General features: G+C 44.5%; 1 protein-coding gene and 1 non-coding gene across 3 annotated transcripts; both read left to right on the top strand.

Annotated features, from left to right (window-relative positions):
* The first annotated feature begins 12,780 nt into the window (after window positions 1–12,780).
* Window positions 12,781–25,098, top strand: LOC113243101 (tyrosine-protein phosphatase non-receptor type 20). 2 transcript variants are annotated; one of them, XM_026481521.2, is made up of 4 exons: window positions 12,781–13,122; window positions 17,003–17,218; window positions 24,098–24,160; window positions 25,033–25,098. In XM_026481521.2, the coding sequence occupies exons 1-4, from the start codon at window positions 12,781–12,783 to the stop codon at window positions 25,096–25,098; spliced, it is 687 nt and encodes a 228-aa protein (XP_026337306.1). The 2 variants fall into 2 exon arrangements, with proteins under 2 accessions (XP_026337306.1, XP_026337307.1); XM_026481522.1 differs by lacking the exon at window positions 17,003–17,218 and having other exon boundaries at window positions 12,928–13,122.
* LOC113243193 (small nucleolar RNA SNORA42/SNORA80 family) lies at window positions 19,989–20,121 on the top strand. Its single transcript, XR_003312098.2, has one exon. It is a non-coding gene; the product is annotated as a small nucleolar RNA SNORA42/SNORA80 family (small nucleolar RNA).
* Window positions 25,099–72,089: the final 46,991 nt, after the last annotated feature.

The raw sequence follows: 72,089 nt of genomic DNA on the forward strand, positions 1-72,089 counted from the left end.
GAGAACAAAGGAATAGCTTTTGGTATGTTTTTAAGCCTTTTATATTTATTTTCAATGAACTGTTCCAATTCTTTGCCCAATTTTCTGTTTATTCTTTTTCTTATTGATTAATAATTTTATATAATGAAGAAATTGTCTCTTTTGTATGTGCTATATGTGGTAAATTTTCCCCTTCTTTGTGCTACACACAAGTGTGCATGTGCACACATACACATTTAGTAAGAAGAAATCGCTATTTCTTAGTGGTTGGATATGACGATCTTTTGGGACATCAGGGTTTTCTGTATCCTTTAGATGCCCTTTTCACTCTAGGGTCATAATAATTATTTCATGTCTTTTTCTAATATTTTTATGATTTTTTTCAATGTGTAAATCTTTGATCCAGCTAGAATTTAATTTGCTATAAGGCATTTGGTAGGAGCCCAGCCTTATATAGCTGTGCTGTCATCCCCAGATCCTCTTGAAATTGGTTTTCAGTGACATAAAAGGCTACTTTTATTATATACTGAAGTTCTACGTAAATTTTAATTTATTCTTGGACTTCCTCCATTGATTTGTTTCTTCATGTACTAGTACCAAACTGTTTTAATTAGTGTAGCTTTATGTTATCCTTTACCGTTTGTTAATACTAGTCTTCCCTCAGTGCTCTTCTTTTACAAAATTGTTCTGGTTTTTCCTATAGATATTTTTCCAAGTTAATTTTATAATTGGCTTGCATAAAGATAAGAAAGGTAAAAATCTGATTATATTATCCTACTGCTTAAAACCTTCACTAGCTTCTCATTTGCCATGCCAGTGGTTGCCAGCACTTATTTAAAGACTGGTGGTGCCAAGTTGGCTACCCAAGAGTTACTGAAGAGCTTTTGAAAAGTACAGATTCTTGGGCTTTACCCACAAATATTTTAATAGAGTAGGGCTGGATACATGTCCACTTCTTTTGTATATGAAACAAGGCCTTCCTAGGTAGTTTTCATTTCCCTCTGGGCTAGATCATGTTCTCTGTGCTCTTGTTACCATACTATTCACTGTTTCCCCAAGAGGAGATGTGTGCCCCCATGCCTTTATTCCTGTCCTTTCCACCTGGAGTGATAACCTGCTCACCTCTGCTCTACTTTCCTTCCACACACACACTTTCATATGACTAACTTCTGATGGTGGTCATCAGTGCTACCATTGTATTAGCGTATCTATGGCATTGATCACCCCTCTGACTGCTCTGATAACTCCTTAAGGAGGGGGCCATTTTGAGATTCATCTTTTTATTCCAATATCTAGAAAAGTGCTGAGTATGTGTGAAAAGTTCAGTAAATGTTTACTGAATTCACACTTGGTAATGAAATTTTTTTGAAATGAAGAATTCTTTAATTGGTATCCTAGCTATAATTCCTTCATGAGGCAAAGAATAAATTGTGAGACTTTATTTATTTATTTATTTTGGTTTATATATTTATATATTTTTCTTGCTGTTTTTTAATTATTTTTGTTTTTAAAATGATAGATTAATGAGTAGGTCCTAAGAAGTGAATGTTTTTTATTGTTTTTTTTTATGAAAAGGAAAAATATTGAAGGTCAAGGGAAAAAGTATGTCCAGAGAGATTAGTATTTTCTTATCAAGCAGCTTGTTGATTGACATCTCAAATTTGAGATATTTTATATAGTACTTTTTAATGGGATTCTGACTTCACTTATCATACAACACATTTAACATCAAGTCATGCCATATAGAGGTTTAAGGATCATGAACACTAAGTTTTCTTTTTCTTTTTGTTGTAGTGAATACATGACTTATATTTCTTACCTTTTAAAGACTTTAGATTATAAGAACCTACCTGATGCGTTCAACTCTGGGAATGAACTACGCAACAGAGACAAAAACAGATATCGGGATATTCTTCCATGTAAGCTAAAAATGGTTTTGATTATTTTCCTGTTTGAGTTTGGGAAAAGATAAAAAGTGGGTTGTCTGGCTTTCAGTACTAAGCATTTTGACCTGAGACCATGATGAAGAGCTCTGGTAGCTAGCAGCGGGTAGGCTGAGCATATTCTTGAATATGCTAGAATACATGGTGAATTTCAAGTCTTGCATTCCAGAAACTATCACAGGGTTATTTATAGAAGTGCCTCAACCTTGTCCTTATGCACATGCTGCTTCTCAGACCATGAACCATCAAAAATATAAAGTCTTGGAGCCTGAGACATCTGTCACTTTTGATAACCCGACCCCTGATCACCTTCCTTGGCTGTTTTGTTTAGACATACAAATACAGTGGGGCTATTTATCTCCTTTCTTCTGGACAATAAAACTGCCAGTCTACCCTCCCAACAGGAGGCTGCTCTTTGTTTGTATTTAAGGGCCCTCCATATTGCTTCCCTGTGCTGGGTGAGGCTAGCGTCCCTCTCCTCCCCAGCCAGTTACTCACAGGATTTCTCTATCCCAGGCCATCCGAAGAACAGAAACAAAATACAACACATTTTTAATCTTAGGTGGGAAATCTCATTCTATGCCTCACATTCCTTTCAAAGTAAAAAAGTTTCCAAGTTACTCTATCATTTTTCCTCCTCCATCCTGACCTTCCTTCTTTAGTCTCCATCTTATTTCATGTAACCACCCTCTTGTTCAAGCCAGAAAACTTTGAGTCATCTGCGATATTTAAAAGTGGTCATAAGGTCCTTTTGATTCTACTTCCTTAATACCTCCAGAATCCTCCCCTATTTCTTAGTTCCCACTGTTGCTAACTTAGATTGAACCTGTTTCATCTCTCAGCTGGTCTGTCTTCTTTACTACCTCCATGCCATCTATTCACGGCAGCTACTGAAATGATTTTCTAAAACACAAATCCCTTCAAAACTCTTCTTTGGCTCTCTGTTATTATCATAGTAAAGCTCTTTAGCATCATGGCATAAATTTCACCTTTCTTGTCTCAGCTTTTTCACAGACTTCTTTTGGTTTCTAGAATTCATTCTCTTTCTCCTGTCTCCAGGCCCTTGAACCCACAGTTCTTGCAAGAACGATCCATCCTCCCTTTTTTTGCTGAGGTCATTCCTACTGTCTTTCAGAGCTATCTCAGACAGACCTTCCTTATTTTCCTCAAAGCTAGGTTTGACTATTTCTCCAATAGCCTCATACCATCTTGTGCTGTTCTTCCCAACTTACAAATTATATTTTAAGTATCTATTTATGTTCCTGTTTCTCCCACTGGACTTGAGGTGGTTATGATAGAAATTAGGGTAGAACAGTGACTGCTATAATTGGATCAATACCTTTATGTTTAGTTGGTTCATTCAGATCTAAAACAACTTATGATTATAAAAGTAATGAATACCTTCCCAGATAATTAAAATAATTTATTCTGCTACTTTCTGTGGGGAGAATGTACAGAAATACATTGAAGAGTATTTCTGAAATCATGGTAATGAACCGCTATTAGACATTTAAGAGATAATGCCAATAATTTGGTGCTACTCTGAGAGGTCAGAGGTCCCAAGTATATACTTCCCATCCCTGCATGTGCAGTTAGCCCTCACAAAACTGAATGTAAACAAGCCTTTAAAATGAGGCTCTGGAGGGGGTGCCTGGGTGGCACAGTCAGTTAAGAGTCCAACACTTGGTTCCTGCTCAGGTACTGATCTCAGGCTCGTGAGATTGAGCCCCCCATTGCGCTCCATGCTCAGTGTGGATTCTGCTTGAGATTCTCTCTCTTTCTCTCTCTGCCCTTCCTGCTCGTGCTCTTTCTCTCTCTAAAAATTAAAAAAAAAAATCTTTAAAAAAAATGAGGCTCCGGGGATTTTAAGAAACTTGTTTTAGGATATGGGGTACATTTAACATTTGATCTGGCTTGAACTATTTACTCTGGGTACAAGAAGAGTAATAACTAAAGAGAAGAGAGTTGCAAAGATATGAACAATATTGTTCAATGATTAAAACTAGGGAAGATCATGTAAAACTTTTTGCTTTTCTCTTAAAATCAACAGTTATTAAGCCAAGTTCTGTTTCAAAGTCCACCGATTGAGCTACCTTATACCACAGTGTAATTTAATTTCAAATAAGCCTACTTAAGTGACAATCATAGAAAGTTTCTTTGATTTCTTTACCACATGCTTCTTGAATTAATAGAGAAGGTTCCTAAGCAATCAAGAAAGCCAGAGAAATAATTTAATTTTCCCTCTTTTCAAATGCTGAGAAGACTAACCGGAGAATTCACACATCTTAGGACGCTGCAAATATATGCAGTCCTCACTTTCCATGGCTCCAGTATGCACAAATTTCAGTTAGTGCGTTTAAAGAGCACCAGTCCCTCAACAACACAATTCAAATTTCAGTAATTACAGTATATTAACTGCGAGTAATTGCATGAAGTACAAACTTCACGCCTAACTCTTCAGTCTGCAAATTACTATGTAAATAACAGATGCTCATCATGATCACTGATCATGTCACTTCTCTTTTTGTTTTTTCTTTTTTTTACTCCTTTTAAAATATGTCTACAGTTGGTCACTCTGTGTCTGTTATTCAGCTCACGCACAGATAGCAAAGCATGTAGTTGTGTTGCCTCCTTATTTTTCAGTGATAAGCCCACAGCACATTTTATAAAAATGGATTATCAAAAGTTGTTTGGTCAACAAAAATGAAATTGAAGCAAAGAAAGGAAAAGTAGTAATACTGGGAGTGAAATTCTAATAGAACGTGGTTAGTTATAGAAGAAATAGCTGCCCTGGAAAAGATTATGAACAACCATAATTTGTCCTATTGGTTATTAAGATCTTATGGTGACTAACATAATATAATAAAAAAAAAGATCTTTTGTACAGCTTCAGCTTCATGGTCATATTTTTGGCCCTGTGCTACTATGCAAGGCAGTAATAGGGATTTTTAGATATAAAGACAACATTTTGTATTTCTATAGCACTTCACAGTTTGCAAAGCATTTAAAAATGCATACTTTTATATAATCTTCATAAAATATCTCTGAAGTAGACCACTGGATACCATAATAAACCTACTTCAGAGAAGAGGGAATAAGTTCTGAGGTTAAAAGGTGTTTCGAAGGCTAATAAAGGAGTGGGGACATACCACAGGTCATGTTTTCTGACTTCTGGCCTAATACTTTTTCTGTTACTCGTCTGGGTTAGGATCTACTCAGAACTAACTAATAATGAGAGTGACTTAGATTTCTGTTAGTTTCCGCTTTACGGAGCATGTTTACACATATCTCATTGAGTGCTGTCAGCAGTCATGCAAGGAAGGCAGCGTAGATGATAATATCTGAATTCAGGGATGCAAGTGATGAGGAAAGGATAATTTCAACAAACGGTTCTGAACAATTACATATTCATATATTAAAAAATGAGCTATACCTTTACCTCACAGCTTATATAAAAATTAACTCAAAATAGATCATAGGCCTAATTTGAGTTAAGGTCATAAAACTTCTGAAGAATACTTGAGAAAAATGTATAGTGTCCTTGAGTTTGGAAGAGTTTTTCTTAATAGGACACAAAAACCCCAAACTATAAAAGAAAAAAATTAGACTTCTTTGGTTAAAAAAAATGTATATTGCCCTTTAAAATACACTCTTAGGAAAATGAAAAGGCAAGCAACAGACTGGGAGAAAAATACATTCAAAACAAAGGACTTTATCTGACAAAGGACTTGTATTTAGAATAGATAAAGGATTTCTACAACTCAATATGAGGACAAATAACCTAACAATAAGTGAGCAAAAGACTTGAGTGACCTCTTCAAAGAAGATACATGGATGACAAATATGTGAAAAGATGCTGAATATCATTAATCATGAGGAAAACACAAAACTATAATAAAATACATTTCATACCTGCTACAAGGGAAGAGGGCTTAACAGTATCTTATAATATTAAGCATATATCTACCACGTGAGTTGGCATTTCCACTCCTGTGTATTTACCTCAGAGAAACTGAAGCATGTATCTGCATATAGACATGTATATGAATGTTCATATCATTTTTATTTGCAAAAACAAAAACCTGAAAACAACCCAATATCCATCAATAGGAGAGTAGATAAACAAATTTGGTACGCCCATTCAGCAGGTACCACTCAGCTCTAAAAAATAGTAAACTAATGAGATAGGCAGCAACATGGATGAATCTCAAAATAATAATGTGGAGTGAAAAAAGCCAATCAAAAGAGTATATACCATACATTATATACTGAATTGTGTTCCCTCGAAATTCATATGTTAAAGATTAACACCAATACCCAGTACCTCTGAATGTGACTGTTCTCGGCAATAGGCCTTTAAGGAGGTAATTAAAACAAAATGAGGCCCTTCAGTTGTTCCCTAATCCAATCTGACTGGTATTCTTGTAAGAAGAGGAGTTAGGACACTCAAAAGACACCAGGGATGTATGGACACAGAGGAATGTGAGGCCACATAAGGTCACGACAAAAGGCAGGCCTGTTCAAGCCAAGGGAGGGCCTTACAAGAAACCAACCCTGCTGATGCCTGGATCTTGGACTTCTAGCCTCCAGAACCATGAAGATAAATGTCTGTTGTTTAAGCTCTCCAGTCTGTGGTATTTTATTATGGCAATCTGAGCAGACGAATACACTGTATTACTCCATTTACGTAAAATTCTAGAAAATTCAAATTCATAAAGTTTATCAGAGGTTGCCTCGACAGCAGGAGTGGAGTAAGCAGGATAGATTACCAAAGAGCATGAGAACATTTTAGCAGTGATGGAGATGTTCTATTACCTCTCTTCTAGTATTGGTTTCATAGATGTGCATGTATAAAAATTACACCTCTATACACTTAAAAATGGCTTATGAGTGAGTGCCGAGGATATATCACACTTTTAATATTTTGTATAGTTTACCATTATAATATATAGATAGCTGGAAAAATACAGCTCTCTAAGGGAGAGATTTAACAAGCATCCATACTCCATACATTGGGTGAGGTCACTGTATGTTTGTTTCTTTTTTTTTTTTTTTTAAGATTTATTTATTTGAGAGAGAGAGAAAGCAGGGGGAGGGCCAGAGGCAGAGGAAGAGAGAGAACCTCCAGCAGACTCCCCACAGAGCCAGAGCCCAAGTGGGGCTCATCCCATGACCCCAAGATCCCATCACTGGGTATTCCTTTTCAAATCCTTATAAGAAGCAGGGTCTGGACTTGGGACGCCTGAGTGCCTCGGTTGGTTAAGCGTCTGCATTTGGCTCAGGTCATTTTCCCAGGGTCCTGGGATTGAGTCCCACCTTGGGACCTGCTTGTGCTCTCTCTCTCTCTCTGACAAATAAATAAAAATCTTGAAAAAAAAAAAAAGAAGTAAGGTCTGGATGACTGTGTATTCCATACCTTACAACGTTTTTGTCAAACTAACAATCGTAATGAGATTAGCTCGTTGCTTCTAATTATGCTGGGCAAAGTAGGGAAAAAAAAGAATGATCTCAGGGATTTGAATTTCTAGCCCAAGCACCACATAAATTGCCTACAAATTTTCATGTTTTCCCTGAAAGAAACCTTATCTCCTATAGCCATGGAGCTGAGACTGCTGAAATCAAACCCAGAGTCTCATCCTGTAAATGGCTGACTTACTATGCAAATCAAATTCCCCACCTTGCAAGGTATTTACTTTTAAAGGGAGGTCATTGATTGAGAAGGAACGAGATTCTGAAAATTAGAATGGAAACATATGGGAAGATCCTGGTGAAGATGGGCACATCAAACCCCTAAACGCTGAAGAGTCTTCTTTGCCAGTACTTATTGACACTGGCACTAATCTGACACTAATTCCGGGAGACCAGAAGTGTCACCCTGGCCCACCAGTAAGAGTGGTGCTTATGGAAGTCAGATAAGCAATGGAGTTTTAGCTTGGGTCCAGTTCATAGTGGGTCCAATGGATTTTGAACCACTGTGGTTATTTCTACAGTTCTGGAATACATAATTGGAATAGACTTGTTCAGCAACTGGCAGAATCCCTACACTGGTTCTCTGACCTGTGCAGTGAGGCCAGTTATGGCTCCACTTGGTAAAGGCCAAGTGGAAGCCTGTAGATCTGCTTCTATCTGGGAAAATAGTAAAGTAAAAGCAATACTACATTCCTGAGGCAGAGAGATTAGTGCCACCATCAAGAATTTAAAAGGTGCAAGGGCGGTGATTCCCATCACGTCCCCATTCATCTCACTTATTTCACCTGTGAAAAAAACAAGTGGATCTTGGAGAATGACAGATTGTTATAAACATAAACAGGTGGTGACTCCAGCTGCATCTGTTGTACCAGATGTAATTTCGTTTAGAAAATTAACACATTCCCTCGTATCTAGTGTATACCTATTGATCCGGCAGGGGCTTTTTCTCCATATCTCATAGTAAAGACCACCAGAAGCAGTTCGCTTTCAGCTGGCAAGGCCAGCAATACACCTCCACTGCCCTATCTCAGGAACAGATCCTTTCTCCAGCCCTATATGTTATAGTTCCCAGGAATCTTGATTACCTTTCCCTTACTTAAGACATCACACTGGTCCATTATATTGATGACATTTTGCTGATTGAATCTAGGGAATAAGAAGTAGCAATTAACTACTCCAGACTTATCCATAAGACATTTGTGAGTCACAGTGGGGAAAAATGAGTCCAACGAAAATTCTACCTCACTGAAATTTCTAGAGGTCCAGTGGTGTAGGGAATGCCACAATAATCCCGTCTAAGGAGGATAAGATGTTGTATCTGGCCCTCCTATAGCCCAAAGAGGTACTATGCCTACTGACCTCTTTGGACTTTGGAGACAACATATTCCTCATTTTGGTGTGCTACCCAGGCTCATATTACTAAGACTAGTTTTGAGTGAGACCGAGAATAAGAGAAAGCTCTATAACAAGTCCAGGCTGCTGTGCAAGTCGCTCTGCCACTTGGACCATACGATCCAGTAGGTGCAGTGGCAGTGGCAGCGGCAGCTAGGGATACTGTTTGGAGCCTGTGACAGGCCCCTATAGGTGAATCTTAGCTCATGCCATGGGCTATTAGAACAAAGTTCTGCCAATCTCTGTGTATAACTACTCTTGTTTTAAGAACAGTTTTTGCCCTGCTATGGGCTATTAGTAGAGACTGGACACTTAACCACAGGCCATCAACCCAGAAAGTAGAGCGTGCACAGCAGCATTCCATCATCAAACGGAAGTGGTATATACAGGGGGGCTTGAAGGCACAAGTAAGTTAGATGAAGGAGACAAAATGCCCATGGTCCTCTTTCCTGCTACATTACCTTCTCTTTTCCAGCCTGCATCTGTGGCCTCATGAGGAGTTCCCTATAATTAGTTGACCAAGGAAGAGAAAACGAGGACGTGGTTTACTGAGGGTTCTGCACCATATGCAGGCACCATCTGGAAGTAGACAGCAGCAACATCACAGCCTTTTTGGAGGGGACGTCCTTGATGGACAGTGATGAAGGGAAATCTTCCTAGTTGGTAGAACTTTTAGCAGTATACTTGGCTGTCCATTTTGCTTAGAAGGAACAATGGCCAGCGGTACAAATCTGTACCAGTTCTGGATCTGTGGCCAGTGGCTTCACTGGATGGTTAGGGACTTGGAAGGAACATGATTGGAAAGTTAGTTACAAGGAGGTCTGAGGAGGAAGTGTGTGGAAAGACCTCTCTGAATGGGCAAAAAACATGAACATATTTGTGTCATATGGGAATGTTCATTGAAAGGTGACTGAAAGAGAGGATTTTAATAATCAGGTGGCTATGACCCATTCTGTGCATACCAGTCTCTTTCCTAGCCAATCCTGTCATTACCCAATGGATTCTTGAACAAAGTGGACATGCTGGTGGGAATAGAAGTTATGAATAAATAGGCTCAGCAACATGAACTTCTTGTCACCAAAGCTGACCTTGTTATAGTCACTGCTGAATGTCCAGTTTGCCCACTGCAGATCTCAATACTGAGGCCCCAACATGGCACCGCTTCCCAGGCTGTTCAGCCGATACCTGATGACAGGTTGACTACATTGAGCTACTTCTATTGTAGAGGGAACAGTGCTGTTTTTCAGTGCTTTTCTTACAGAATAGACACTATATGGATTTCCCTTCCCTGCATGCAGTACTTCTGCCAAATTTACCATCCATGAACCCACAAAATGCCTTACCTAACATCATGGTAGTCCACACAACTTTGCTTCTGTTCAAGGAGCTTACCTGAAGGCAAATGATCTGTGGCAGTGGGCTCATGCTCATGGAGTTCACTGGTCTTAACATAGTCCTCATCCTTTTGAAGCAGCTGGCTTGATAGAGCAGTGAAATAGCTTTTTGAAGACTCGGTTGCAGTGCCAGCTAGGTGGTCGTACCTCAAGGGGCTGGGGCAATGTTCTCTTGGAGGTTGTATATGCTCCAGATTAGCATCCAGTATACATTGCTATTTCTTTTTTTTTTTTTTTAAGATTTTATTTATTTATTCGACAGAGATAGAGATAGCCAGCAAGAGAGGGAACACAAGCAGGGGGAGTGGGAGAGGAAGAAGCAGGCTCATAGTGGAGGAGCCTGATGTGGGGCTCGATCCCATAACGCCGGGATCACGCCCTGAGCCGAAGGCAGACGCTTAACCGCTGTGCCACGCAGGCGCCCCTACATTGCTATTTCTGCCATAGCCAGGATTCAGGAATCGAGGACTGGAAATGGAAGTAGTACAACGCACTGAGACCTCTAGTGATCCAGTAGCAAAGTTTTGCTTCCTGTGCTCTCCTTCCTTATGCTCTGCTAGTCTTGAGGTCTTAGTGGCTGTCTTCAGTAATTTTGTCTTTCTTTGATGTGGTCTTTCCATCTGCAAACTTGAGTCTTCCTTGAGGGGCAGCAGATCATGGACCTATTTGTGGACAGTGGAGTTTAGAAGAATTGCTGCATAATACGGAACAAATTACTTAGCCTCTTTGAGTAAAGGCTTCTCGTCTGAAAAGAATGGATAATGTACTTCATTCAAAGGATTGTTTTGATGTTCAGATGAGGTGATGTATGCAGAGTACATACATGTTGCCTGGACCTGGTGTGGATGTTTGCACTAAATTCTACAATTGTCTCTTCTCTTGGGGGAACATTTCTCCTGTGATCACTTGAGTTATTTCTTTCCTGCTGTGTATTCCATAATTTGCTTCTGAAATTCCCTTTATGTATTTTTTACATGCTCTGTACCCTTTAACATTTTAATACTATATCATGTTTTTCATCTTTTTTCCTGAGCTCTGGGAAAATTCCTTAAGCCAGTTTTCTAAATCACTGATGTTTGTTTTTCCGTTCACTTCTCACTTCAGAGGTTGTAATTGACTAATTGTGGTTTTTATTTGAAAGCAAGCTTTTATTATTGTAGATTATTTAATTTTCACACATTTAATCTCCCTTTTAAAAATAAAAAAATGCTTTTCTACTATAAAGTAGTATATGTTCACTATAAAAATTTAGATAATAAAATAGCCACTACTAACATTTTGGTGAATACTTGCCAAGTTTATTATTATTATTTATATGATATATTTGTATATATGCATATATATATATATATATGTACATACATGATGAAAGATCTCACTATAATGCTTTTGTTACCTCCTTTGTAATTTGATAATATAACATGTCCGTTACCATAGATGTATGTTGTTCTTTTAAATAATAATCTTCTTTCTGGTTTCATTTTAATTAAAAATAGGAGTTTTTAAAGTATTCTTCCCTCTTATAGAAAGGAAAACATTTGCTATGATTTTTTTTAATTGTCTCCTTTTGTGATGAACTGGCTATCTTTATGTATCTAGTGATTGTTTTTCCAATTTATTTGTATTTGTAAGGGGAAGTTTATGTTTGCTGTGTTGGAATCTGAGAAGGGTTCTGTCAGAAACTGTGTAAGGCCCTGTTGAGTTATCTTGGTCATACCCTATTGGTCAGATAAGTAGTCTACAGGACTCTTGAGTAGGAGGGAGGGGCTATTGGTGGGACCAGTGCATGGCAGGGAGGGTCCATCGTCTGCTGAGGGCATTTATTGTTATCCATGTGGGAGCAGTGGTCAAGCCAGAGGTCCAGCTGTTTATGTAAAATGAAGAAAGAGCTCCGGGGCCAGTGAAATTTATGAGTAGGCCAAGTTGGGCTTCCTCTTTCATATTTGTTGCAGGAGTCCATGTTAGGTGAGTTCCATGTTACTTGGATCGAATCCCTTCATAGCATCATTTTGCCACAATATCTTTGCTTTAATTAGCATGCTGCTTCACCCAGTGAACGCTGAGGGTGGACATAGAAGTCGGCTGCCATGTATTTGGGGCATTGGTAGAATTCCATTAATCCTTGGGTTTGTAACTGATCAACTAACACAGTCAATTTTTTTTTTATTCTGGCCCTTACTGCTCTGGACTTGCAGGTTCTCTGGATTTGTAGGAGAATGGCATTCACTTACTCCCTCAGAGGGCTTCTCCTTTGCTGTGTTCAGTTGCAGACTAGTAGGTAACTCCTTTGGCCTCATCCTACCTGTGCCATATCTAACAGAAATCTCCCAAAGTGTCTGGACACTGATGGCATCCTTCTCTGTTTAGTAGAAACAGATGAAAACAAAAAACACTCCTCATTGTGTATTTTATAGGTCATGCCAATAGGTTTGGGGGAGGGAAGAATTTAAATTCATGGACTCATATAACTCCTCCTGTGCCATCTTCTCTCGTGGTCAAAGAGAGAAATGGATTTACCAGTTTATCAGTGTGAAATACATTCATGAATCCAGGGTGTATTGTATCTCCTACTTTTCCTTTATCTACCAGATATTTCTGTTTTTATGATAGATGATTCAACACGTGTTCCTCTTGGAGAAAACAAAGACTACATCAATGCTAGCTATATTAGAATAGTCAATTCTGGAGAAGAGTATTTTTATATTGCTTCTCAAGGACCACTGCCAGGTACCATAGATGACTTTTGGCAAATGGTTTTAGAGAATAACTCTAATGTTATTGTCATGATAACCAGAGAGATAGAAAGTGGAATTATCAAATGCCACCATTACTGGCCCATTTCTGTGAAGAAGCCTTTGGAATTGAAAAACTGTCGTATCTTCCTGGAGAACTTGCAGATACTTCAATATTTCATCATCCGAATATTTCAAGTTGTGAAGAAGTCTGTAAGTTTTAAAAAATCAGTATGAGATATATATTTGATTAGATAAGCCACATGTCAGGATGAGAAGTTAGGATTAAGATATGTTATAGACTTGGGATACTTTTTTGAGTAACTTATTTTTAATTCTCCCTAGTACCAGTTTTTAATTCTCCCTCGTACCAGAAACTAAGACACCACCGTGTCTGCTTCTGCTTAACCAAACTCTGACTGGAGAGATGAAAAACCTAAACAGGGGAGGTGGGGCAGGGAGCAAGAGTATAATCCTGGGATGCCGTTTGGCTGCTTCTGCTGAGTGTGACAGAGATGTATTGAGTCTCTAAGGTATATTACTAACCACTGTGCCAGATACTATCACCACTTTACCGAGTACTGGAGATTTGGGTATGCTTACTGATACTTCCAGTTACTGTGCTTCATGGTAGTGTGGGATGCTTTGAGGGCCTGGAAGGGAAGTACGTAGCTTCACGTAGGGTTTGGGGGAAGATTTGCTGGAGGAGGGAACACCTGGATTGAGAACTACCCAAATGAGAAAGATGGAAAGAAAAGGTAGGTAATCAAGATCTAAAATAGCATGGGGTATGTATAAAGAATTGTTGGTAGTTAAGTGTTTCCGGAATGTAAAAGTTTAATGCCAGGGAATAGTGAGAGGTGAGATGAGGCTGTAGAAAGTAAGCAGCGACTAGTCATAACATGAAATATGTTATTATAACATCCAAATATCTTGGATGATGGCTAAGGAGCACAAACTTCATTATGAAGATAATTGGGAGACATTGAAGAATTTCAGTAAGCAGGTGCCATGATCAACCAGGGCAGTTGGCATTGAGAAGAAAAGCAGAGACTTTGGTGTTTTTTCATATAAAATTGGCAGACTTATATGTAACTTATGGCTTGTGACTTTTTTTAATGACTTGTGACTTACAAGTGATCAGAAGGAGTGGTCAAAATTAAGCTATCCAATACAATAGCTACATGTGGCTATTTAAGCTTAAATTTAAATTATTTAAACTTTATGAAACAACAAATTCAGTGTCTCACTTGCAGTAGCAACATTTCTAGTATTTAGTTAGATGTCACTAGTGGCTATCATATTGGGCAGCACAGATGTAGAACGTTTGCATCATTGTAGAAAGTTCTTTTGGGAAGTGTTGATCTAGAATAACTCATAGATTTCTTGCTTTAATAGATTCAAAAAAAATAGGAAAGGAATGGTTTATAGGAGAAAGTGATGAGTTACATTGCTCTAAGTGGATTTGATTAGCAAGTAGGCGTTACATGTATTCAACAGGAATGAAGGGGATGGGAGTTAAACAGGAAGCCTGACAAGAGTGATGAGTCATCACCAAAGAAGTTGATTGGAGTCCAAACAATAACTAGGAAAAGGGCTGCTGGAAGTGCTGAAGTTGGAACCCATAAATTTTCAATAGCAATAAAATATGTACCTACACGATTATTTTTTTTCCAGCAGCCTGACTGTGGGATTCCTGAACACAGGTTATGGGATTGACCCTGTGTGGGATGTTGTCCCGTATGTGTGGTAAAATTCAAAGGATGAAAGGCGTTAACAGTTTGGTAAGAAAATGATTCAGATAATCAGCCATGAAGTCTAAATTTAGAGGGACAAATGGAACCAGGAGGCGGTCAAGTAGGAGTAAGTGGAGGGCATAATCAGACAGAGGAGCTCCATTTGGTCACATTGTTGTTGGAGTAGAAGTAAGGCACAAATGAGGTGGTAGCATATGAGCTTCTGGTCACAACGTGATGTTGGAGTTTAAGAATTGGAAGATTTTTGATACTGGACATTATAGGTAATGATAAGTTCAAGGAGTGACCATCACTGGGAGGACTAGAAGGAACGAGTAGTCTCCTCTGCAAGAGAGAAATACAAATGCTGTGAGGCTAGAGTGTCCGTTGGGCTGTTGAGATGCCAGGTTTGCCCTGGATGATGTCAGAGTCTGTGGGAGAGGGAAGGTCAAGGTCTTCAGTGAATGTGGCAGATTAACTGGAGGCTAAAGCCACTGGGTAATAACAATGAGAGGATGAAGGTATGAAGCTACAAGATATGAAACTCAAAAGGGAGGAGGTTTTTTACACAAGAAGAAATGGATTGGAAACAGGAGTGGGCAGCAAGGAGTACGCAACCTAATTTCTATGCCCTGTGGAACCTGGAGAACGGGAGAGTAGGTGGCCACCATTGGGGTGGGGGATTGCTTCAGAGAGTGCAGTGCTATGGGAGGCAAGGAAGGAAATGGAAGAAGCTTTTAGGGAAATGATAGGGGTTTCAAAGAGTTTACTATGGGATGGGGCACCTGCGTGCAAAGGGAGAAGTTGATGAGATAAAGGAGTAGGGTGGGAGGGAAAGATAGAATTGAAAAGTATGAGGAGGATCAGCCCATAGGTGGTGACCAGGGAGGCCAAGAACGATGACCGACACTTGCTGGCTGTGTGCTAGGCCTTGTGCTTGGTTGTGCATCTGGGGACTCGCCTCAGCCCTCACTCCCCTAATAACTTGTTGATTCCCTCCTATATTAACCAGGTGTTGTGGCAGGTGCTAGAGATACAGTCTCAGCTCTTGAGGGTCTAGAGGGAAAGGAAGTTGTAACTGACTTGTGAGGCATATGTTATGGCAGAAGAAAGACAGCCTGCTTGGAGAGTATAGGCAGGTGGGAGGTACAGAGGAATGATCTGTTTGCAAGGACTCAAATGCTGTGGAGCCTTGGCAAGGGGTTGGTGGCCTTTGGGCTGAGGCCCACAAGCTTTAGAACCATGGGGTTCATGTTTGAAGAATCTGCATCAGGATTCCTGTCTGAGTAGTATTAGGTCAGGAAAGTGGTGAGGTCCACCTTTGTGCAGATTCTTAGTGGTCACCAGTAGCAGGAGAGATTGAAGCCCCGAAATATGTGGTAGGGTTAGAGCGTCCTCAACTTTGTGCCTTCACAAGCTTTGCAAGGGTTGTTGGCATCATTCAATCTCATGTACCAGTGATTCAAACAGAATTTTCTATTCAGAACTTGGGAAAACTTATTTCTGTTTGAAACTTAGGAAAAATGGGTGCATTAGGGGGGGAGGAGTAAGAAGCCCATCCTGAGTTTTCCCACAAGGGATCCCAGTGAAGTAAAATGAGGGCTCCACACTGGGAAACGCTCCCGCTTTGGAAGGGACGATGGGTAAACTCAAAGTGCTTTATCTGTCAACTCTGAGGAAGGGTTCATGACTGTATTTCCAGGGGGCTCAGCACAGGAGTGGGGGCACAGTCCACTCACTTGGTCATCACTACCCTGTCCTCATCACCAGAAGAGGTAGGGGCCCTGCTGGTCGAGCAACTTGGCAGCACCTACCTGTTTTAATTAAATTTTGTATCATAATATTTAAACTAAGATAGAATGCTTTTCTTAACGTGTTAGGCCATCTTTCACTCTGAGATTTTTGGGTTCTTAGTTTTTCTGCAGTACCATGGTCCAGAAGAAAGATGGTAGATTTGAATTCAGGAGGCCTACATTATAGTCCCAGCTCTAAACATGTGAGCCTTTGAACCTAGCGTGCATCTCCCAGTCACCCTAATCCTTACTTTTTCATCTGTAGGATGGGGATAAAACAGTACCTACCTCCCACAGTTGACACGAGGATTAAATGAAAGAATGCATGTGAAGTCTCTAGCATAGTACCTGCTACTTTGCGAGTGCTGAAATCATACTTCCTTTCGTATTGTGATTTTCATTATTGTATGACCATGGAGCCATTGTTATTATTATTATTAGTAGTAGTAGTAGTAGTATATTAGAATTTGAATTGAGGTCTTTAATATAAGAAGTTCTCGTCCCCTCCTTCCTCCTCCCTCCCCCTCTTTCTCCCCTTCTCTCCCTCCCCTTCTCTCTCCACAGACAGGCAGTAGTCACATTGTAAAACACTTGCAGTTCACCAGCTGGCCAGACCATGGCACTCCTGCCTCGGTAGATGGCTTCATAAAGTACGTGCGTTATGTGAGGAAGAGCCATCTTACAGGACCTATCCTTGTTCACTGCAGTGCTGGCGTGGGCCGGACGGGGGTGTTCCTATGTGTGGATGTTGTGTTCTGTGCCATTGAAAAGAACTTTCCAGTAAGTGTGTGAATTCAACAGATAACTGATGCTGTTAGTAAACACTACTTGTAACAGCCTTCTAGTACCTGGAGACTGAGATTTGGCCTCCAGGAGAACTCAGTAAAGAGAAAGCCTGTGAACTTTGGGGACCTGCTTCTAAATTCAGTGCTGTAGGTTCCTGGAGGTGGCCGTGATGATTACAGGACAGAATGCACACGAAGGACGTGGCACAGTGTTGGGAACACAGTAGATGCACAGTGGATGCAACTTCATGTCCCTTTCCTCCCCTCCACCCACACATATAGGTTTTTAAATCTTATTAAAGTGTGTTGATGAAGGATGGCTATTTTTAATGAACAGAAATGCATGCACATGAGCATGTTGGAAAAAATGTAGACTTTAGAGTTTTAATGAGAGGTCCCTAGCTTGGACCGCAAGTTTTCCTTCATACTTTAGATTTTGGTGACTTTGTGTGCATTGCTCATGGTCTCCAAAACCCAGTTTTCTCTTGTGTAAAATAAGGATAATAATATTGTTGGGTTTGAGTCTGTCATTAACAATTCTTTGCTTTCCTTCTAAATTTGGAAACAGCTGAGAGATAGACCCAAGAATTAGACACATATTAATTATACTATTACCTTTATTGTTGATTAGACTGCTTAGGGAACGTGACCTGAGATTTGTGGCCAGAAAGGCTGACTCACTGAACTGTTTTTCCTCCTGCTCTGCGGAAGTGCAAAGGGGAAGACATCTGTTTATTAGCAGGCACAAGACGGGGCTCTTACCACTATGACCACAAGGAATGCAAAAAACCACACCTCTGGCATGAGAAAGCAGGCGACCAGGCATTTGCCCGGCCAGGCAGGTTCTGCAGTTAGATTATCATCACAAATAAATCTCTGCTCTCTGGCCTTCCCTAGTTAAACCCGAACAGTGGGAGGCTCTCTCCCGTGGCAGCAGAATAGCTGTTTTGGTTCCAGAACTCACCATCCTCAGGCCATATTATATGGGAGGGTGGGAAAATGACCTCTCCCTGAAACTCCTTGGAGGACAGAGGAAATTTCTTTTTGTCAGAAACTTGAGCAGTATCTCCCAACATTTCAACTGCTTCTGAGCTGTAGCCCCTTCACTGAACTAATCACTGTGGGAGATGCTGGTCTATTTAGGCCAGTCTGGACTACTCCAGGCCATAAGGCTGAGAGTGAGAGAGGAATGGTTTTCCAAAGCAAACTCAGAGAAGGAATATAAACTGGAGAGTCCCCCCGACTCCCCCCAAAAGACCAATGTGCTGAAAAATGCTGAAAATGTAAGAAGTCTCATATTACCCATTACCATAACTAATCTTGTTTGATCCTTTTAGCAGAAATTTGTTAGTATAATTTTTTTATATATTCCCCATCCAAATTTCTTAAATAATTGATTTTTGTTTGTCCTTATTTTGTTTTCTTTGTGGAAACTGTGAAAACTGTAAGTATTATACTTCATGATCCTAAGGAGCACTGTTTTCTCCCACATTATACCTTCTTTAAACTTGGAACGTATTTTATAATGAGTCAGGTTTAATTGACGGTGTTTTTCTTAGTGGTACATAAAATAGTGATTTTGCAATTAAGGATGCTTAGATTTGAGAGAGTAATTAAAAAAATAGAAAACACATCCATTATTTCCTTATTGGCTTTCCACAGAACCTTGAACTGTCAAATGTTCTTACTGATGCCCCTTTCTACTCTTTTCAGAAATTTTGTCCACCAGAGCTACTCAGTGTGGTCTTAGATCAGCCCCAATCTGTGGATGTCTGTCATCTACCATAAGAGAAGTTCCTAGAAATTGAGAGTAAGCATTTAGAAACTTCCAAAGCAGTTTGCTGTATTGCCATGACATCCAAGAGCATGACCAGTGAGTGGATTGGTCTTAGTGAGCAGGGTGTAGACCCGTTTGTGTGTTGTGGAACTCACATGGGGAGTTGTACATGCATGTGAGGCTGGACGGTGGTAACCTGCAACGTTGTAAGATTCCTTGATCAATTATAACTCTAAAGGATATGAAAAGCTGAGAATATGTAACCATTTATTTTTTAATTGTTATTTTTATAGCCATTTTCATTTTTAATCACTCCTGCTTAAAAATCCATAAAATGTTGGGAGCAAACTGGCTCTTATCTTGCAGAAACACTGAGATTGCTCTGTAGTTGAAACTTTCTTTATCAACCTTTCTCCTCTAACAGTCTTTAGTGCTCAAGAAGAGTTGTTCATTATCAGTTATCATATTACCACATAATGAAGTGAATAATCCAGAATTTAGCACATTAGCCTTTACATAATTAAAAATTCTTACTACACCACTATGCACACTATCGAGTTTACCTGGCAGGATTTTGGTTTTTTTGTTTGTTTTTGTTTTTGTTCTTTGTAGTAAGACTCTCTTGATGAAGCAGTGTGATTTATCTTCAGGCACAAATTCCTTGATCTGTGTAATACCTCAGATGGCTTTCTTGTCCTTGCGGCTCTGCTACCAAAACATAATCCTACACAAAGCTCAAGCCCCAAATTACATTTGGTGACAATGTAATACTTTGCATTTCTGCACAGTTGAGAGCTAGTTGTTTGTCAGTAATCAAACAGAAAAAAGGAAGAATTCCTCCTTCTTGGCACATCATGTTCAAATAACACACATGCTGAAAGAGTCACTGTTAATCAATATCTCCGTATTCATTCAGTTGCAGTGGTGAATGCGTTGATTCATAAGATGGTACCACTTCATATCATTGACCAGTCCCTGAATTTGTCAAGTTGTCATGTCTTTAGAGAATGGTACTTTCTGTGGGCTTCTCCTAGTGTACCTGCCAGAGGAGCGTGCAGCCCTGAACCATTGCCCAGCCTCCTCACAGGTGGGCTGTGAGCACTGAAGGGGGCTGTACAGTGTGGGGGTGGGGGGGGAGAAAAGAAAAGAAAATGGTACTTTAACTGTCCTTTTTGCCACATATTTACCCAAAATTTCCAAAACATCTTCAGTAGTCTTTCAACATTGTCCTGGTAATTGTATATGGGTTTTTAGTCTTAGCAATTCCAAGTGCTATTTTCTAAGTCTGCAGAACATTAATGTTACATGTGAAAAATAATGAACATCAGCTTCTGTTTTTTAAATTTAATTTTCTTTTAAATAATTCTTTTGTCTTCGTACTTTTTTTTTTTTTTTGGTAAATGACAAGTAAATTTTAATAGTTCCGTTGCTTTGTTAGCCTGTATATCTTTGCAATTAAAACAGGTATGTTTTTAGCAATTCACAATCAATAATGGCTATAAGATTAAATACATAAGGAATCATAGTTCCAAGTAAAATGAACATGAACTCTTTTTGCCTTCATTTCTTTGAAGTTACTTCCATTATCATCATTTGGTTAACCACTATAGCTACATTCAGAAAGCTCTGTTTTTCTCCACAAGACAGTCCAGTGAAACTTGTTTTGCCATCATTAAATTAAGATATAAAATGAATAAATTCATTTCCATAAATTGCCTAATCTTAAATTATAAATTAAAAAAACAGGCTCTCAAAGAAGTAACCATTTTTAAATTCGGTGAGATTTCATTTCATTAATATTTCCTCTTATGGATCATGCTTTTGGTTTAAAGTTAAAGAACTCCTCACCTAGCCTAGGTCCCAAATAATTTTTGCTATATTGTTTTCTAAACGTTCTGTGTTTTATGTTTTACATGTAAGTCCATAATCCATTTTGAGTTAATTTTTGTATAAGGTATGAGGTTTAAATCGTGGTTTACTTTTCCTTTATTTTTATTTTTTGCCTATAGATGTCTAATTTTCTAGCACCATTTGTTGAAAAAGCTATTCTTCCTCCACCAAATTGCTTTGCACCTTCATCAGAAATCACTGGGCATGTTTGTTTGGGCCATTTTCTGGTTCTGTATTCTGTTCCATTGATCTGTGTGTCTGTCCTTCTGCCAATACCACTCTATAGATTCCTGTATCTATATAGTAAGTCTTAACATCAGGAAGAGTGATTCCTTTATTCTTTTTCAAAATTGCTTTAACTCTTATAGAGTCTGTGCTTTCCCACATAAATTTTAGAATTAGCTTGTCTATGTCTACATTTCTTTAAATGTTTAGATCAATTTGGGGAGAACATCATGATATCTTTGCTATGTTGAATCCTCCAATCCATGAACGTAGTATGTCTTTCCATTTATTTAGGTCTTCTTTAATTTCTTTCATCAGCAGTTTGTCATTTTCAGCATACAGATCCTCTATGTATTTTTTTAGATTTATCCTATTTCATTTTCTTTGGAGCAATTGTGAGTGGTATTGTGTTTTTACTATCAGCTTCCACATGTTCGTTGTTAGTATGTAGAAATTTTTGTGTGTTGATGTTATATGCTGTGAATTTATTGACCTCACTTACTAGTTCTAAGAGGGTTCTTTTGGGGGGGTTCTATTTTGTTCTGTTTTTAGATTCCTTGGGATTTTCTATGTAGACAGTCATTCTAGTTACAAATAGGGACAGATTTATCTCTTCCTTTCCAACCCATATGCCTCTTATTTCTTTTTCTGGCCTTATTAAGCTACCTAGAACTTTAAGTATTGGGTTGAATACATGTGGTGAGAGGAACATTCTTGCCATTACTAATATTAGGGGGAAAGCAAATTAAAATAATTTGTTTTGTAAAAGACCCTATGAAGACAAGCTACAGACTTGGAGAAACTGCAAATCACATATCCAACAAAGGTCTTACATTTAGAATATAGAAAGCATCCTCAAAACTCAGTAGTGAAGAACAAAAAACAAAAAAGCAGCCCAGTTAGAAAATAGGCAAAAGATATGAACAGGCATTTCACCAAAGAGGATAAAAAGATGACAAATTACCACATGAAAAGATATTCAGCCTCATTAGCTTTTAGGGAAATGAAATTAAAACTATGATGAAATATCACTAGATATCTATCAGAAAGACTAATATAAAAAATAGTGACACCACCAAGTGCTGATTAAGAGTTGAAGAAACTAGATTAATCATTTGTTGCTTGTGGAAATGTAAAATGGTATACCCATACTAGAAAAATAGTTTTACAATTTCTTTTCTCTTTTCTTTTCTTTAGAGAGAGAACACAAGTGCAGGGTGGGGGGAGGGGCAGAGGGAGAGAAAGAATCTTAAGCAGGCTCCACACTCAGTGCAGTCCCCAACACAGACCTTGATTTCATGACCCTGAGATCATGACCTGAGCCAAAATCAAGAGTCACATGCTTGACCAACTGAGCCACCCAGGTGCCCCTACAATTTCTTTAAAACAAAGAAAAACAAAACCAAGCTAAATTTACCATATAACTCCAGCAGTAGCACTCTTGAGTGTTTGTCCCAGAGAAATGAAAACTTACATTCACACAATAGCCTGTATATAAATGTTCATAGTAGATCTATTCATAATAGCCAAAAAACTGGAATCAACCTAGATGTCCTTCCACAAGCTGATGATTCAGCTAACTAGTATATGTCCATATCATGCAATACTATTAAGCAATAAAAAGGAGTGAACTATTGATATATACAGTTTGTATAGATCTTAAAGCAATTATGCTGAATGAAAAAAAAAAAGTCCCTCTCAAAAGGTTAGATATTATGTGATTCCATTCATATAATCTTGAGGTAACAAAACAGTCGATATGGAGAACAGATGACTGGTTGCCAAAGATGAGGAACTGGGTTGGATGAATAGTTCCGATGGATAACATGAGAAAGTCTTGTGGTGGAACAGTTATGTATCTTGATTGTGCTTGCAGTTACCTAAGTCTTCACATGTGATAATATTGCACAGAACTACACAAACACATACACACAAACTCACAAATGATTGCCTGAAAAACTGGCAAAATCTGAATAGGCTCCATGGATCATACCAATATCAATTTCCGGGTTTTGATATTATACTTTAGTTATATAGGATGACATAATTGGGAGAGAGTGGGTGGAGAGTTCATAGGATCTCCATGTACATTTATTTTTGCAACTTACTGTATATCTATATTCCAGTAAAAAAATTTTTAATGGCTCAATTAAAATTTTATATTATTATAAGAATGAAAAGTTATAAATATAAAGGAATGGTTACATTTTCTCTGATTTTCATATATTTTGGGGTTATAGTTAACAAGCCTTATAATTTCATGTATTGTTGTGGTCTTGCTGAACATGACTGGTCCTCAGCTTGCACCACTTGTGACTCTGCAGGCAAGTTCAGCAGCACCTGAGCTGGTCTATATCCTGTCCCACTGGTGATGCTCCTAGATGCTGCATCACTGTCAGGTTGCCAGAATAGTTGCTAAACACTGGACTACCAGTTTTTGGACCCATCTTATTGTGGAATAGCAACAGCCCCTTGCAGACCTTCATGAGCCCAGCAACCACACTGGGTAGGCTGGTCTCCATGCACAGGTGCAGACTCTGGTATTAGGCCAACTGTTGCTCAGGGTCTCCATTTGAGTTGAGAGGGCTCTTTAGATGAGAAACAGCTGTGTTACCATGTGGCCAGAAAAAGTATTCTATGCTTCAGACTTTTCCAGAATTATAGTGCTGCTTTAAGTTTTCCCTTTGGAATCAAAAAACTAGACACAGGGGCAAATTTGTTGTTATTTCTTTTGGAGAGCATTTCTTATTATAAATGATTACTTCCTGCTTTTTCCTGGAAACCTTTTTAAACTAAAGTCTTCCTTATCCATTAGACTAGGTTAAAAATAGTACCTTTTCTTATAGCTGAAAATGAGACCTTTCTGGTTAAATCTTGACATCTCTTTCACTGGAAAGACTTATGGAGCACTCATTTGGCAGTCTGTGGGCTTGTGTTTTCCCCCTCTGTGAATAATACAAAATCACTGTCATCCTGTTGCAGTTCAACATCAAGAATATAGTGACCCAGATGAGAGAACAGCGTTATGGCATGATTCAAACGAAGGTAAGCTCTCACTACATAAATTCTAATAAAAAGAATAGTGAATATAAAGACTAACATGTATAGCATGTTACAATTTGTAAATCTCTTTTACCTACATGATGTCATTGAATTCTCACTGTTTAGGGTAGACATTAATTTTCCTCTGATATTACTGATGAAGTACTTCACGTTCAGAATAATCAACTCTGTCCTGTGAGGTCATTCATCTAGCATGTGGAGGAGCCAGGTGGGAAACTGAAGTCTCCCCATGCCCAAACACATGCCTTGTCCATCCATGATGCCATGTTATTTAACATATTTAAAGTTATTCGTAGGTTTCTGGATAGCAGTTTTGGGATATTTACTTGCCACTAAATTATCGAAGTCATTGGCATGTCATGAAAAGATGACATTGGTGTTACAGGTTAGTTATTAATCATTGGGAGGAGGAATCAAGAGAGTATGGATAATGAAAACAAACAGCAACTCCTAAAACCTTAGGTTGATTTGTTTTTAGGCCAATGTTGAATGATAAGAAGCATTTTATATGAACTTGGGTTGCCTGAGAGACCTGAGGCTACATCTAAAAAAAAAAAAAATTTTTTTTTAAACGTGATGTATCCAGGGAGATACAAGGAGATCGAGATGGAGGGTCAGTTTCCCCTCTGTTCAGTTAAGCCTCGAGTTAGCTAATTCTAGACGAAGCACTATATTATGATAATTTTTCTTCCTGGTATTTAAAAAAATATATTTTCCTAAAGAAGTTCCTTGTTAAACATTTGCTCTTTTTAGGAACTTTCGTTTATGGTTGAAAATTACAGCTATGTTTTCTGAAAGTGGATATTGGTATTCAACTACTTAACATTCTGTTGTTTTCATATATATGTATATAGGAGCAGTATTTCTTTTGTTATAAAGTTGTGCTTCAAGTTCTTGAGAAGCTTCTGACTTTAGATTAAGAAAGACATCTGTCGCCTCACATTTGAGATCACCAAGCGGCTTGGAGTCCCCTCATACAGGACGCGGCCCGGCTGTGCTGAAGGGCTCTGCTTGCGCGCACGGTGTGCTCCTTGGGGTATCATTGACTTTCTTTCTGACGACTCCCTGAAGGCGGCATCATTTGGTTTGGGGTGAACAGTGTTTATCCATTAATCTTACTTAGATAATATCAAAATACACTCCCACGTTTTCCAGTGAAACCAAAGTTGCATAAAACAACTGCAGCCTGTTCGTTGACGGGATTACAGAGCCCAACGAAGGACTAAAACTATATTCACTAAGATTTCATTTGGACAGGGAGCCGAAGATTTCCAGCACGTTGTAAAGCCCTGACCTTATTCTGGAGAACGTAGGGCCAGTAAATGCAAGATCACATCATGAGCTCTTACAGGCCTTTTCAAGATGGATACTTACCCGTGTTTTTTAGCTAGAGTCTGTACTTTTAGCTGGTATTTGAATAACTCGGTTCACTAATTAGGGTGAATTAACTTTCCACACAAATTGGGTTCCATTTTCCTATAGTTCCACACTCTCGGGGCCCAGGGACCTCAGAGGACAAGCGGCCTTTCTAGAGCAGCTGCACAAGGACCTGTTGGTCTGGGAAGTATTTCATGGGCGGGCAGAGTCCCTCCGCTCCGTCACATGAGCACACTGGTGAGCGGTCCAGAACTAAAATAGATGTTTATATAGAAAGTCCAAGAAGAGATTTTTGCCTGGCTTGAGTTCTTTCCTATCCCACCCTAACACTTAACATATTACTCAGTCTGCTTTGTTAAAAGCACATATTACATTTTACTTGCCTCTTACTCTTTGCCCTTTAACTAACCAATAAACTTTGATATAAGCATTATTACATAATTCTGTGTATCTCTTACGCCAGATATATTTCTCAAACTAAGATCTGTGATAGTTATTTTTTTCTTCAGAGTTCCATTAAATCATTTCTTTCCATTACTGCCCCACCTCTGCTATAACATTTAGAAGTTGGCTTTGGGAACTAGGTTTTGGAAAAGCAAAGTCGTAGTTATGAAAATGAAAACTTCCATATTCTCTTTTTGAAAAGATGTGGCCATTATTACATCCATCTTGTTATAGGACTTTGCCTCATACAATTACAGTAATATTTTGGTCAAGGAATCTTAGTGACCAGTTATACCTGATTATAAGCTATAAAGCAATTGCTACGTGTCTTTGTACAGTGTAATTCAGTGGAGATCAGAATATTCTATGTATTATATTGAGAAAATTTCTAATAGTAATGTAAATCTTGAATTTATAAGAGACTTATTCCCTTGGCTGAATGAATATTTGAATTTGTTGAATTAAACTTGATAGTTTTCATTTTAGAAATAATTATATCCCAGAAATGTATTTTATATTAAAACAAATTGACGATTCTACCTATTTTACATTGTTCATATAAATAAGTCTATGCTAAACATTAATTTCATTTTGATGATTGGCCTTAAATATTTGTATCCCTAATTTTATTTTCTCTCTGTTATTATAAAATAATAGATATAATGTACTACAGTATTCCTGAGAAGGTTCTATGCTGTTATTTAAATGAAAAGACTTACTATGTATTGCTCGAAGTATTTTTATTATCTAGGCCTTGAAATGTTCTTGTAAAGAAAAATTCCACAATTTTGATGGTAAACATGTTTCTTCTTTAATGTGTGCCTCATATTTTTATAGCTGGACTAATTTTTAGTTTTTCAGGGAAATTAAGTAAGTCAATATGGAAATACTGATTGCATTTGTTTTATTTCATTTTGGGAAAGTGAATTCCAAATTGAAAACTTTTGACTAATTGAAATACTAAGCTTCCTACCAACTACAAATCAATCTTAGCCTAGAATATGAATATGAGTATGAAACTCCCACTGACACCTTTGTAAGTATATGGATGCTTATTTAGAGGAGCATTTAAACTATTTAAGTAAAAGCATATATGCATTTATTAACTTTCAACTTTAATTACATATTTTTAAAGTTGCATTGTGCTTGGTGGACCAAAGCTTTTCAGAAATAAACATTGTAGGTTTTATTCTCATATAAGTCTTGGTAATTTATTTTTCCTTGGGCTTTTCACCCCTAATCTATCTAGAACATTATTGAATTTTCAATTAACTTTACATTTATATGCAAAGGTCATTTCAGTGATTTATTCTTATTGAAAAATCTTAAATGAAAACACCTTAACTAACTCTAAAACAAAACAGCTTCATTTCCTACTTACTTTTTCTTAATCCCTGGGAAGAATTACATTTCTTATAAACGTTGTCTTGAGGATTAAGTAATCAACCAGAAGATTTGGAAAGTATTCATTAAGTAGAAACAGGTCAGTAGCACTCAGTGCTACTGACGGACTGCTCAGTGTAGTACCCCCTTTGTCTACAGCTATAATAAAAAAGCAGGAAGTAACGACCTCATCATGAAACTATTTGAATTACAAGGGATCTTAAAGCATACCTAATGTAACTACCATATCTGAAACTTGAGCGTGATAAAGAACAGTTCTTATAAACTAATAGCAACATCATATTGGGAGGTGAAAACATAGAGCCTTCCCATTAGCAAGACAATAACTCCTGTTAGCACTGTAGCATTGCTCTAGAGTTATCTAGCCAATGCAGAAAGACTACAAAAAGGAATAACTGGTATAAATATATTGGAAAGTTAGAACAAAATGATCTTTTGTTTGTATATTTGCCCACATAGAAATAATAGATGCAACTAAAATATAGTATTAGAAAAATCATTATGAAGTCTGGAGACAAGAGAACTGTAAAAATTAATTTTTTTCTCTATCAGGGGTCATCAGATTATGGCTCACAGGCCAAATCTAACATGTTGCCTGTTTTTATAAATAGAGTTTTGTGCCCATTTATATATTGTCTGTGGCTGCTTTTGTACTATAGTGGCAATGGCCAGGTTAACAGTGGCAGAGATCATATGGCCCATAGAGCCTAAAAATATTTACCATCTGGCCCTTTAAAGGAAAAGTCTGCCACTCTCTGTTCTATATCTCAATAGGAAAAATGCCTCTGAGCAACAGGGAGATGTAAAATGTATAAAACACTTAAAATGTAACTTACCAAGAACTTGACCCATTGATGCATGCATTCTAAATGAACAGTAAATACATGAAAAAGAACCAAGATATTTTTGAAAAAGAAGAGGTTAACTAAATTGAATTGAAATTAAAAAAAAATTTTTTAAATAGATTTTTTTTTGAAGATTTAATTTATTTATATGACAGAGAGAGAGACAGCCAGTGAGAGAGGGAACACAAGCAGGGGGAGTGGATGAGGAAGAAGCAGGCTCCCAGCGGAGGAGCCTGATGTGGGGCTCAATCCCATAACGCCGGGATCACGCCCTGAGCCGAAGGCAGACGCTTAACAACTGAGCCACCCAGGTGCCCCCAAAAAATTTTTTTTCAAAAGAAAAAGTAAGGGTAATTGTGGGGAAGAGAGAATGTTAGCAATAATCAAAGTATTATTTAAAGTCACAGTTAATTCAAACAATGTGATTCTGGCTCAGGGATATACAAATGGATCAATGGAACAAAATAGTCAAGAAGGAGACTCAACAGACAGACTCACGTATATTTATGAATTTACTGTATGCTAAAGGTAGCATTTCAAATCCAGAGCTTCAAGATTTATGAAGCAAAAACTGATAGAACTGATAGAACTGGAAAAATAGACAAGTCAACAATTGTATTTGGAGATATCACCATTCCTGTCTTAGTAATTGATAGAATAAGTAGACTGACAAATCAGTAAGCTTACAAAACATTTGAATAACACTATAAACCAGTTTGACCTAATGGACATTTCTAGAGCACTGCGCCAAAGTACAGCAGAATGCACATTTTTTCAAGTGCATGTGGGACATTCACGAAGAGCAATTATATTTTGGGTCATAAAATAAGCCTCAATATAAATCACAGGAAAGGAACTATATATGTTTATGGAATTAACTAGAAATCAATAACATAAAGATATTCCCAAAATCCCAAAATATTTGGAAATTAAATAGTATACTTCTAAATAACTTATGGTCAAAGGAAAAAAATCACAAGAGAAATTAGAACATACTTTGAAATAAATGAAAATAAAATCATTACACGTGGGATGTAGTGACATAGTTTTTGGAGAGAGTCATGAGCTTAATTTGGACTGTGTTGAATTTGTTTTGCTTATGGAGCCTCCAAGTGGCTCTACAAGCCCGGGCTAAAGACCTAGATCTGGAGGAATGTTTGCCTTGAAGTCAATGCTTGAAAGTATGGGAATGGATGAGCTCTCCCAAAGAAAGTGAGATGGAGGCCAAGGGCAGAGTCCTGGGGAATGTCAACATTCATTCCTACCTTGAATGCCCTTCATGGCCCAGCCTAAAAGCCACCTCTTTCATGAAGCCCATGAAGCCTCCTAATACTCATCTCTCCTTCCTCTGATTCCTTCATCAGTGCTTCTCAGACTCTGGTGAAGGACCCATTTTATTTACAAATAGACGGATCCCAAAACAGCCAAAACACCCATCAGATAATTAGTGGAAAATGTGGTGGGCTGATTTGAGGACAGCAGCTGAAGCTAGATGACTGTCCACTTAAAAAGTGAGTAAGTGTAAGGAGCACTACAGGGATTGGAACAATCTAGGTTTTATTTACTCTAAACTTGGTTTCTGGAAACAAGTCCCACACTGAGGAGAAACTGTAGAATCAAAATTGAGCAAAACAGGGATAATAGTGATGAAGAAAAGAGAAGGTCTAAATAAAAGTGAACAAGGGGAGCAGAGGCAGAAAACTTCAGAAGGTGAGCTCAGCAGAGTTACCAGAGCTATCTGAACAAATCCCTTAAAAGTTCAGGAAAATTGAATTCACAAAAAAAATGAGTAATAGAAAAGTATCATGATTGAATCCCATATAAGTTACTATGGGGGGGGGGTGATACTAGGGAACTCAATAGCATCCCTATAGACAATGAAGGTACACCAGAAAGACATGATCAAAAAACAGATCAAGGAATGTACCCTCTATCCCTACACTCTGAAGGGTTTTAATCAGGAAAGGATGCTGTATTTTGCCAAATGCTTTTTCTGCATCTATTGAGAGGATCATATGATTTTTGGCTTTTTTCTTGTTGATAAAATCTATTACACTGATAGATTTGTGAATATTGAACCACCCTTGCATCCCAGGGATGAATCCCACTTGGTCATGATGGATAATCCTTTCAATGTACTGTTGGATTCTATTAGCAAGGATCTTGTTGAGAATTTTGGCATCCATATTCATTAGGGAAATTGGTCTGTAATTTTTCTATTTGTTGGGGTCTTTGCCTGGTTTGGGGATCAAGGTAATATTGGCCTCATAGAATGAGTTTGGTAGCTTTCCTTCTGTTTCTATTTTTTGAAATAGCTTTAGGAGAATAGGTATTATTTCTTCTTTGAATGTTTGGTAGAATTCCCCAGGAAAACCATCCTGTCCTGGAGTTTTGCTTTTTGGAAGGTTTTTTTTTTTAAGATTTTATTTATTTATGTGACAGAGAGACAGCCAGCGAGAGAGGGAACACAGCAGGGAAGAGGGAGAGGAAGAAGCAGGCTCCCAGCCGAGGAGCCCGATGTGGGACTTGATCCCAGAATGCCAGGATCACGCCCTGAGCCAAAGGCAGATGCTTAACGACTGCGCTACCCAGGCGCCCCTTTGGAAGGTTTTTTATCACTGTTTCAATCTCTTCATAATTAATTAGCCTGTTTAAAAAAGCAATTTCTTCCTGTTTCAGTCTTGGTAGTTTATAGGTTTCCAGGAAGGCCTCCATCTCTTCCAGATTGCTTAATTTATTGGCATACAGCTGTTGATAAAAGTTTCTAATAATCCTTCCAATTTCATTGGTGTTGGTTGTGACCTCTCCCTTTTCATTCATAATTTTATTAATTTGGGTCCTTTCTCTATTCTTTTGGATAAGTCTTGCCAGTGGTTTGTCAATTTTATTTATTCTTTCAAAGAACCAGCTTCTAGTTCTGTTGATCTGCTCTACTGTGCTCCTGGTTTCTAATTCATTAATCTCTGCTCTAATCTTGATAAACTGCTTTCTCGTGTGTGGATTAGGCCTGTTCCTCTGTTGCTGTTCCAGCCTCTTGAGGTGAGAATATAAAAACTGCATTTTAGATTTTTCTATTCTTTTGAGTGAGGTTTGGATGGCTATGTATTTTCCCCTTAGGACTGCCTTTGCAGTGTCCCATAGGGTTTGGACTGTTGTGTTTTCATTCTCGTTGGTCTCCGTAAATTGTTTAAATTGATTTTTGATTTCCTGGCTTATCGAGTCATTCCTGAGCAGGATGGTTCTTAGTCTCCAAGTGTCTGAGTTTCTTCCAAATTTTTCCTTGTGGTTGAGTTCCAATTTCAAAGCCTTGTGGTCTGAGAATATGCAGGGAATAATTTCAGTCTTTTGATATCGGTTGAGACCTGTTTTGTGACCCAGAACATGGTCTATTCTTGAGAATGTTCCATGGGCATTAGAATAGGATGAGTATTTTTTGGTTCTGGGGTGTAGTGTTCTATATATATCTATGAGGTCCAACTCGTCTAGTATGGCATTCAAAGCTCTTGTTTCTTTGTTGATTTTCTGCTTAGGTGATCTGTCTATTGCTGATAGTGGAGTGTTGAGGTCCCCTACTATTAACATATTTTTATCTATATGTCTCTTTATTCTGGTTAAGAGTTGGCTTGTGTATCTTTCTGCTCCCTGTTGGGGGCATAGATATTTATAATTGTCATATCCACTTGTTGGATACATCCTTTAAGAATAATATAGTGCCCTTCTGTATCTCTAACTATAGTCTTTAGTTTAAAATCCAATCTGTCTGATATGAGAATTGCTACCCCAGCTTTCTTTTGAGGTCCATTGGCATGAAAGATGGTATTCCACCCCTTTACTTTCAGTCTGGATGTATCTTCAGGTTCAAAATGAGTCTCTTGTAGACAGCAAATGGATGGGTCATGTCTTTTTATCCAATCTGCAACCCTGTGCCGTTTTATGGGAGCATTTAGACCATTTACATTGAGAGTGATTATTGAGAGATATGATTTTAATGATGCCATGTTGCCTGTAAAGTCTTTTATTCTATAGATTGTGACTTTCTGTTCTTTATCACTCTTTGGGCCTTTTTACTTTTATAGAACCCCCCTTAATATCTCCTGTAGGGCTGGTTTCGTGGTTACGAAATTGGTCAATGACTGGCGATTCTGGAAGGTCTTTATCTCTCCATCAATTCTGAATGACAGCCTTGCTGGATAAAGGATCCTTGGCTTCATGTTTTTCTCTGAAAGAGCTTTAAAAATGCCCCCCCAACCCTTTCTCTCATTCCAGGTCTTTGTAGACAGGTCTGACGTAATTCTGATACCTTTGCCTTGGTACGTGAGAAATTTCTTAGCCCTGGCCACTTTCAGTACTGTATCCTTGGATCTAATATTTGCGAATTGCACTATGACGTGACGTGGCATAGGTTTGTCATAGTTGAGCTTGTTAGGGGTCCTCTCTGCCTCTTGGACATGAACTATTGTTTCCTTTGCTAGATTAGGGAAGTTTTCAGCTACAATTTGTTCAAATATCTCTTCTAGACCTCTGTTTTTCTCCACCCCCTCGGGGATGTCGATGATTCTGACATTGGAATGTTTCATTGAGTCAGTAATCTTCCGTAACCTACATTCTTGAGATTGGATTTTTTTGAGCCAAGTTTCTATTTCAGCTTTCTCTTCTACTAACCCATCCTCCAATTCACTGATACGTTCCTCTGCCTCATTCACCCTGGCCGTCAGAGCATCTAGTTTTGCCCCTCGGCTCTTTGGGCAACTAATCTTCGATAAAGCAGGAAACAACATCCAGTGAAAAAAAGACAGTCTCTTCAATAAATGGTGCTGGGAAAATTGGACAGCTACATGCAAAAGAATGAAACTTGACCACTCTCTCACACCATACACAAAGATAAACTCTAAATGGATGAAAGACCTCGATGTGAGACAGGAATCCATCAAAATCCTAGAGGAGAGCATAGGCAGCAACCTCTATGACATCGGCCACAGCAAACTTTTTCATGACACATCTCCAAAGGCAAGAGAAACAAAAGATAAAATGAACCTGTGGGACTTCATCAAGATAAAAAGCTTCTGCACAGCCAAGGAAACAGTCAAAAAAACTAAGAGGCAGCCCACGGAATGGGAAAATATATTTGCAAATGATACTACAGATAAAAGACTGGTATGCAAGATCTACAAAGAACTTCTCAAACTCAATACATGAGAAACAAATAAATCATAAAATGGGCAGAAGATATGAACAGACACTTTTCCAATGAAGACATACAAATGGCTAACAGACACATGAAGAAATGTTCAAAATCATTAGCCATCAGGGAAATTCGAATCAAAACCACACTAAGATACCACCTTATGCCAGTTAGAGTGGCAAACATTGACAAGGCAAGAAACAACAATTGCTGGAGAGGATGTGGAGAAAGGGGATCCCTCCTACACGGCTGGTGGGAATGCAAGTTGGTACAGCCACTCTGGAAAACAGTGTGGAGGTCCCTTAAAAAGTTAAAAATTGAGCTACCTTATGACCTAGGAATTGCACTACTGGGTATTTACCCCCAAAGATACAGAAGTAGTGAAGAGAAGGGCCATATGCTCCCCAATGTTCATAGCAGCATTGTCCACAATAGCTAAATTGTGGAAGGAGCCAAGATGCCCTTCAACAGATGACTGGATTAAGAAGCTGTGGTCCATATATACAATGGAATATTACTCAGCTATCAAAAAGAATGATTTCTGAACATTTGCTGCAACATGGATGGCAATGGAGGAGATAATGCTAAGTGAAATAAGTCAAGCAGAGAAAGACAATTATCATGGTTTCTCTCATCTATGGAACATAAGAACTAGGAAGATCAGTAGGAGAAGAAAGAGATAAAGAAAGGGGGGTAATCAGAAGGGGGAATGAAGCATGAGAGACTATGGACTCTGAGAAACAAACTGAGGGCTTCAGAGGGGAGGGGGGTGGGGGAATGGGATAGGTTGGTGATGGGTAGTAAGGAGGGCATGTATTGCATGATGCACTGGGTGTTATATGCAACTAACGAATCATCAAACTTTACATAAAAAAATAAAAATAAAAATTAAAAAAATAAAAAATAAAATAAAAAGGATGTACACTTAAAAAAAAAACCAGATCAGAACTATAACCCAATATTTCAAAATTAGCTTAAAGACATTAGGAATATCACATAAGATACACAAACTACAAAAATCAGTATGGGAAGAATTCAAAGTGGTATGACAAATTGAGAATTAGAAACAAAAATTTTAAAAAATGAAGACTAAATTAGAAAGAACACAAATACAGTAACTGATGTCTTGGTAAGAAATAGGTTTCAGAAGAGGAACATTTTCAAAACAAAATGAAGAAAGGAAACAGCTTGAGACCATGACAAATATCAATGATAGGCAAAGAAGACTACCATACAAATAATAGGACTTTTGAGGAAGAAAACCAAAGAAAGAGTGCAGAGCAAACACAATATAATTTAAGAAAACATTCCTAAAAAAATATTTAAAATTACCTATTGGAATACTACAGTATGTACGTGAGGATATCAAATGAGCTTGACCAATTCCAAGAAATGTTTTAGTAAAATTAGTGAAGTTTGAAGAAAACAAAAAAAAATCCTTTGGGTATCTATGCAAAAAGACAATGAGGAAAATGAAATTAGGTTACTATCAGTCTATTAGACAGTAACATTTTATGACAGGAAAAATAGAGTAATATATTTAAGATTTTCAAGGAAAAAAATATGAGCCAAGGATTTTATATCTAGTAAAACCTTGATGTATAAAGGGTGCAAATTAATGTCAACATGGGAGAAAAATTGTTTCTAAGTGCCCTTTCTGGAGAACCTACTAAAGAACGCACTTTAAATAACCAAAATACTTAGAGAGTCATTGACCTAATGACATTATATATAAATATATGTATTCTAATTATATATATATATATAATATGAATTATATATTTAATGCCAATGTATGGATATGTATGTTTTATAATATAAAAGAATTAAAAGAGATACAGCGTACAAATGGCTACATTATCTAACAAAGTAGATAAAATCTTTTAAAGATGGGAGAGAATAGTATAACAGGTATAGTATAGGCAAAACATGTCTAAGTGTTTTGGTAATAATTGGTAGAGTAATATTGAATTGTTATTTTGAGGCTGTTGTAATGTTGGGTAAAGCAAATGAGTAATTATGGAATATTTGAATTCAATCATCCTTTGCATCCCTGTGAATGAAGACTCTCAGTGTGGAAGAAAAAAGATACAGGTGTAATACAGAAGTTTAGTTAAAACCTTATAGTTCTCACTTGGCAGTGACAATATGAACTAAGAAACTCTTTAGATGTTGGATAGATAGATGATTTGTTGGTAGATAGATAGGGATTGTTAGGTAGACAGATGATAGATGACAGATGATACATAGACAGGTGATAGAGATGATAGATAGATGCTCTGTCAACTTAAATGACCTAGAAATAGTGATGAACCAATAAAAATGAACATCACTAGTGCCCAGATTTCAATTTCTAAATCTTGCAGAAATGAAAGTGACATGAAGACATTTTCAGACACAACAAAACTGAGTTTGCCTCAAGCAGAATACCCTAAAGGAAATTCTAAAATGAAAATGGCAGAAAATGATCTCAGATTAATGATGGAATTAAGAGCAGGAAATGGGTTAAATATTTTGTTGAGTTCAAAATACACATACTGAATTTAAATACATTGTACCACTGGCATATTGTTCAGGAGTGATGTAGATAAATTTAAAATGTCCTAAGGTCTTTGCATTTTTCAACAGAAGGGTGACTTTTCCAGTCAATGTTAGATTTTGATAACTTTAAAATGCTTTTTATAATTTCTATTATGGCTACTAAAAGAATAGGAAAAGAGTATATAATCTGCAAATGAAGAAAAAGTAACAATTGGCAAGACAGAAAAAAAGAAAAAGAAAAGAAAGAAAAGGAAAGAAACATAAGGGGTGGTGTAAATAAAAAGCTTGTAAGAGAATAGCTTGAAGCCCAAAGATATCAGTTATTACATAAGTGGTAAGAGAATCAAATGCCTAAGGTAAGTGATGAAAAACATCAAGAGACAAATCTAAAACACAATATATGAAAAAGTTGAAAACCAAAGGGTGTAAAAAATGATGCAAACACCAGCCAAAAGAAAGTTTTATATATATATAAAAGTATATTACTTTTACACAGCATGGAATTCAGGCAAAAGGCATTACTAGAGAGGTTCACTGGAAGTATATGACCATTCTGAATTTGTATACACCTAATAACAGGACCTTAAAATATATAAAGCATATATACAAAACAAATAAAGCATATATGTAAATTGAAAATTCTCCTTGTAGACTTGCAGTTTCTTTTTTTTTTTCTTTTTCTTTTTTTAAGATTTTATTTATTTATTCGACAGGATAGAGACAGCCAGCAAGAGAGGGAACACAAGCAGGGGGAGTGGGAGAGGAAGAAGCAGGCTCATAGTGGAGGAGCCTGATGTGGGGCTCGATCCCATAACGCCGGGATCACGCCCTGAGCCGAAGGCAGACGCTTAACCGCTGTACCACCCAGGCGCCCCGGACTTGCAGTTTCTATTCTCTTGACCTCTGATTGATTTCTTGGGGGTTCAGAATGATTTGATAACTGTTTAGCTGTGTTTGAGGGATGAGACAAGCTCAGGGTCTCCCTACTTCTCTGCCATCTTAATTCCTCACTCTAAAAATGGAAAATTATAAAGAGATAGACAAGTACAAATAATAGATGGAAACTTTAACCAATCTCTCTTAGTAATTAATAGACCAAGTGAACAAAAATCATTTAAACTACAGAGAGAAGACAGCCTTCTACAAGCCAAAGAGAGAGGCCTCAGCCTATCTTAACCCTACCAGCACCTTGTTTTTGGAACTTTAGTCTCCAGAATTGTGAGAAAATTGATTTCTGTTGTTTAAGCCAAAAAAGAAAAAAAAAAAGTCAGATTATAGAAGAACATGACTTAGCCAACTGATCAAAGAACATATATAGTAGCTGCATACAACTATTGCAGAATATACATTTTTTCAAGCCCTTGTGACCCATATAATATTCTCCCACCAAAAATGACCATAGCTTGGAACATAAGTTCCAATTTATTCCAAAACCCATATTGAAATCATATGCATTTTCTAAACCAAATGCAATTATGCTAGAAATTAGTAACAATGATAACTGGAAAAACCCCATATACTTGAAACTATGAGCACTGGGTGTTATAAGTAAATAATGAATCTTTGAACACTACATCAAAAACTAATGATGTAGTGTACGATGACTAACTGAACATAATAAAAAATGTATTTTCAAATAATAGAACAAAAGAACAATCAATCAAAATTAAAACAACTTTTAAACTGATAATAAGAATATTACATTGAGAAACTTTTGTGAGATAGCTAAAGCAGTATTTGGAGGAGAATTTATAACCTTAAGTACATATATAGAAAAGAAAAGCCATCATATTTTGTAATAGCCAAGATATGAAAACAGCCCAATAGACGAATGAATAAAGAAGATGTGATACACACTCATGCACACACACACACACACACACACACGAATACAGACACAAAAAATGAAATCCTGCTATTTGCAACAACATGGATTGACATTCAGGGCATTATGCTAAGTGAACTAAATCAGGCAGGGAAAGATTAATACCATATGATCTCGTCTGTATGTGGAATTTAAACAAAACCAGACTCATAGATCTAGAAAACAGATTGGTGGCTGTTAGAGGGAGGGTTAAGGGGTGGGCTAAATAGGTGAAGGGGGTCAAACTGTACAATCTTTCCATTATGAAATAAGTCTGGGCGATGTAATGTACAGCACGGTGCCTGAAGTTAATAATACCACGTTACATATTTGAAAATTGCCAAGAGAGTAGACCTTAAAAATCGTAATCACAAGAAAAAAAAATGTTTGTAACTCTATGCGGTGATGGACATTAACTGAACTTACTGTGACGATCGTTCGCAGTGTATAAAATATTGAATCATTATGTCGTATATCTGAAACTAATACACTATTTTATGTCAGTTATATACCTCACTTAAAAAACGGAAAAAAAAAGAGAATATTTTGAATAAGTTTATGCCAATGAATTTGAAATGGATAGATTTCTGGAACAGTATTAAAACTAACTATCAAAATGGAAAACTTGCAATAGGTCTAGAATTTCAAGGAAACAAATTCATAATTAAAAACATTCCGCAATAAAAATTTCAAGCCTAGGTGGCTTTCCTGGCAAGTTCTCCAAAATAATGAAATAGAAATTATTTCAATCTTATACGATTATATGAAAGAAAAAGAATTAGGTCGGCATAAAATCCATACCAAAACCCCAAAAGGAAACTGAGAAAATGACAGGTCAATTTCACTTACGAGCATGCATGCATATATTTAAGGCAGTAGCAAATTGAATCTAGAAATAAAATGTTAGAAGATAATTTTTAAAGAAAGTGTAATTATTACTCATAATATTTTGAAAAAGATTTTATTTATTTATTTGACAGAGATTGAGAGAGAGAGCACAAGCAGGGGGAGTGGCAGAGAGGGAGAAGCAGGCTCCCCGCAGAGCAGGGAGCCTGATGCGGGGCTCGATTCCAGGACTCTGGGATCATAACCTGAGCCAAAGGCAGACACTTAACTGACTGAGCCACCCACGTGCCCCTCGCATAATATTAAACATACACAAGTCAAAGATTTTATTTAACTCATCAGATAATGAGGGAACCCATAGCTGTTTCACAGGAAAACTCCAAAGAACCACATCAATGCTGAAATTTACAAATAGACAATAAACTGACTTTTACCATAGAGGGTAGGAAGAAGGTCCAATTGCACCTCTACTGGGCAGGATTAATTTGCATGTCTACGAGTAAGAATCATTTGCATTGCTGTTAATTATGTACAATTTACAGAGTTGTCAAATAGCTCAAAGACCATAAAAAGTATAGTTCCCATAAAATCAGAAAACCTAAAATTAGAAAATTTCCAGTTTTCCTTTGAAAACATCAAGTAATCCTTTTGATTCATTTCAGGGCTTTTCACAATTTTTCCTGGCAATATAAAAGGGGTAATATATCATAACCAAGTTGGGTTTATTCTAGGAATGCCATATTGATTTAACATTGTAAAACCAATGAATATAATTCATCACACTAATGGATTAAAGAAAATCCTATGGACAGCTCAATAGATGCAGAAGAAAAATTCTGATGAAATCTAATATCCATTCTTGATTTTGAAAAAGAAAAGAAAATACTTAGCAAGCTGGGAATAGAAGAGAATTTCCTTACTCTGGGAGCAGATAGCTACAGCAAACTTAGAGTGGACATTCATTTAACAGAAAATACTATTCCCCTCCTATAAATCAAGTATCGTCTTGGACTCATCTTCTGAAAAGTATGGGGAGCGAGGAGTGGAACTGGGGAAACTGAGTCCACCACACAACCGGGCTTGGATATTCACCCCAAGGAAATGACAGTATCTTGTCATGCAAAAGATCACGCCTTCCTCATTGGTGGTGGTTCTTAAGTTCTTTCTCAGGTACGGACGGAGTGGATTTGGTTCATTGTGCCCCACAGAGCACCTTTCAAATTCTCTGCCAGTGTCGTTTCTGCTCAGGCTCACCACTAGGATGTTAGCAGCCCAGAACCAATCCTCTTAAGAACCCAACGTATAAAAGGTGCTGCACAGACCGAACAGAGGGGCCTGTGTTAGTGTTTTGTTCTCCGGGAAAGTACGTCTGAAGAGTACAGCATTCCAGTGTTAAAGTACACGTTCCCGGGGAATTCTGCCTGTACGAGGCAGGAAAGAAAGTGGAACGTGCAAGCCATCTGCAGCAAAGGGCCAAATTCCCGAGTCCGAGCGTTACTGGCCCTACAAAACAAAATTGGTGTGTGGGTCTCTGAGTGACTGTCCCCGCTGCATTGCCAAGGAGAATGGGGCATGGTGGGGCCTGCCCAGGATGCCTGGGTGGGCGGGCTTATGAGAGCCCTTTATTTTTAGGAGAGTTCTAATGACCTCTGGGGGGCGATAATGCTTGTGCCGGCTGGCACTGACTGCTGCCCCAGAGCGAAGCCGCGCTCTTCCTGCCAGGGCATTCGGGCACGATGGCCAGCCCCTCGCTTCTCAGGTCAGGTTCTGTGGGGGAGAGTCGTCCAGGAGGTAAAGACTCTGCCAAGGCTCTTGACAGAGCCAAGGACCATGAATAAGGGATTTGTTAGGGAGGCCTGGTTCCGAGCAGAGAGTGGGGGCTTCTATCTCCTCTGGCTCTAGACCGTCAGGGAAAGTATGTCACGTTGACAGCAGGTAGATGAACGGTGCACTGTAAAAGGCGATCAGAATCCCGTGGTACGAACAGTCTGGGAAGACACTGTTGTTGGGGTTCACTGTAATGACGAGGCCAGGACGGGACTGTACCTGGAGCCACGTGGCTGTCCTGCCCAGGAACCGGGGTGTGGGGAGCCGGGGCCCTGGGTGTTGGGGGGGGCGGCAAGGAGGGACTCGAGAACACCTGGATGCTGCTGGGAGGCCGGCTGGGACACCCTGAACCACTCTGTGGGCTGGGGAGGCTGGTTTTATTGAGGCCTCTGCTCCCAGTGCTGCACAAAGACAGACTGCCAGCGCCCCCTGGGTGCCCACACCCGGACACACAGACGTTCCTGCAGGTGGACATCCCCTGGCTCCATGCCGTGCTGAGCAGGGCGGGAGGGGACAGGCCCTCTTCAGTCAGAGCCTTCTGCCAAACGTGAGGACAGTTAGCAGACACAGGTGCCGAGGCGTGAAGCACCGTTATCGGCTTTTGTCACCGTGGCCCCAGACGCTCACGGTGTCTGTGCCACCAGGGCAGCCAACAGCACCTCGGACAATTACTGATGGAACGCTTTCCCAGGAGCTGCTCCAAGGCTCGCTTGGGCTTTATTCTGTGTTCAGACAAGATTACTAGCGCGGTGTCTTCACGGAGTAGGTCCTCGGTGAAAGTCAGCCGAAGGGAGAGTGAGTGAACGGAGAAGCTGTGGTTCCTTACCTGTATGTAACGATGGCGGTATTCTGGAGCGCGGTTCGCATCTCAGGTGTTGGTTTACACAGAAGCATCCCCGCCTGAAACACGAAGGCTGTCCCGCAGAAACGTCTGTGAGAGTCAGTAAGAGAAACGGTCTTTGATCCAAGAAGCTTGGGAGGGACACCTGCGTGGCTCAGTCGGGCCTGCCTTTGGCTCAGGTCATGATCTCAGGGTCCTGGGATCGAGCCCTGCATCAGGCTCCCTGCTCAGTGGGGATCCTGCTTCTCCCTCTCCCTCTGCCCCCCACCCCTCAGATACATAAAATCTTTTTAAACAAATAAAGAAGTTTGGGACACACTGCATTCCACAGGCCCCTCCTGGAGCTCCGTAGAGCACATTAGCACGCTCTCATCTGACAGGCCTGGAGGGGACTTCGGATGCAAACATGCATCTCTCAGCCTCTGGTACGAAATTATGGCTGGAGGACAAAGGAAGAGTGAATTAAATATCCAAACACAGTAACAAACTTGGTGTTGTCTCTTTACCGAATCGCCAGAAATTCCATTAAGTTGGTTAGAGTTCATCCTCCAGTGTTTTTTTCAAGATGCACTCCTGAGTTCCACATTCCTGAATTTCTGGCATATGTGACAATGACTGTATGCGGGTATGACATTTCGGCTCTGTATAACATCGTGTGCCCCTCTTCTCTCACTCGGAGGGTTTTGTCAACATGGCTTTGCTCACTTAGCTTCGGACGTTGTTATGGAGGAATGTTCTGTGTTGAGAACCTAATTCTCATACAAGTATGAGCACATTTCATTGTTTTGTTTAACTCATTAATGGCCGAACCAGCAGGAAGAAGTCAGGGAGAAGAACGTTGGCCCCAGCACCGCCAACTCACTTTTAACGTTTTCTCATCCCATTACCTTTTTGTGGGGGTGCCTCTCTCTCCTTCAGTTCCTGGTTCGTGCAGCGATAGTTGTCATCGAGCGGGTCTTAGCTTCCTGCTCTTTGTTTCCCCGCCTTCTAGTATCTTTGACCCGCTTCCCTGGTCATTCCTCTCCCCTTGGAAAGGAAGCCCTTCTCCCTACCAGCTGCTGGCGGTGCTGGTGTTGAGTCAGGGCTGAGGGCTGGGTCAGCCGGCAGCTGGGACTTTGCTTGGTCACCTCTCAAGTCTCTACATGTGTTCTCAGCACCGCTGTCCTCTGCACGTGTCCCTGCTGCTCAGTTCCCAGGGTTCGTGTTTTGCACGAGCGAAGGAAGGCAAATTATTTTCACAATGCATTTTCATCATGTCTTGGTGAAGCAGGCTGTCACCCACGCTCTTTTGCTCTTCGAGAAACCAAGTGCCACTGCAGGGCCAAGAATAAATAGCTAAGTCTTGTCACAGAGGACCCTCAGGACTCTTCCTTTTTGGGTTGACGAAAAGCGACACATTGAATTTTCATTCCGCCATGCCCACTGGAGTTGTTAAGTAGATAACATCTGACAGGCCAAATGGCACCTTCGGCCTGGTTCTCTCCCAGGCCACTTTTCAAGAGAGGCAAGCCAGTAATCATGCAAATACAGTCACCATTTTGACTCCTTTGTTTGTATAAGGCATTTGGGGAAGTCTCCGTGAAGCTAATCCTTCTGAGTGTTGGCATTTCTGTTTTGCTTAGCAGCTTCGGCTGATCACAGATAAACCAAGAGCACTGGTTAAAAATAAGCCACAGTGGATGTCAACCCCAGGATTCTGCTCGCCACGTGTGGAGTGGCACAAATACTCACACCCCTTTGGCCTGCGTGTCTCAGGTGCTCGAGATAAAAGGCGGGCATGTGATTCAGAGCACTGTGCATCCTGGAACCTGACCGCAGGCAACTCACTGAGAACAATCTGGAACAAGGAACCAAAGGGACCAGGGAGAACAGAGAGAGAAAGTGATAATCCTCGAGTCACAGCAGGAGCTCACCACTGCAACCCCCTTGACGATGCTGCCCGTTGGGTGTGACGTGCTTTCCACGAGGCTTGCGTGTTCCTTGGCCTTGTCCTGGCCTTGTACACGGGGCCCTCTTCCGTGGGTGTGGGAAGTGGGATCACAGTGCTCCCTTAGGTAGCAGTGACTGCTTATCCTTTCACCGACAGCAAGAATCTGAGGTCCTTTCAGGGTGATGACTTGCCCCGGGCCACAAACGTTTCCGCCCATGGAGAACCCACGCCATGCTTGTGTTCCAGGCTGCTGCGAAGGAAGGCTGTGGGCCGCAGGCTGGGCAGGACCTGTGCGGGGCTCAGCTTTCCTCTGTCTCTTCCTCGGTCACAGGCGAACTTCCTCCTTACCCCCGCTGCCTACAGAGGGGGAGCCTAGCACCGGCTGGGGGCGGAGCAGTCACACCTCTCTGATTACCCAGGTGAATCTCACCTTACAGAAATCCACCCTCCCACCCGAGGAAGAGAAAGAAAAACCACGGTTTTGAAAGTTTATGGTTGGGGTGATAATTTCACTACTCACCTCTAAATTAACCTTGGTCTAACGTGTTTCTACTGTTGCCATGTTCGTTTTGTATTGTTAGTGCTTGATGTATTTTCCGGCCCCGCGAAACGTTAGGGAAGTGGGTGCATCGAGTGAATAAATGTTGTAAGAACGGGCAGCGGAGCGAGTTCGTCCTAACTCTCGGTATTAGTTGGATGCTGCTTCTGTGCGCGACCCTCAGGGAGACGGCGCCAGGCTCCCTGGACGGTGAGGTCTGTGCTTCCCTGCAGAGCACGATCGGGGCACAGAGACTCCACCCATCACCTCACCCGAAGCTGGCTCACAGTGACTCCTGAGAGAGACAGGGACAGAGAAGGAGAGACAGGGAGGGAGAGGGAGGCTCACTGGTTCTCGTTTGGAGGGGAGGACTCACTCTCTGCTGGCTGCTCTACCTGGTGCTCAGCGCTGGCTCGCCTGCTGGGGCTGAGTGCTCCCCTGCGGACAGGGGTGAGAGAGGGTGAGGGCAACATGGCTGTGTGTATACGAGAGCTAGAATTCTCTTGCTGGAGTCATTCCCCGCTTGGCTTTGGAGCTGCAAGGGAGCCTCGCATTGGGCAGAAACACCGCACTCTGGCGCTTCCCATGCACCTGTCACTGGCCCACCAGCGGCACTAGCCCGCAGAGCCTGGAGCCCAGCCCCTGTCCTTTGGGTCAGGTGGCTTCTGCGGCCCTGACACAGGCAGCAGGACTGTGTCCCGCCAGGTCTCCCCCTGCAGGCGGCTCATCCCTATCCAGGGTCAGCTGCCGAGGGAAAGGGAGCCTGCGGGAGAGCTCTGAGAGAGCAGGGTAGGCACTGCCAAGGAGGGAAGGAGGGAGGCCATCAGGTCAGGCCTCGTGAGATCGTTTCTAACCACCTCTAAATGGTCTTCCGGCCACTAAGCCCTGTCCCACCTCCGTCAGGCCCCACGACAACCCACCTACATGTCCACACACAACAGCCCTTGTGCGTGCCCCTCCTGGAGGACCTGTCTCTGGGGGGCACCTCTGATAAGGTAACTTGGCTCAGAAGCCGGGCATGGCTCCCCACCAGCTCACCAGTAAGCTGAAACCAGTAAGCTGAGAAGTCTTCTCCACTGGCACAGCCTTCTGCCTCCTGAGGAAGGAAACCAGTGGAGAGCAGCCCTCACAGCTAGGTCTGGAAGGGAGGGGAGCTGGCAAACAAAGTCTCCTTTGAGGACACTGAGTTGGCCTCCAAAACAGACAGGCCCTGCTCGCCCCGGGCCCAGGCACTGAGTCGGGGCACGGCTGCAGCGTCTCAGGCCAGGAACAGCTGCCCACAGGGCTTCCAGCTAAGGAGGCCATCACTGAAGCCAAAGAATCTCCAGGAACCAAGGCCTCAGCTCTCCTAATGGATCGTTAACCTCTCGCTGCGACGGCAACAGCAAGCCAATAGCTCAAAGGGCTTGAAGAAAGTTCCAGCATGTGGGGAGTCATGAACCCACAAGGGAGGTCCCTCAACCCGGAGGGTCTCGATGGAGGTTGTACCTGCGGTTCGGGGTGCAGGGTGGGACTCCCCCCTCCCAGGCCCCCTCGTGGAGCCGAGCACGCTGCTGGCACTCAGCAGATCATAAATCACCATCCGCCAGTGCCTTCAGCTGGGATAACTCCGCAGCTGGAAGAATTTTCTCTTTTCCCCCCAAAACTTAACACATCATAAAACACAGCCGTTCAGGGAACGAGAACAACCAGGAGGCGTTTTCGCCTCTAAGGCTGTGTTCTGGGAAAGCTTGGAAGGTGGGGTTTGGAGTCTGATACGTCTCCACCCCCGACTGCCGCACCAGCAAGCACTGAGTATGGCCATTTTCTCAGGTCCCCAAGCCTCTCCTGGACTGGTGGCCCAGTTGCTGTGGCCCAGTGCTAGCTGGACCGAGTCAGACCGACGTTGAAAAAGTCCATGGTTCCTTCCCCGGGGCCACCTTGGATTTGTGGTGGGTGGGCTTATAGTGAGCAAGTGCCAGTTTGTCCTAGAAGCCAGCACGGAATCTTCTCATCCCTTTCCGAGTCTGTCAGCACCTGCATCTGGGCCAGGTATGTCTAATTCACATCTTGTCCACGACCCCGCGGGTGACTCATACCGGCTCCCTAGCCTGAGTGAGCAGAACACCTGCCAGCAGCTCCTTCCCCAGGCAGAAGCTCCAGGTTCGGGGTGGACAGGAAGTGGTCTCCAAATACAGTCACCTTCAATCCTCCCCTCTCCAGAAAGTGCTCTATTATGAGAGTCCTATCAATCCCTGGCACCTCGACTTGGGGCCAGATCTTTCACTTGCCTTGACCAACAAGATGTGGACAAAGTGATCATTCTAAGCCAGGTCTGGTTCTTAAGAAGACTGGCAGCTTCTGCTTCTTCTGGGGAGCCCTGCACCATGCTGTAAAGAAGCTGGGACTAGATTAATTGCTGACACGCCATGTGAAGAGAGGGGCCACACGGAGGAGCACCCAGCTGGCAAACCCTGTGAGAATATCGAGCTAAGGAGGATGCTGTCAAGATGGGGGGAGTTCACATGGATAGAGTGCTTAACATAGAGCCGGGCACCTGGTAGCTGCTGGACCAGTGTTCGCTCCCCTACTCTGCTCTCCAGTTCCCTTGCCCATCTGATTCTAGAGGTGCCATCTTTGATTCTGGTAGCCTGAGGGCCAAGAGGATAAACTTGGATCAATAACACTGTCGCTGCAGGAAACGTTCTTGCACGATGAACAGCGCAGTGTTGGCTCAGACAGAGGTGCAGATACACCACTTCCAATCCGGGTTGGCTTGGGGGACACACATCACGTTGTGACAGTCCCCTTCTGACTCTTCGACAAAAGCCCTTCCTCAGATATCCGAGTGGTCAGCGTGTCCAGGACGATGACCTGGAATGCCTACGGAGGACTCGTCCAAGGCAGCAGAGTGAAACCCAGCCTGAGGTCTACGTGTGCACATTTGCAGCCTGTGAGAGAGAAATTGCACCGGACATTTGTTACAAACAAGACAGATTTATTTGGATACCTGCCGTAGGAATGAGAGACTTCACTGCAGACCCAAGCCCAACTCCAAATATAGCGGAGAAAGTGAAGGATGCTTCTAGCACCAAAACGCAGAGTGAGAGGTCCTGAGAGGTCAGCGGGTGGGAAATTTCTGAGAGGAATTGATTAGACATCAAGAGTTGGGGTCGGGGGAGTCTCAGTAAACTGGGCCCGGGACACCCACGTCTGCTCAGGGAGGGTCTCTGCCAAGCCACAACTTCCATTCTCCAATATTGGTATTACAAGCTTTGCTTTCACTCATGGGCTCATGCAGTCACTTACTCTCTTTTTATTTTCCTTTCTGTCCTTCATTGAGGAAGTGTTGTCGAGCGTTTCCTAGGGGTCAGGGACAATCTCATAAGCAGAAGCAGATACAGGGCTGGTCACATGGTGCTTCTTCGAGGCTGGTCCGGAAGATTAAAATGTACACGTTTACACAGTCTCACGGTGACTGTTGAAGAGAGGAGAAGCGCGAAAGGGACAGTGCCGTCAGGACACAAGGCAGAGGAACCTGCCTGTGCCTGGGGTTCAGGGCAGGTGCGGTGGCCTAGCTGACATTGGGGCTGGACTGCAGGATGGGGAGGGCTCCTTTGCTGAGGGCACGCAGCCTGCGGACACGGGAGGTGGCGCCCCCTGCAGGCAGCCCGGGGCACGGAGCAGGCCTGAGGGACTGAAGGAAGCCCAGGAGAGTTCCCTGGGAGTTGGGCAGGGTCATCGCCTGAGGTCCGGGGGGTGCGGGCAATGGGACATTTCAGGAGGACAGAAGTTAGAAGCGGTCGTTTTGGAGGGCAGGAGAGCAAGCTGAGGAGAAAAACAGCGAAAGTTTGACAGGTAAGACATATAAGATGTTGAAAAATGGATCCGTAGTCCAATCCACGTGACCTGTTGGGTTCATTTTGTCCACTTTGGCTCTTTCTCCCTCGTAGGTATATACACCTGCAAGGGTATAACCTAATACAGATGGATTTCAAACCCGCGGACCTATGGTTTATGTTGATATGTCTGTATGTGGTTATACGTGGGAGGCTTTCCGTGGACTTGGAGATACACTTGTCCGTGGTTTCCGGCTACGGTCAGTAGTGTGGGAACAGACGCAGAGGTCACAAGCGGTGTGGTGCGTTCAGGAAACCGCCAGCTCCTTCGCCTGACGGGGGCCAGGGTGAGGGGAAAGAGCTGGCTTAGCTTCTGTCCCTGGTGGTGACCAAAGAGAAGGAGCAGATGGGACATATTAGCTTTTCTGGACAAAGGTCACCGTGATGGGAGCCTGGGGATGATTGCACACCAGTGAAACAGGTGACAGTCCAGCTGATGTGACCTGCGGGGGACCCGTCTGCACACGCACGGCCCCACTGCCTCCAGAGAGCATCTCTCCGAGACTAAAGTGGTGTTTTTCAAAACCGCCAGGCCCATGAGCCAGAGAGGAAAAGCCAAGTAAGTTGAAAAAATAAAAAAAGCTGCAAACTCCCCTTTCCTCCCCTTGGGAGGATTGCTTTTATTAGGGTTCCTCGGTATGGAAAGCGGTGAGAAGTGTCGCAGTTCAACAGAAGTGTAGCTCTGCTTCTCCCCGAGTCCGGAATGCTGGTTCTGCGTGATGCCCGATGCGGCCTGCGAAGCTTGCATTCCCTGGAGCAGAGTATGAGAAACACCGGCTAAAGAGACCGTTTTCCAGAGTCTTCTGCTCTCAATTAAATGTTGCCAGGGAGGGACACATGGGCACACTAATATGCACACGTTACTCGGGAGGAATGCAACAGAATTCAATCTAAGAGCACCTGTGTTCAGCGGAGAGGCCACCCCCCACCCCTGCTCCCGCGCACTTGACCCTGGGAGGCTAGGGGCAGGGTGTTACATGACCCAGTGTGGGCTGAGGCCCTGCTGGCAGTCCCCGCAAACGGCTGCAGGGCCCAGCCTGGGAGAGGGTGCCCGAGATAGTCTTAAGGACGCAGCACGTTCACGGGAGCTTTGAACTTTCGAAAGGGGCCCTCTGGCAGGTAGAACTGGGGGAGACAGGGCCCCAGGCTAAGGAAAGAGTGGGAGCGAAGGCAGGAGCTGGCGGAAGGGGAGAACTCCAGGAGTCCAGGGGGCGTGAGCCTCAGGACACAGGCTTGGATGGAGGTGCGAGGCGTGTCAAGGCAGCCTGAGCGGTGGGGGTGGGGGGACGGTGGATAAAGGAGAGGTTCCGCGTTTCCTTGTCTCATGCACCCAGCGGCGTCGAGCTCACTGAGGCAGTCATTCTTACCTGGGCCGCGGGGAAGAGGGTCAAGGTGGAGCGGTAGGTACTTTTTGGAAAAGTGTCTTCAGAGACTCTGATAGACTTCCGTATTCATCACGTCTTTTGTTTTCAGTGTTCTGATGCTTTGACATCCGGGGGCCCTGCTGCCCCACCCGGGACTAGCCCAAATTCCCGAAGGGGGTCAACCACTCACCAACCCATCCAGAGCCCCCTCCCCAACCACAGCCTTCACTGGCTCTCACGCTCTGGGTCTCTGTCCACCTGCCCCCATCGCCCCAGGCACAGGTACCACACAACTCCGATGTCCCTGTGCCCCAGACCCTGCTGAAATGATTCAAACTAGCCAACCCTTAGCCTCCTCACCCTGCCTCGTCTGATCTTTCCCATGGAAAGCACATGCCCTGCCCTGTTTTCCCATCTCCCATCTGCCTCCTTCTGACCCTGGTCTTTTCTCATGTGGTCCAGCATGGCGGGCTCTGCCCCTGTAGCTGGGCATCTGTGAGGGGAACAAACTTCTTCCTTCATGACCGTCCTTTCTGGGTCTACACATCTTCCATCATTTTCATGTCCTCACGTCTGATTAAAACAAATCCTGGCTCCCCTTACAACAGCCCCTATGGGTAGGTGAGCAGTGGGTAGGGTGACCGCGACAGTCCTGCTCAACACCTGTTGCCCACATCATTATATATTGGCACTTCTTTCACTCTCAGAAGCTCCTTGGTTTGAATGATAAATTTTAAAGGGCTGTGCCTCCCAGTTGAGAGTCACAGGTGAAACGTAGCAAGAGAGGTGGGTCAAAGGCAGAATTCCAGAGATTCCCAGGAAGGAGACTGAGGATTGAGGTGTGGGAGGCGGAGAACCTGCGCTCGTCACATCAGAGAAACTGTGATGGGGAGGTCACAAGGCACACGCGGAAGGCAGAGGGAAGGAGACGCAGGACGGTGCCACGCTGCCTGGTCAGCAGTGGGCGTGGGCGGCCGGGACCCTGTCTGTGGGGCCGAGGATGAAGGAAGGGCAGGGTGGGAAGGGATGATCGCATGGAGAGCTATTCAGCTTTATGTCACGCAGCGAAGCAGGGAAGGAGATGCAACAGGTGGGAATCTGAAAGGCAAAAAGGCTGAGGAAGTATTTGCAGTGAATAAACTGAGTTTTCATGAGTCGTGTGGAGAAGAGAAGTTACAAGACAGAAGAAGGTACAAGACAGAAAGGACATTCTCCTCAACAAATGGTGCTGGGAAACCTGGACAGCACCTGCAGGAGCGTGAACCCAGACTCCTACCTTACCCCACACACAAATAACAACTCAAAACGGATTAAAGACTTGAACGTAAGACCTGAAGCTCCTCAAAGAGAACATGGGGGGAAAGTTCTTCACGTTACTCCTGGCAATGACTTACCAGATTTGATGCCAGAAGTACAGAAAACAAAACCAAAACCAGACGAGTGGAACTGTATCAAATTAAAAAGGAAAAAAAAAGAGCAAACAATAAATCGAGTGAAAGGCATCCTATGGAGAGGGAGAAAATATTTGCAAACTATCTATTTAATATGGGGTTAATATCCAAAACATTAAAAAATATGTAAGACCTACAACACAACAGCTAAATAAATAAATAAATAAATAAATAAATAACCCAATTAGAAAATGGGCAAAGGACTCAAATAGACACTTTCCCAGAGAAGATAATCACGTGGTCCCCAGGTATATGAAACAGTGCCCAACATCACTAATTATCAGGGAAATGACAATCCAAGTCATGGTGAGAGATCACCTCACACCTGTTAGGATGGCTATTATAAAAGAAACAAAGGAAAATATGTGTTAGCAAGGATGTGGAGAGATTGGAACCCTTACTACGCTGTTGGTGGGAATGTAGAATGGGCAGCCTCTTTAAAACTCAGCACGGAGGTTCTGCAAAATTTAAAAATGGGACTACCACGTGATCCAGCAGTTCCGCTTCTGAATATGTATTCAAAAGGGTTGAAATCTGGATCTCGAAGAGATACCTGCGTCCTCATGTTCATCATAACACGATTTACAGCAGCCGAGATACGCAAACAGTCCAAATGTCCATCAACAGATGAGTGGATAGAGGAAGGTGATATACGTACAAAATGGGGTGTTAGTCTGCCTTACCGCAGAGGGAAATCCTGCCGCTTGTGACGACGTGGGTGAACTTAGAGGACGTTGTGCTAAGTGAAAAAAGCCAGTCACGGGACAAATACTGTATGATCCCACTTACATGAGCTGTCTAAGATAGTCAAACTCATAGAAGTAGAGAATAGGGGTGTCTGGGCGGCTCAGTCGTTAAACGTCTGCCTTCAGCTCAGGTCATGATCCTGGGGTCCTGGGATCGAGTCCCACATCAGGCTCCCTGCTCAGCGGGGCACCTGCTTCTTCCTCTGCCTCTGCCTGCAGCTCCCCCTACTTGTGCTCTCTCTCTCTCTGTCAAATAAATAAATAAATAAAATCTTAAAAAAAAGAAGAAGAAAAAGAAGCAGAGAATAGAATGGTTGTTGCCAGGGACTAGGGGAGATGGAGGGGGAAGTGGAGAGTTGTTTTGCAATGGACACAGTGTCTGCTATGCAAAATGAATACATTCTAGAAATTTGTTATACAGCAAGGTACCTACAAGGTAACAGTCTGGTATTGTACGCTTTGAAATACGTTGAGAAGATAGATCTCATGTTAAGTGTTCTTACCAAAAAAAAAAAAAAAAAAAAGAAAGAAAGAAAGAAAGAAAGAAAAAGAAAAAAATAACACAATGAAAATGTCTTGGAGGTGATGCATATTTTTAGTGCCTTGGTGACTTGGTCGTGGTTATGGTATCCCAGGTGTGTGCCTATGTCCAAATGCATCAAGATATTTAAATGAAATGTTTGCGTGATTTATCAATTATTTCTCAATAGAGCTAAAAAAAAATTGAAAGGAAGCTCTGAGACAGAAAAATGGGAAGAGGTCAGGAAGGAATCAGGAAGGCGAGGGACCCAGAATCCTGTGGGAAAAGTTTGTCTTGAAAAGAGGAAGGATATTTCTCAATAAAGACCCACTGGGGGAAGACAGAGACACTCTGAGGAAAGGGGGAGAGAAGGTGAGAACGTCATTATCAGATGAAATTTTCAATAAATTACGAAGTGCATTCATCTGGTATGAGTTCAGGAAATGGGGGTGGGTCTGTGGACTTGGGGATAGGAGGAAGATTGGGAACAGCTGCTGGGGGAGATCTGCTGGAACACCAGCGAGGGATGCAGAACTGCGTTATGCAGCAGCCTGGAGGGGTCGGTGGAGGGCTTGTCAGGGGGCCAAGGCACACAACTACACGCCTTCCCCCTCCAGGCTGCGTGGGCCTGGAGAAGAGAGAGGAAGCCAGGTGGTGGCTTATCACAGTGCTAGTGCCTGACAAGGCAGGAATGGAAAAATGTAGACGGGCCGGGGATTTGGAGCTGTATGTGTGGATAGAGTCCAAAATTATTTCGGGAGGCACTTGCAGGATGAAAAGATGGATGATCTTTATGCAGATGAAAAGCAGGTGAACAAGAACTGGGGAAAGGTTGACGGGCAAGCAGACTGTGGTCAACAAGGGTCACATGAGAGGGCATGGCCTTGGAGCCGGAACTGGAGTGATTCTTAAGGGAGAAGTGACCTAAGGTGAGGACATGTCTGTGTGTCATTGAAAAGAGTGGAATCAAAGTCCACCAGAGGCCTGGGAAGTAGAGTTCCAGAAGAGTCAACAGCATCTTCAGCCTAGCCTAGACATTGATGGCCGAGGGCAGAGTCGAGAGGAGCACCTAGGGCTGCCTTCTTCTGAGAAGACAGGGAACTTCAAGAGAGTCGTGGATGGCAGGAAGACAGGTGGGAAGATGGTGTGGTGAAATGAATCGGTGAAAATACCACTGTGGTGTGGACACCATGGTGGGGTGGTAGCAAGGGACGGTGTTTCTAAAGTGGAAGGTCAGCTCTGTTTTCTTTATGAGTGTCCCAAGCCTTGGTGGCAAGTCACAGAACAATATGTGTGATGGGCTAAGGTAAATATGAGTAATGGGGTCAGTTATTAAACAAGTTATTGGTATTCCTGAGATGGGGAGATGGGAAGGTGGTTGGATTTAAGAATGTTAAACTCCAACATGATGGGAAAAAGATTTTTATCTTTCAGGGTGGATAGAGAAGTCTCTAGAGTCGTATCTGGAGGAGAGGTGAGAAGGAGAACAGAGAAACAGGGGTTCTGGCTTAAAGACAAGGGGCAGGGTGCTGCTGGATGACGGTGCAGGTATCACCCAAGTGGGGATGCTGAGGAGTCAGGGATGGGTCTGGAGCTTGGGGGGAGGTCAGGGCTACATCTGTAAGTTAGGCACTGTTGACATCAAGGAGATAGGAAGAGCCATGAGACTATACCTGGAATAGAGTAGACAGAAAAAAGAAGAGTTAAAGACCAAGGACTTACAACAGTTGGGGAGATGAGAAAGCTCCAGCAAAGAAGACAAAATGGGGCTGCCCTTGAGGTGGCAGAAAACCAGACGTCATCAGGGGAAGGTGCTTCGGGAGTGAGGGAGAGGACAGTGGTGCCAGCTGCTTCTGAGAAACAGAGGCAGGTGAAGGCTGAGAACAGACCATTGGACTAGAAAACAGGTGAAAAAGAAATACAAAGCCCACAGCATCCAGAAAGTGGAGGACCACGTCAAAGACCTAACGTCTGTGCCATCAGAGTCCCAGAAGAGGAAAAGAAGGTGGGGCTGAGAAAGTATTCCAAGAGAGAGTGGCTGAAAAAATAGCCAAATGTGGAAAGGGACACAAACGTATAGATTAAGAAGCCCAACAAACCCCCAATAGGGTAACTGAACGAAATCCCGGAGAAGACACATCACAGTAAAAACTCTGACAACTAACAAGGATGAAAACCCCTTGGAAGCAGCGAGAAATGGCCCGGTGCATGTAGGGGAGAAGCAGAGTGGCCACGGACTGCTCACCTGAAACTCCAGAGGCTGGGGGAAGTGGAACAACGTTTTTGGTGCTGACAGGAAGACACCCAGAAGCCCGTGTCCAGTGGAAATGTCCTTCAGAAATGAAGGGGAAGTAAAACACTTGTAAGCCACATATTTGATAGATGACCCCTCTCTAGAATATACAACGAGCTCTCACAACTCCACTGTGAAAACAAAGCTAGTCAGAAAATGGGCAAAAGACACGAAGAGAGAGTTCACCGAAGAGGGTAGATGCGTAGCGAGCAGTCAGTGTGAAGATGTCCAGCACGACCAGCCTCCAGCCACCGGGCAATGTCACGTCAGACCCCAGTGAGCAGTGTCCTCAGTGAAGGAAGCCAATATCAAGGTTACAGATGGTGTGACATCACGTATAAAACATCCTCTAAACGAGTGTGTTTTAGGGATGGAGAACAGATGAGTGGTGCTTGGAGTTAGGGACGGGGGTGTGGGGGGGAGCATACAGGGTGGAACCGGGGGGATCTCTGTGGCGGGGGAATAGCTCTGTGGCCGGGTTGTAGTGGTGGTTATGAGAATCAGTGCAAGTGTGAAAATGGTATCTAGCCATTGCACACATGTGCGAGTGTCAGATCCTAGCTCTGATGTTGTACTGTGGGTGGGTAAGATGAACCCATCGAGGGACGGGGCGAACAGTATGTGGGAGCCCTCTGTACCGTTTGCTACTGCTGGCAATTGGGTAGCTAGTTCCAAGTAAAGAGTAGAGGCGCCTGGATGGCTCAGTTGGTTAAGCATCTGCCTTCAGCTCAGTCATGATCCCAGGGTCCAGGGATCGAGCCCCCTTTAGGGCTCCCTGCTCAGTGGAGAGCCTGCTTCTCTCTCTCCCTCTGCCCCTCCCCCTGCTTGTGCTCTCTCTCTCTTTCTTTCAAATAAATAAATAAAATCTTTAAAAAAAAGTAAAGAGTAAAACCAATCAAATAATCAATCAAGAAAGAGCGAAGTGTAAAAGAGAACAGATTACTTTCAAAGGACTTTAGACTTTGACAAAAGACAACAGACTTTCCATCAAGAAATGGCAGGAACCGATGGAATACCAATTTGAAAATGCTAGCGGAAAATGATGATGATTTGATCATCATATCATATCATACATACATCATATGTATCAAAGGCTACACTGAAAAATGAGATAAGAATACAAGGATATATAAAGTCTACAAATTATAACCATCAGATGATTCAGAAAGGAGCTATTACAGAAACATGTTCAGTCCTTGTTGTGCACAGCAGTGGGGACTAGGGAGATAACCGTGCAGCTGAAATAATGAAAAGCCGTTTTCAGAACCAGTGGGCCAAATTACATTTGCTCAGTGACCTTTAAAAACTTTCGTCAAGTCATTAAATAATACTCCCTTACTGCTTGACGTAAATATATAGGAAAAGGAAAAGCATAGTAGAACTAATACATATTTACTACACTCTAATCGAAAATATTAGAAACATGGGGAATTAAAGTGGTTTTATTTCCTTATAGGACACTTGCAAAGAGTAGTCTGAACGGTGCTTGCCGGTTCAAAAAAGTCTCTTTAGTGCATTATCACATTTTGTTTCTTTGTGGCATTTTACCTTTTTTTTTTTTTTTGACCAATATACTCCCTTGTAATGATCAGATCAGGTTTTCTTTGCAATCAGTTATTTGAACTCCTTTTCTTAAATCCATTTTTGAAAAATGTCACTGGGCCATGAGGAGACAGCACAACTGCACACTTGGCTGTCTGGACGGGAACTGAGTCACAGCCCTGCGGGACCGCTCGCTGACAGACCTTGAAAGATGTCCCGTGACAGGTCACGGCTCATGATCAGTAGACTGAAGTTTTTGCAAATACAGTTAACATATTGTGGTTACTTAAGTTTGGGCTGCGTTGTTGGGGCCCTGGCGCTATTTCGCACCCAAGAAGTCCACGAGAAGACACAGCATAGTCCAAAATCTGAAAACCAGGAACAAAGGGGGAATCTTGGGAGCAGGGTGGTTGCCCTTCATGCGTGTTGGAACTGTGCAAAGTGAGGGTCCCGTGAGCATTCCCGGGACGAAACTGGCCTGAGAGGGGCTGTTGGGAATGGGCGTGGAACCCCGACCTCTGGCAGAAATCATAAAAATTAAAAGTCACATTTTATATGTAAAGATAAGAGGTACAACCGACGTCAGACGGAAATAACAAATGGAGGACAAGGGTGCAGTGGCGGCTTGTTAAGTCTGGCAAGGTCCTTGTCATACCTGTGATGGGGACAACACATAATGCAGATTTGCCCAGAGAAAAAGGTAAAGTTACTTATGTAGACTGGGAAGGTAAAGGTAAAAAGCACAGAAAAAGAACAACTTCAAAACCATAAAAGAAGCGAAAATTGGGGGCGCTTTTTTGGCTCAGTCGGTTAAGTGTCCTACTCTTGATTTGGGCTCAGGTCATGATCTCAGGGTCCTGGAATTGAGCCCCACGTGGGGCTCCCTGCTCAGTGGGGAGTCTGCTTGGGATTCTCTCTCTCCTTCTCTCTGCCCCTGCCCCACCCACTCTCACTCTCTCTCTAAAATAAATAAATCTTAAAAAAAAAGGAGTGAAAATTGACTATGTAGGAAAAATGGAGATAAGAAGAGAAGTAATGGCAAACGGAGACTACGAAAGCACAGAGCTAAGTTCAGCCATCTCAGCAATGACAAAATGGGGAGCAGATTAACCTGCCTCGTTAAATGGTAGACATGATCAGATTGCAAGCGTAAAAGTCCATCTATATGCTGCTTACACGTGATACAACTCAACAAAACCACACAGAAAGAATGAACTAGGCATCCACAGACGCAAATAGGACAGCAAAGCAGTGTTAACAACAGATAAAACAGAACTGGCAGCACATGGCCTTTGGAGGGTAATATGGGACAAGGCATTCTGCTAAAAGAAACAGTCCGCAGTGATGAGCCGCGTGCACCTAGCCCGGGAATATCAAAACACCACTGCCTCAACACGCATAAAGCAAACCCCAACAGAACCGTAAGAAATTGCAAAACCATCGTCCTAATTGGAGATTTGAATTTACTTGTATATAAACTGAAAAGACAAACACAGATAAGACAAACAGAAAAGAAACGGAGAATCCAAACCACATTCTCCTGCTTGATCTGAGAAGTGAATACACAACTTTGCAATCACGAGGGCAGGGTTCTTAGTCGTCTGCCCTACGGCCAGGCTGGTGCTTCCTGCTGGTGAACACAGCTTCAGCGGTAATGGAAGGCAAACATCACTGTCCTTAAAAACCTAAGCAGCAAATGCAAGGACATCAAGTAGAAAACCCCTGAGGTGGCATCCTAGGTGGCACGGCCTCTGTTAGTGCTCCGAGCCTCAGGATTCCCATCTGGAAGATGGGCATGGGGACTGCCGTGTGGTCGGCACGCGGTGGAGGGTCTTTGAGCACATTAAGCACCATCTATGCCCCAGCGTGAGGGTTTGCTCTTCTGACCGTGTCCTTGTGGATTCGGACCAGAATGCTGATGGGGTCAGAGAAGGTAAGAGATGAGTGAAGGCCGTGCTTAGAGAGCAGATTAAATCAGATGCACGAGGAGTTTGGGAATGGTCTTTGGGAGGAGCTCTGTCTGGACAGGGAGCTATTGTTGTCCTGAAATGAGGGAATTGGGAGTGTCTGGGTCATCAGAGTCCAACTAATTAAGGCTGGTCTTAGTCACCCTAACAGGAAGTCTGGGAGCCTGATCACTGGAGTCCTGTGGGCTTGATGCTACCATCCCTGGATCCTGAGACCTGGAAGCCCAGCATGCCCATAACGGCTCTGTGAGGCCACTGAGGTTTGGCTGGTGACACGCAGGCGTCTCATCCCAGGCCCACACTCGGACATGCTGATGAGTGGAACCGCTTACTCCCCAGGGGCCCTGGCCCAGGCTGTAGACTGCCCCCCCCCCCGCCAGACATTGCTTGAAGGTCTACCTGTCACCACATTTGCAATGAAGAAAGGAAGGATACTTCTAGGGAAGGAAGGGTCTGGAAGGGAAAGGATTGGGGTCGTATAAATTTTCCATTGCTGTGTAATGAGTTAAGATTGAGCAACTTAAAACAGCACGCGGTGACCCTCTCATAGTTCTGTAGGTCACGGTGTAGGGGGGCCCCAGCAGGCTCTCTGCCTAGGGGCCCACAAGGCTGAAATCAAGGGACCAGGATCCTAGCTGGAGGCTCTGGGAGGTAAATCTGCCTCCAAGCTCCCTCAGGTGCCCTGCAGAATTCAGGTCCTTGTGGTTCAGGGACTGAGGTCCCCACTTTCTCACTGGCTGATATCCGGGGACTGCTTCAGTGCCTAATGACTACCCTCAGGTCCTGGCCCCTGCCCCTCCATCTCAGCAAAGGACACCCCCTCATTCTTGCCCAAGGCCCCTCATACTTCAGATCTCTCTGACTACCTCGTCTCCCCAGCGAGGAGAGGGTCGGGAGGCCATCACGCTGGTATTAGGAGAATGGACCTGGAAGTCAGCTGAGCTGAACTCACCACTTCTCACTGTATCAGTTGCTTCAAATCACCTCCAAACCTACTGGCTTAAAGCCCAGGCTTATTGAGCTCAGGAAACTGCAGGGGGAGGTGGTAGGACCTGGCAGGGAAGGCTTGCGGGCTGCACCTGGCACCAGGGGGCAGCCCCACTAGGGGCTGGGGGTCGGCTTCTGACGTGCCTCACTTGGCGCCTGACGAGCTGGTGTTGGCTGGTGGCAGGGGGCTTGGCTGGAGCGGAGGGCTGGGGCCCTGGGTCCTTCCTCTCTATGGGATCCCCCCTCCCCACCCAGGCCTCCTGCTAGAAGGGTGAGTGAGTTCCAAGAGCAGAATCCCAAGAGACAGGAAGTGGATGCTGCCAGTTGCCCACAGCCTGCCCCCAAACTGGCACAGCAGCGCTATGCTCCTGGCCAGCAGTCGGATCCAGACTCAGAGAGCGAGAGGGCACAAAGCCCACCCACAAACCCCTCTCTGGGCAAGAAGTGTCAGAGAATTTCGGGATCTAAGAATGTTTAAGAACTGCCAGCCTTGCTGTATGACCTTGCCAAAGACTCTGAACCTTGGGGTTTGACTTTCTAGAAAGGAGGACAAACAGTGCTTGCCCCCCACCCCCATTTCTGTGAGGGAGGACAAAGCAGGAAGAAGCCTAGTCTCGGAGCCTGGCCTGTGCAGGGGTCTCAGAGCTGAGTCCTCTGTGCCTTACGGGGTCAGAGCCAGTGCACCTGACCCGAGGGACGGCAGAAGAAGAGGGGCTTGGACAGCATCACCCAGATGTGACCCAGCAGCCCGCCCTGGGTGCCGTTTCCAGGGCTCGTCCTGGGATCCGCCCCCTGAGACTGCAGATGCACACGCCGATGCCTGGCCTGGGCGGAAGCAGGGGAGGGCCCTGAGGGGCTGCCTCCACTCTTCAGCCAGGAGGACAGACAGGGGGACTTGGGGCGGCAGAAACTAGGCAGGTGCGCCTCCGTGCAGCTGTGGGTGGTGGCAGGGTTGTAATATAGGCAGAATCCGCTGCCACTGGGGCTGTCCAGACCTGGCCCAGAGAACACCCACAGAGCATCTGGATGCTAGAGCCCTGGCCCCATCCTGGTCCTGGAGAGGTTCCTGTGCCCTCCACAGAGGGCAGAGGTCAAAGAGCTCCTGTGGCTGGGGATGATCACCCTCCATTCACCCCGAAATGGAGGGGGGCCCAACCTGATGCCGTCAGATGTACCTTCCAGCTGGCGCTGGGTCCTGAGGCCCCAGAGGCAGCTGTTTGCCAGTCACGGTCTGGGAAGGGGTAGGCTCTCCGTCAGCCTCCAGCCTCAACCAGAGCCTGACTTAGGGTCTCCCGTTACACCACACTGTTGGGGAGAGCAACGTACCCAGCCTGCCTTTCAGGGTGGAAGGGAGAATGGAATGGCTTGTCGAGCCTCTCTTGCGGGCCAGGCACTGTGGTCAGGCTACATAACAAGCAAAGGCTACATTACAAATTTCTCTAAATTTGGTGGCTTAAAACAACATTTATCAAAAACAAAAAAACCCATGCATCACCTCACAGGCTCTGAGGGTTGGGGATCTGGGCCTGGCTCCGCTGGGTCCCCTGGCTCAGGCTGCCTCCAGGTGCTGGCTGGAGCTGTGGTCTCATCTCAGGCCTCGACTGGGGAGGGTCCACTTCCAAGTTCACGCAATGCTTGTTGGTGCCACTCCGTTCCTTGCTACTTGTTTCTGGAAGCCTCGCTCATGGGGTTCCATGCCACGTCGGCCTTCCCACAAGGCGGCTCCCAGCATGGCAGCTAGCTCCCCGTAGAGCAAGTGAGATGGAACCCAGAGTCATCTTTGTAACCTCATTTTGAAAGAGACATCACATCATTTTTGCCACATTTTATTCATTAGAAGCAAGTCACTAGCGGCCGCCCACATTCCAGGTGTGGGCTTACGTCACAGTGTGAACACTGCGTGGTGAGGGCACACCCAGGATACCAGGGGCAGGACTGGGATTTGATCCCACCTCTCTCTGACTGCAGCATCTGTGCCACAAACACCAACCACCACACACACACGCACACACACACACATGCACCCTCACATACATACCACACGCACACATATGCTCATGCACACATATGCACACACGTACACAAACCACACCCACACACACCCTCACATACATACCACGCACACATATGCACATGCACACATATATACACACATACACAAACCACATACACACACATGCACCCTCACATACATACCACACACACATATGCACACGCACACATATATACACACATACACAAACCACACACACACACACACACACACACACACCAATGCTGGAAAGAGGCTGAGGACAGTGTAGGTAAGACAATGATTACTGGGAATTGGGACTCTGGTGTCACTTAGAAAATCATCTTGGGACTGAAAATAGAATTATGGACAATGTGGTTCTTTTTCAAATGAAATCCTAGTTCAAGGATCCATAGCAACCATTTTTAAAACTGGAATAATTTGTGGAGTTTGGAGGAACGAAGGCATCAACTGTGAAGCCTGGGGCTTGGAGTCGCTTGCTGGCTGGGTGGGCTTGGGTAAGTTAACCTTTCAGTGTGACACAGACGCCTACCTCATGGCTGGAAGGCTGGCATGTACTAGACCTTAAGCAAATGTGACCTCAGCCCATTTCCTTTTCAGACAGTTTGGCTGTCCTCACATAGTCACCGAATCAAGCTTTTGGAAAGAGAAAGGAAGCGTTGCTTTATGGCTGCTGATGGCCAGCTCCGAGGTGGGATGCCGCAGGGAGGAGGCTGGGGAACATTTCTGTGCAGGTGCAGGTGTGGGTAAGGGCCTGTGGTACGCATGCACGGTCAGGTGCTTATTGGAGAAACAGAGAGACAGAGAGACAGGGAGAGGCAGAGAGAGACCCACACCATCCAGTAGCATCCTGATTCGTGGTGCCAAACACATCCACTAGGTGGCGCTGCCTGCCTGTGCACCTGCCACATCAGCACCAGGGGTTGGGTCCTGGGAGGCAGGGTCCTGGGAGGCAGGGTCCCAGCTCCCAGGCACCCACTCTTAGCCGCTGAACCTGGTCCCCTGCTCTGTTCTGGGTCAGAAGTTTGTGGCCAACAGATAAGCCTCAGCTGGAACCTGCTGCCATCAGACCTGAATCCTATTAGAGCATAGGCTTAATATTGCACTTCCCAGCGCTGCCACTCATTAGTATCAGGGAGGAAGAGAAGCCTTCATTGGCACCGTGCAAAGCATTTACTCACATGACTGCTTTGGATCTTCACAACCACCTGACGAGTGAGGAAGCAGGTCCAGAGAGGTTCAGCAACTGCCCAGGGTCACACAGCCTGGAGGTGGAGGAAGCCAGGCCTGTCTCCAGAACCTACTCTCTTTGTGTGCTGCCACCTGGACCCTGACCCAGGCTTGGTGGAGGAGGCTGTGCTGGGCACGGGACATCAGGGACCATGTACTGAGGGAAGACGGAGGCCAGATGGGGGCCATAATTGGGGGCTTTGCTTCTCCTCTGTCTGCTGGGGCAGGGGTGGCTAGAGGGCTTGTGAGCCCAGAGCAGTGTGAACAGGGGTTGGCCAATTGCAGGGCCCTGCCCGGTTCGTGGCTGCCCCCTTCTTGGAGAGCTCATGCTTCTTGGGCAGCCAGAGCCCACATCCGGCCCCTGGCTCTGTTCTTTTCTGCTCTTGCCCAGCCCCCTAAGAAATGTGAGTCTGTGGTCCCCCACAGACAGCCTGGAGCTTTGGTTCCTGGCTCCCCTGTGCCGAATCCCTGTCTTTGGTCATGGGTAAGAGGAGTCCGGGTGCGTGGAAGCGTGTGAGTCCCCCCGCTGCCCGAGCTTCCCAAGGAGGTTCATGGAGCTCTGTCCTCCGCTCTGCAGTCCAGAAGGGCTGGATGTGGGCAGGACCGGGTGGCCATGGGTGCCCCAGGCTCAGATAGCGCCTTTCACTGCACGGAGGCAGAGGACAGTGAATGTGCTCACTGTTCTCTGGGACCAGAGCTGGACTGTTGCCTGCAAGGAATCACGGAGCCCCAAGGCCACTTCACTGTGCCCATCCCCACACAGCTCTGCAGGGTAGTCTGAGCGGTAGAAATGCCCGTGGGCTCTGGCTGCATCAGCCCTGGGCTTGACCCCAGCTCTACCCCCAGCCATGTGAGTTGGGGGACTACCTCATCTCAGAGCCTCAGTTTCCCTTTCTGAAAATGATGATTGTAATGATTAAGTGGGATTGGATGTGCAAAGCGTGCTGGCGGGTCTCACCCAGTACCTGCTGGCTCTCGCTCCCTCTTTTTCCTTACCTTTGGGCCTGGCCCCCAGACCCGCTTCTCCTCTTAGGACCCTTGTGCTCTTTATCATCCAGACACGTGCCATACATCAGGCTGGCTTCCAGGGAGACAAGACCCCATTTCGTCTAATACCCTTCACCCCCCAAAGGGGTGGGCATTAATGACCTCTTTCTTTAAGGAGAAGGGAACTGTGGCTATAAGCAGTCATGGGGCTTGTCCGGGGCTGCCTAGCCTGATTCCACAACTGCTGCCCCCCAACACACACACTTATACCAACAATTTTGGAGCTCTGAGCAGAGGCAGGAGCCTTCCCAATGGGGTGCCTCTGGGCAGACCTGGGAAGCAGAGGAATTGGAGCTGGAAAGGCAGCCCTCAGGAAGTTGGATGGGGGTGAGGCAGGTAGAAGGCCAGGCCCACCCCTCTGCCCTTTTGGGAGGTTCCTCAGTCCCCCATCAGGAAAGCCAGGTCTCCCTGGTGTTCCCTGAGGCTCAGTGAGGAGGGATGACCAGGACCCACCCCTAACTGGTGAGGAGCAGTGTGGGGGAAGGAGGGAGCGCCTGCTGCCTGCCTACAGCTGGACCAGGTGCTTCGGGCGGGCTGCCTGGCTAAGTCCTGTGGAAAACCTGCTGATGGAGCCATCTTTGCCCCAAGGAGGAACAGCACAGGCAGGGCAGTGAAGGTGCCACCCAGGCTCATAGGGCCAACCTGGGAGGGGCCTCCCAGCCCATACGTCTGCACTGACTTCCTGGGAAGGTCCTCCATCCGGGCATGTCGTGGGCCACACCTGCTCCGTGCTCCTTTTCCCAGTGCTCAGCCTGTCTGCGGTGAAGCTGCTCCTTCTCTCCTCCCCTGCTGTATGCCCATCGCGGTTCACACAGCCCCAGACGGGATGGCTGCCCTGCCAGCCTCTGCCCACCCCAGCCAGCTCGTTGCCCAGCTTCGCCTGGTTATATGCCTGAGACGTGTGAAGTCACTCCCCTCTGCTCCCTGCTGGTCTTCCTGAAAGGGGGTGAAGTCTCCCCACCGTCAGTGTCCTGCTTCCAGGCCATCTGCTGCAGGTGCCGCCCACTCAATCCCACTCAAGATATAGTGAGTGATATTCAGAGACGCCCAGAGGGAGCAGAGCTGAGAGGTCCTTCCCGGTGGGAGGACAGTGCAGACGCCAACACGGGCCTCGGGGGCCTGACACCCCTGGACCTCTTGCCCTGAGCCTGTCGCGATGCGTCCTCGGCCAGACTCCTCACCCACTGGCCAACGCTCCTGAGCGTCTGTGTTTATTCCCGAGGGCAGCTGGAACAAAGCACCCCAGATAGGGGGGTAAGCAATAGGCCTATTTCCCCACATTCCTGCAGGCTGGAAGACCAAGACCAAGGCGTCGGGAGGGCTGGTTTCTTCTGAGGCGCCCTGTTTGGTTGGCCTGCAGATGGCCGTCTTTTCCCTGCGTCCTCACATGGCCTTCCCTTGGTGTGTGCACATGTCCGTGCCCAGAGTTCCTCTTCTTAAAAGGACACCAGTCATATTAGATTAGGGCCCACTCGGAAGACCTTTTTTAACTTAATTACCTCTGGACAGATCTTATTTCCAAATACAGTTGCGTTCTGAGGCACCGGAGTTTAAGACTTCAACATGAATTTGGGGAGTAACACAATTCAGCCCATTATAATAGCATCACAAGAGAGAAATGGATCTTAGGGACCCAGTGAGGATTTTCTCTATACGGAAGGGCTGGGATTCTGCCCCCCTCCCCACCCCTTTCAGCCTGATAGGTCTGAAAACGAAGGTGGTATGACCACAGGGTGACCACCAGCTCTCCTCTGGATAAGCTCCTGATACCACAGAGGGGCCATAGTTAAGGTCAACTGGAGGATGGGATAATGGCTGCTACTCCGGCTGGTTCTACGGTCTCAAAGATCAGAGTGGACCAGCCTGGGGCTCAGGCCTCATGACGGCTGAAGCAGGGGGACGGTGGTGGCTGTACCAGGTACTGAGGTCTTCTTTATACAGATCCTGACTCTGGAATGTACAGAGTCTCTACAATCACTCCTTGGCCCACTGCCTGCCACAACACCTGCTCTAGCATTTTCTGGGTCTTTCCCATTCGGTTTCCCATTCTCTAACCTCCTTCCATGAGAAGGGGTATGCCATGTGTGTTTGAGAGCTCAGATGCTTGCTGGCTTTTGTCTGCTGAGCTTGGCAGTGGCTTGGGAACTGGACGTGGTAGCAGGAATCAGGGCTATTGGAAAATCACAAAAACATGTGTTTTGCTGTTGCTGTAAGCTCTCCAGTCTCTAAAGAAAGCCAAATGATGTAACGGGAATGCTGTCAGAGATCCCAGATCTGGACCCTCCAATTCCCACCTCTGTGCCTGGGAAAGATACTGACTCCTCCAGGCATGCGGCGAGACCCTGATCATGGAGAGTAGCTCAGATGGGTCCTCTGGACCGTGGCAAGATCTTTGTCTCTTTTAACTTACTCAGAAATTCCACCTAAGATTACTCATGCATGTGAGACCTGATCAACAGAGTCCTCATGACTGGCTGCAACGCTTTGGGTGGTGGGGTAAAAATTTCAGTATGTGTGCCGCTGAAACGAGCACTGGTGTAAAAGTTTCAGGTTTGAGCACCACTGCTTTATGCTGTGCTCAGTGCTAGGGATGGAGGACAAAGTAGCCCACTTATAAGGGGGTCCCAGGGAAATAAAGCATGTTGAGAGAGCAGGAGGGAAAGGCAGAGGGGTAGAGCAGCAGGCACGGTCCAAGTTAGGAAGCTTGTTTTTTGTTTTTTTTAAATTTATGGGAAACTATCGACATAGGAAAGCTGAAATCATGTTGGACATTTAGAAAGATCTCGTCGAGAACTGTGTTGAGGGTGGGTTGGAAGGGAGCCAGATTAGGACTAGATCAGTTATGAGTTATGAGCAGGTGCAAAAATAGTCCAGACCAAAGAAGATGAGAGTCTGAATCACCGAAAGATGGTGGAAGGGCGGCGGTGGCTGGCCTTGCGTGGCGCAAGGTAAATGCAGCCCACAGCGCTAACTCATCAGCGGGGGACACATCTCAAATGATTCCCAGGTTTCTGGCGTGGGGACTAGGAGGTGGTGATGTCATTCTTGGGAGCAAGGAACAGGAGTGAATGTGGAGAAGTCAATAATGAGTTCAGTTAGGGACATGGTGAGCTTGACCTGCTGTAGAACTTTCAGATGGAAATGCAGGTCTGGTGCCAGAGGGGACGGGGCTGGAGACGTGGAGGGAGGTGGGAGGGCTTCCCAGGGAGCAGAGCCGGGGGCCTGGGCTTGTCCTTATAGAGGCACAGCCCCTGAGATTGTTGTGCTTTACCGAATCAACTCTGGCTCAAGTTCAGCGATGTAAAAGAACCAGAGACACCGTGTGCGGAGGTCAGGGAGCAAAGCTCTGCTACTCCGGTTGGGTGGGGCGGAGGGGAAGGCAGCGGCTCAGTGTGAGTCAGGGCGGCGTGGCTGCCACGAGTGCCCTGCCCATGCTCCCTTCATCGAGAGAGGTAGGAGGCCTCCTCAGGGCTGCTCAGAGCCCATGAAGGTGGTGTCTCCCGGAGAAACTGAGGGGGAAAGAGAGGGACCTGCGATCTGTCCAGTGGTGGTGGTTGAGGAATTGCTCTGCCTGCTGAGCAGGGGTGAAGGGAGAAGGTGCATTTGTTTCCTGGGGGTTCTCCATCTGGGTGGTTCCATAGCTCCTAAGAAAGAGACAGAAGAGGGGTCTACCAAGACTTAGAAGGGGCTTTCTGATTTCAGAGCTCATCCCAGAAGGCCCTCCACCAGGGGTGGTTTGGGAGAGCTGGACTCCATTTTGAGGATAACGCAGAAGGAGCCCTTCGCATGCGAGCTGGGCCCTATGGGCCTCAAAGGTCCCCTCAGCACTGAGATGGGATGATTCTGCGGCTCATTCTCCCGGTGGCTGTACTGGGAATCCATTGCTGACCAGACGTATCTCCACTGAGAGGGCACCTTGAGACAGCCTTCTGTGGACGCCTCGTGGGGGGCTTTCATTTTCATTCTATTTTCCTTTCATTCATCTGCCTTTTTGTTTGTGTTCTGCTTCCTGGCGGGGGGTCTTTTTATGAAAAGGAAATCACAGAATGGCAGCTGGGGCACCCCATCCTGTGACTATTTTGAGGATGAGTAGGGCGGGCACAGGTGATGCCAAAGTCACTCATTCAGCTTCGAGGCACGCGTGCTAACCAGTAAGCGACAGCACGTGGAAAGCCCAGGGAAAGGCAAACACCTCCCGGGGGGCCCGAGGGCAGGTGCGGTGCTGACTAAAGCACCTGTAGTCCGGTGGTGATGAGGGACAGACGGTCCCTCGTAGCAGCAGGCGGAAAGCACGGGTTGGGGTTGGTGCAGTGGATGGGCTGGGGTGGGCACAGAAAGTAAGCGCGGGACTCCAGGCAGCTCTCCGAATGCTGAGAGTTGACGCCTGAAAAGGGAGGGAACCCCTTCCAGCCTGGGGAGTGGATGAGGTGAAATCACGGAGGTGATAGGCCCCCCCGGCAGGCTGAGGGGTTTCCAGGGGTTCCTCATGACTAGAGTAGCAAAGGGGAGGCCAGGAGCGGTGGGACATCAGACCGGGGCTAAGCAAGGGCCAAGCCAGGGGGTGTGGTGTTCTGAGGTGGCTTTGCTTTCCTTGGTAGGCGCCAAGAGCCCTGCAGTGACTTCGGGCAGAAAGCGACGCCATCTGCCTTTCAGCACAACGGTTCCTACAGCAGTGGCCTGGGTGGTGTGTCGTGGGGTACACCCAGGTCCGTGGGAAGAGGGTGGGGGAGGAGAGGATGGCCGAGAGAGAGTGATAAGGTAGGCCGCTAGGACTCTGGAGCTGAACGGGGAATCGTTCTCTCATGGGAATAAACTGGCTTGCTGGGTTAGAGACCTTCGCTCCCTCAGTGGTAAAGGCGAGCCCTGGGGCTCCGGGCCCGGGCTAGGGCTCTGAGGCGGGCTGTAGTCAGTAAGTGACTCATCCCAGATCCCAGAGCTGCTGCTCCAGCCCGGCTCTCCCTGACCCCATCGGTTGTGATGTTTTCTGCCTATTCCACGGTCCTACCACGTTCCACGTCTAAAGATCAGCTGCACACGTGCACGCACGGCTGTGTCTGATACAGTCAGGAGTCTACCCTTTTTGAATCAGTGAAGGACTTGCTTGAGGTGATGGCTCATGACCAGCGTCACCCAGCACAGACCTGCCCTGCCTGTGCCCCACTGGGCGGGGGAGCGTCTCCGGGAAGGGAAAGGGGAGGGGCAGGGTCATCTTCTCCCACTTTAAGGCAGGACATGGTTGAGTTTCTCTGGGCAAGGGATCATGTGGCCACCTCCATTGTCCCGGCTGTGGCGTGGAAGAGGAAGCTGGGGATCTCACAGAGCCGAGGGCATGAGCCGGGCAGGATCGGGTCACGTGGCTGGCACAGGCCCGGCAGGGACAGGTGCTCTGGAAGTGGCAGGGCTCATCAGCATCGGCACCAGCAGCTGCCAACTAATGTCATTGTCACTGTCGTCTGCATCATCACCGTCATTAACCCCCTGCCTTCTCGCTGATCCAGCCTGACCAGGCCGTCTATGCGAACCCAGGGACAGTGACTGCGGAGAGCAGTAATGAATACAAATCGCTCCCTGAGCACCTTGGAGGCTGTCGCTGGCGTCTCGGGCTGCAGCGCTAACCATCCTTACTGCTTCCCGAGCAGCTGCCGTCAGGCCCCTGGAAGATGGGGCTTGATGAAGACAGATGACGGCCTGCGCGGGCTGGGCCAGCGCCCGGGGTAGCACGAAGCTACAGCGGGGCCGAGCGCTCAACCAGAGCTCTGCTCTCTGCCAGAGCCCGGTAATTGGAGGCAGGTGCTAAGTGCAATTTAAAGAAAACGTTGCATTAATAAGGACAGTCGACAAGGATGTTACAAGTCTCTTGTCCAAGTTTTCAACAGGAATTTGAAGACACTTGGAGGCCCGAAGAAAGTGTGACTTAATTTCTTAAGGTTTTCTTTAAAACCAAGTAAAATTATTATTTATTTATTTATTTATTTATTTATTTATTTATTTATTTTTAAAGATTTTACTTATTTATTTGACAGAGAGAGACAGCCAGCGAGAGAGGGAACACAAGCAGGGGGAGTGGGAGAGGAAGAAGCAGGCTCCCAGTGGAGGAGCCTGACGTGGGGCTCGATCCCAGAACGCCGGGATCACGCCCTGAGCTGAAGGCAGACGCTTAACGACTGAGCCACCCAGGCGCCCCCAAGTAAAATTATTTTTTTTTAAAGCTTATTTATCTTTACCTTTGTGATTTAAAAATGAGAGTCAGAAGTCAACAGACATGGCTCCCTGACACTCATGATGGCTGACGTCACTTCGGTATGTGAAGTGCCTAGCAGGGCAGGGGGCTGTCATGCTCACCTTTGGAGGGATCACCCCTGAGTGAACGGAGATAGCTGGCCTTGAACAGCAAAATGAGGGCCCACGGGTCCCCGAATTGAGCCCAACTTTTCTCCAATAGTCCATGCCCGGAGGGGGTGACCCAGGAGCAAGAGGACAGAGGAAAGGTCCACACCTGTCCTGTGCACATATCCTTAGGCTCAGAAACTTAAGCTCCAGGTATTTAAAAGAAAATCTGAGACCCCAAGACTCCTGTCAGACCAGCAGGTGTGCTGCAGCCCAGCTGGGATGCCGGGGAAGGGCAGTAGCCACCCCTCTGCTCAGGCCTCTCTTGGCCCCCTACTCCCATGACTCTGCTCCAGTGGCCACACCTCTGCTCGTCCTGCTCTGGGTCACAGGAGTCACCACAGGTGGCTCTCTGTTCCTTGACTTGGCCTCAGGCCCTCCAGCCTTGGCCCCCCCACCCCATATGCTCCTGCCTGGAACCTGTGGGTAAGGTGGCCCATCTTCACTCTGACTGGCACCTTCCAAGCCCACCCCTCCCTTCCTCACTATTCCACTGGATTAAAAACTCCACTTCCATTTCCAGAAACCACTTGATAGTCCAGGAATTTGAATGTGCTTCCAAAGAAGCAGAAGTCCATTCAAGAAGCTCTCTGGGGGGCTGAGCAGTCGCCAGTGGGGGCCCTCGCTGGCGGCGGGGGGGGGAGGCTGACTAAAGGTGGGGGGTCAGGGCAGTTTGAGGCTGCACCTGGGTGGTGGCAAATTCCTGAGGTTTTAGAACAAGTGTTGTCGCTCCCTGAGTGGCAGCGGGGACTGGTGGCAAAGACACATGTCTGTTAGGTCCGGCGGGGCGGAGGGTGAGTCCCAGATCTGCCTTCTACTATTTGTGTCACTTTGGATGAGCCCTCTAATCTGTCCAAGCTCTGTTTCTGCACAGACCTGAGTCAACCTCAGTAGAAATTGAATTTATTGGAAGAGACCAGGTGGTTGACAAGGAAGCTGGGTGCACAGGCTTGGGGAACGGGCAGGAATCAAGGTGGGTGCGACAACCAAGGTCAGCCTGAAGGATGGGGGCCCAGGCCACTGCCACTGCCACACCAGCACCACCGCCCTGGGCTGCCGCCTCTGCCCTTGAACCCTGGTGGAGCTCACTGCTGGATGGTAGAGTTTAGGAGATGTGGCCGAGTAGGTTCAGGGGGCAGAAAGATGGGGGCCCCTCACCTACCCTGCTTAGTTTCCAAACTGGTGGCTGCTGTGCCCTGTGTCCCCCAGACACACCAAGGTCAGTTCTCCAAGCATGGAAGGACATTCACAGGCTTGGGTGTGAACAAAGAGAGCAAGGAGCAGCCCAGTGCCCATTCATCTGCTTTCTGGGGAATCCTAGGGGTGAAAGACAAGATCTGTTAAGTTCTTGATGCCCAAGAAGGCCCTTAGCTGAGTAATTACAGGCCCTGCTTCTGGCAGCTTCTCTACGGCCATAATCAACTTCTTCATGCTGAGTCTCACTAGCAAGTGAGGAGAAGTCTGATAGTCCTAGAGAGGAGCCCCTGGGGCCGGCGGTCTAGCCTTACCCACCTGGCTCGGCCCCCGAATGCCTAATGCCTGAATCAGAGAGGGGAAGAAGAGGCTGATTAACTGATTGACTTGTATGTCACAAACCCGAGGGGAAGAGGAGGAAGTTTGTTGTCTGGGTGATTAATTTGGGGATCTTGGGAGATAATAGGGAGAAAGGCATTTGTCTTTTGCTTTTAATCAGGATTTCTGTGGAGAAGAGTTGGAGTCTGTTACTAGACATCCTGCTGATTTGGGAGCCATAGTCCTAGCTGCCCTAGAAGCAGGATCAAAGCTACAGTCTGCCTTGCTCGACCGAGGATTTGAAGGAAATGACAAGTGCCAAGAGTACGGTCTTCAGAGTCAGAGAGATGACGTGGGTTGGAGGTCCGCCTCCCCTCCTTACCAGTTGTGGGTTCTGTATGACTTTGCCAAGCCTCGGTGGCTTCTCTTCAAATGGCAATCAGGGTCCATTGGCCAGGGACGTGATGAGAATGCAACAAAATAATTTTTGCAGACCTCCTGGTACAAAGGTTGGCAAACTTTTCCTGTCAAGGGCCAGATAGTAAATATTTTAGGCTTTCTGGGTCGTATGGTCTCTTTGCAACTACTCAGTTCTGCTGCTGGAGCCTGAAAGCAGCCACAGGCAATACATAAGTGAATGGACACAGTTGTGTTCCAATAAAACTTTATTGACACACAGAACGTTGCATTTTGCCTGTGGGTTTGAGTTGGCAGAATCTGTCCTAGAAAACAGTAGGTGCTCAAAAAACGTGAGGTTCCTTCTGTTGGAGGAAGCTGGCCTGAATGACAAAGAAATCGAAGAACAATTTCAACAAACGTGCTCATTGACAACAGTCCGAAGGAAGAGAGCTGGGCTCAGAACGTCTCCTGGGACAATTATTGGATTGTTCCGTAAAGCATCTTCTCTGGCAAGCCACACCACCCATGGGCAGGCCAGCCTTGAACACCCCATCTCCTGCAGGGGTCCAGCGGAGTTCTGGAGAGTGTCCTAGGCCAGTAGACGGTGGCTGGCCACATGGGTACATTGAGTGGGACCCCACAGTCTTGGGCCATTATTGACCATCCCTCCAGACTGGTTGGCAGATGCCTCTGCTGGGGGTCCTGGCCAGAGGACAGTGGGTGAGGCAGGGGCTCTGAGCCGAACCCTTGCAGCGCGGCCTGGTCTTGGCAGTGGCCATGCCGGCTCAGGTAAGGTCGTACATATGCAACTTCTTTCCAGGTCCACAGAAGCTTTGGAGACAGCCCCTGAACATATGAACTCTCGCTGCTCAGGAACTCACGTCAAGCTCTTTCGTCTAGGTGGAAACGACCAGATC

Source organism: Ursus arctos, unplaced genomic scaffold, assembly GCF_023065955.2.
Source record: "Ursus arctos isolate Adak ecotype North America unplaced genomic scaffold, UrsArc2.0 scaffold_7, whole genome shotgun sequence".
Classification (NCBI taxonomy): Eukaryota; Metazoa; Chordata; class Mammalia; order Carnivora; family Ursidae; genus Ursus; species Ursus arctos.

Bases quoted from the DNA above. Each gene is read 5' to 3' on its own strand.
- LOC113243101 (XM_026481521.2), top strand. From the start codon at position 12,781: ATGATAGATGATTCAACACGTGTTCCTCTTGGAGAAAACAAAGACTAC. The intron at 17,219-24,097 runs GTAAGTGTGTGA...ATCCTGTTGCAG, and splicing joins CCATTGAAAAGAACTTTCCA to TTCAACATCAAGAATATAGT. The intron at 24,161-25,032 runs GTAAGCTCTCAC...ATATGTATATAG, and splicing joins ATGGCATGATTCAAACGAAG to GAGCAGTATTTCTTTTGTTA.